Here is a 62,765-nt window from a genome sequence, read left to right as displayed (position 1 = left end):
TTTTTGTTTTTTGAGACAGGATCTCAGTCTGTTGCCCAGGCTAGAGTGCAGTTGTGTGATCAGGACTTACTGCAGCCTCAACCTCCAGGGCCCAAGCAGTCCTCCCACCTCAGCCTCCCAAGTGACTAGGATCATAGGCGTGTGTCACCACACTCAGATAATTTTTTTTTTTTTGGTAAAGACAGGGTCTCCCTATGTTGGCCAGGTTGGTCTCAAACTCCTGGACTCAAGGGATCCCCCTACCTCGGCCTCCCAAAGTGCTGGGATTACAGGCGTGAGCCACCACGTCCAGCCTGGCCAACATGGTGAAACCCTGTCGCTACTAAAAACACAAAAATTATCCAGGCATGGTGGTGCACACCTGTAATCCCAGCTACTCGGGAGGCTAAGGCAGGATAATCGCTTGAAACCAGGGGATGGAGGTTGCAATAAGCTGAGATCAGGCCATCGCACTCCAGCCTGGGCAGCAAGAGCAAAACTTTGTTTTAAAATTAAAATTAAAATTAAAAAATTAAAAATATAAAAATCCCATATGTGATTCTCTGATCTTTCTTTCCCAGATGTGGCACCTGTGTTCCAGACGGTGCAGCTAGAAGATGGTAGAGCCTCCATCAGCCTGGGTCCCTGAGTGACTATGTGGAGCAGAGCCTCCCCTACTAACCTGAGTGTGACATGTGTCATGGGCTGTCACCAGCTGGTAGCAACCTGGAAAGAAAGACAGCCACTATCTATCACTGAGACTTATTACGTTAAGCTACTGAGACTTAGGGGATGGTTACCACTATAGCACAGAAGAGCTTGACTTTTTTACTTTGTGTTAACTGAGTCAATTGTTACTTTGAAGAAGGGGAAGCATCATTGATTAGTTTTAATTTATTTGATAATTAGTGAAATGCAGCAGGTATTATTTTTCTTTTCTTCTTTTTTTTTATTTTATTGATTGATTGATTGAGGTGAAGTCTCACTCTGTCGCCCAGGCTGGAATGCAGTGGCACAATCTCAGCTTACTGCAACCTCTGCCTCCCGGGTTCAAGTGATTCTCCTGCCTCAGCCTCCCGAGCAGATGGGACTACAGCTGTGTGCCACCATGCCCGGCTACTTTTTGTATTTCTAGTAGAGCCAGGTGTCACCATGTTGGCCAGGCTGGTCTCGAACTCCTGACCACAAATGATCCATGATCCACCCACCTTGGCCTCCCAAAGTGCTGGGATTACAGGTGTAAACCACTGCTCCCAATCCAGCAGGTTTTATTTTCTAAGATGGCCATAAGAAAACCTCGGCTCCTTCATGCTCTTCTTATAGCGGTATTATCCCTCATCCCATTGAGAGGTGGCACCCATGGTCCCTCCCTTTGAATTTTGGAAGGCTTCTAACTACAGCGAAAGTGAGGTTATGTGACTTACAACTTCCACCTGGTCCTGGCCAGGCGCAGTGGCTCACGCCTGTAATCCCAGCACTTTGGGAGCCCAAGGAGGGTGGATTGCGAGGTCAAGAGGTCGAGACCATCCTGGCCAACATGGTGAAACCCCATCTCTAGTAAAAATACAAAAATTCAGGCCGGGCGCGGTGACTCAAGCCTGTAATCCCAGCACTTTGGGAGGCCGGGGCGGGTGGATCACGAGGTCAAGAGATTGAGACCATCCTGGTCAACACGGTGAAACCCCGTCTCTACTAAAAAAATACAAAAAATTAGCTGGGCATGGTGGTGCGTGCCTGTAATCCCAGCTACTCAGGAGGCTGAGGCAGGAGAATTGCTTGAACCCAGGAGGTGGAGGCTGCAGTGAGCCGAGATCGCGCCATTGCACTCCAGCCTGGGTAACAAGAGCGAAACTCCGTCCCCCAAAAAAAAAAAATACAAAAATTCACCAGGCGTTTGGCACGCGCCTGTGGTCCCAGCTACTTGGGAGGCTGAGGCGGAAGAATCGCTTGAACCCAGGAGGCGGAGGTTGCAGTGAGCCAAGACTGCACCACTGCACTCCAGCCTGGTGACAGAGCAAGACTCCGTCTCACAAAAAATTAAATAAAATAAATAAAAAATAAAACACAACTTCCACCTGGTCCTATGGGCCATTTGCTGTGGGAACCCTACCGCCATACTGTGAGAAAGTTGAGGCCACCTGGAGAAGTCAGCATCTATGTGATGTTCCTGTTGACCTTTCCAGCTAAGATCCTAGCAGACAATCAGACACGCCAGGAAGCCTTTGAGATGACTCCAGCTGCTGTCTGCAACCACAGGAGAGACCTGTCAAGTGACAACTGCCTAGTTTAGCTCAGTAGAGCCCAGGGCCATAATAATAATGAAAGAATGTTGTTTTAAGCTTCCAAGTTTTAAGGTGGTCTGTGACATAGCAATAGATAAAGGGAAGAGTTGGTCTGAACATTTCCCACTGTTTTAATCTCATATATTCAAGTCTTTTTGCACCAATGAGCCACCTTCTTGCCAAGTCTGCCTTTTCTCTTTCCACATCAAAGTGCTAAACAGCACAGGGCAATGGATGGAGCTACCAGCGATATCTCTCCAAGCTGACTCAGATTTATAAACAAGATTTTCTGGGCATAGCTGTTCCATTAACACACAGTAGGCATTCAATGACTATCAGTTAAGTGAATGCATAATGCTGGCCACATTCCTGCATCTTTTTAAAAAGATAATCAACCTAATGAAATGCTTTCATAAAATTCAGATGCATTATGCAACACTCCTCAGAAATACCAATCTATTAAACCCTTGTATTATAAAAAGCCTACAGCAAATTTTTTCTTTTCTGAGTTCCCTTTTCATTAAACAAATAAAATAATGTATATATCATCTCAATGTAAAAGGCCCAAGTTATACATACAAAAGTAAGGTAAAATATATCTGCATCTTCCCCAGAAACAAGCCTTGTTGATAATTTGGTATAGATCCCGGCAGGCCTTCTTCCTATACATTTGCCCTCGTATATATATATGCTCATATGTGGCAGAATGTATTTTCCAAATATGGTCACGACATTTCCCATTTCATGAGCTCTTCCAAAACCCTGAAGTTTGGAGCCTCCCCATGAGGTAGAAGGCTCTGTCCTCTACCCTGGAACATGGACAGGCCTCTGTGACTGCCTCCACTAATACATGACAGCGATGCTGGGTGACACCCAAGGCTAGGTCATAAAAAGCAATATTGATTCCCCTTGGCTCTCTACCTCAGGATAATGCCTTCAGAGCTCTAGTCCCCCCTGTAAGAAGGCTGGCTACCCTGAAGCCCTTGTGCTGGAGAGACCGCAAGGACCACAAGGAGAGACCAGAGAGAGAAAGAGACTGTAGCTGATCTGGATGCCACCTGCTTGAGTGTTCCCAGGCTCCATGGCAGACATGCAAAGAAGACTTTGAGAACCCTGATCCAAGCCCTGTCAGACTGTAACAGCATGAGACCCTAAGGGAAAATCACCTGGCGGAACCCAGTCAGTCCCCAAAACCAAAAGCAGTAATGGCTGTTTTAAGCCACTGAGTGTTGATAGTTGATGAGTACACACATACCTCTTCATGCTTATTGACATAAGTAGCCTATTCTATAGATTGCACTGAGAATTGCTTTTTGCTTTTTTCTTATTTATTTATTTATTTTTTTTTTTTTTTGAGACGGAGTTTCGCTCTTGTTACCCAGGCTGGAGTGCAATGGCACGATCTCGGCTCACTGCAACCTCTGCCTCCTGGGTTCAGGCAATTCTCCTGCCTCAGCCTCCTCAGTAGCTGGGATTACAGGCACGCACCACCATGCCCAGCTAATTTTTTGTATTTTTAGTAGAGACGGGATGTTGACCAGGATGGTCTTGATCTCTTGACCTCGTGATCCACCCGCCTCGGTCTCCCACAGTGCTGGGATTACAGGCTTGAGCCACCGCGCCCGGCCTATTTATTTATTTTTTGAGACACAGTCTCACTTTGTCACCCAGGCTGCAATGCAGTGATGTGACCTCGGCTCACTGCAACCTCTGCTACCCGGGTTCAAGCGATTCTCCTGCCTCAACCTCCTGAGTAGCCGGGATTACAGGCACCTGCCACCATGCCCAGCTGGTTTTTGCATTTTTAGTAGAGACAGGGTTTCACCATGGTCAGGTGGTTTTGAACTCCTGACCTGAGGCGATCCACCCGTCTTAACCTCCCAAATTGCTGGGATTACAGGCGTGAGCCACCATGCCCGGCCTGAGACTTGCTTTTTTTCACTAAACAATTTGTCTCTGGGACCATTCTGTCAGTGGGCCTAGATCCAGTTCATGCCTTGTAAGGCTGAGCAGCATTCCATAGCACAGATGTTCCATAACATAGTACAGATGATTTTCAAACATCTTTGGCTGTGGCCCCGCTCTTCAAAGGAAAGCTTAGTTGGAAGCCCACTGCATAAAACAAATGAACGAAGCCACGGGGCAAAGGAAGCAGCACGCACAGCGCCTCGCACCGCGCCTCTCCACTCCTCTCCTGGGGAAAGAGGTTCCTGAAGGAACTCTTAGTTTTCCATGGCACCTTTAACATGACTCACCTACTTATAGGGTTCAAGAACGGATTATGGGCTGGGCACAGTGGCTCACGCCTGTAATCCCAGCACTTTGGGAGGCCAAGGTGGGTGAATCACGAGGTCAGGAGTTTGAGACCAGCCTGGTCAACATGGTGAAACCCCACTTCTACTAAAAATACAAAAATTAGCCGGACATGGTGGTACATGCCTGTAATTCCAGCTACTCGGGAGGCTGACGCAGGAGAATTGCCTGAACCCAGAGGCGGAGGTTGCAGTGAGCCAAGATCGCGCCACTGCACTCCAGCCTGAGCGATAGACAGAAACTCTGTCTCCAAAAACAAAAGAAAAGAATAGGTTACGAAGTGCATCTCAGTCTTGAATGTACATTTGAATCACCTATGCCTCTTGTTAAAGTACAAACTGTGATTCGCAGGTCCGGAGTGGAGTGAGATCCTTTGCCATTCTGACAACCTCCCTGGTGACGACCATTCTCACTGGAGTAGTCAGGGGTTAATTAGCGAGCCCCAACTTGCTCCTGATGGCCCCTCTTTTTTTCTCTAACCTTCCGCAACAGTCATGGGGATGAAATCCCAGAGTTTTGAAAATATCTTTTCCCCTCTTAAAGATTAGAACCTCCTATTTCCGTCTATAGTCGTTTGACACCTCTTATCCAGAATTCCTCACACACCAGGGACAATGCCACCAAACCATCTGGGCAAGCTCCCTCGGTGAACTTCACAGGGTGGAGATAGGAAGTCACTGAACGAGTGCGGCTGTAGGTTTGATTCTCACATTTTCAGAACTCCAGTTGTCTTATTTCCACTTTAAACATCTGTCTTGGAGAGAAATGGGAAGGAAATAGGAGTGGGGAGTTCAATTCACTCTGTCACCTGTCACCATTACCTGCTCCAGCAGAGACCCCTTTTTTGGTTTTTCTTGATACTCTTGCTCCAAAAATGACTCCCCTCCCCCAGTGCCCTCCTCCCACCTCCCACCTTGACAGACACAGAGAGAGAAAGGGCCTTTTGCTATTCTTTGCCTATTCCGCAAGCCTCTGCTAGGCTTTGGGCTTCCTGATTCTATACCGACAGATTTGCACCCTCTTGAATTTGCTCTTGGTTACCTCTTCCTCTTTCTGTGGAGGATGAAAGGAGAGGCGCCATCATTGCTGCAAGGCAATGAAGTATATTGTACATAGTTTACATGATCTACGGTAATGTTGGCAGCACTTCACAAACATTGCTGTCATACCATCACTGAGAAAACTGAGAAAGGGTGAGTGACTCGCCCAAGATCACACAGCTGTAAATGACTGAGCCGGGACTGGATCTCAGGTCCGTTTGACCCAATCTTCTTTCCCAGCCTTCTCCAAATCTGAGCAATTGAGAGGTCCCTGGGTGACTGGATCTTTCCGTGCCCTCTTCTGTCTCAGTAGCACTTTCAACACTGAATTCGGGAGGGTATTATCCCAACTGTACTCTGTGGGTTGAAATCCCAGAGCCACTTTGTGCTGTATGAACATGAACATGCTCCTTAACCCCTCTGAGCGTCAGTTTCATCGTCTGTAAAATGAGGCTGATCATTCTTTGTCAGATGTCAGACAAAGAATTATGGGCTATTGTGTGATGATGAAAATAGTGCACATAATGCCTTCAGAGTGCCTGGCATACAGGAGGAATGAAAGCAAAACAAGCCTATAGCCTCTTGTCCCCAACTTGACATCTTTCTCGTGGCTTAGGAATAAGACGGCCTCACATTGCCCCATACTCGGCAAATGCAGCCTCTGGGGCGTGTGAGATGGAAGACTCAAAACTTCCTAGCCCGTAGTGAGAGAAGGAGGGGGCTGAAGCACACCCTGTTCCCTGCGGAATTTGGGGACCATGCCAGGATGGACAGCAAGAAGCTATTAACCAGTATGTGCAACATATGCGAGTGTAGCGTCTGATGGGAGAACGGGAGCCTGCCAAGATACCAGGGAGGAGACGGGCACCGTGGAGGAGGGGCTGGGTGTCGGCCACCATGGCACCCACCCCTCAGCACTTCCCCGCACCCTGGCTGGCGCGTCACAAGTGTTCAATCCTTGCTTCTTGAATGAAGGTGCACTCTTCCAGATAGGGGTTGAGGCAATGGAGGAAGTGACAGAAAAAGGGAGGCAATGGTCCTGTGTCACCCTTAGCTGCTCCTCACATTTACAGGCCCACGGGCCTGTTAGAGATGCAGTGAGGCGGGTGACAGGGTCAGTGGAGGGGTCTTTCCCTCTCGATCGTTACCTCACTCAAACTCCTGTCCACCGGGAAAAAAAATAATAAATGGGAAGAAACATAAGGACATACAGTGCAGCCCTTCAGCTTTGAGGACACTGAGACTTCCGGCAGATGGCTGATGGGTGCGGGGCCCCTGCTGTCCTGCCGCCTCCCTTCTGTGTAGGCTCCTTGGTAGCCTCTGCAACTGGGAGGCTGGCCCAGGTTCCGACGGGCTTCTCTTCCCATTCTGTCACCTCCCTAAGTTTCCGCTCTCAGGCCTTTGGATTTCTGCAGAAGTTCCTACCATTTAGCAGACAGTAAGTCCTCGACCTTCCTCCAAGACTGGTGTGAAAGATGCTCACCCTTGTCTTTCATGCCCTAGCCCCACCCCCTCCAAAACTCTCAGTCCACGGAGCATCACACGGGTTGCACGCACAATCGCAGCCTCCCCGGGGACTGAGAGCTAACTCAACAGGCTTCCTGAGCGACGGGTCCATCCCTCCTCTGCAACTGTCTTGGGGAGGATGGGAGAGGGAGCCTTGCGCTTGGTCCACCCTTTACTGCCTCCCTGCCTCCCCCATGCCTATGGTGCCAGGGTCCCCTCCTAGGCCCTCCAGGTGTACAGCCTCTTGTTGCTTAGCAACGGCGCACCTCTTCCCCATACCTCAGCAACCTCCCCCAGCAGCCAAGGAGCAGCTGTGAAAGGGAGAGCTGGGCTGGACCTCGCAGGAGCTGCCACTGCTGCTGACGGAGATGTGTGGGAACAAGCCCCAAAATAGGCCTGAGTGTGAAACCCAAGGCTCTTTTTAAACACTCGGGTCCCACACTGACTCTTGGAAAGCCCTGCCCGGCTCCCCTGTCCCGGGCTCTGCCAGGCTGCTGCTCCCCCTCCCACACTGGGCCTCTTACTCCACTTCCGTGCTGTCAGTTGTCAGCCCCTGTCTGCCCTGGGTCTTTGGGTCTGCTCCTGGGGTCTCTCCCTCCTTGGGGCTCAAGTGTCACTTTTGCTGCCCCTTGTCCTTCTGTGCATCCCATAACTCCTGCTCATGTGTGGGTCTCTGTGGCTGCCACAGCCTCCCTTGCCCTTCTTCCTGCTCAAGCTGTATAATTGCCAGTCTCTCTCTCACTAGCAAGAATCTTCTCATTCCCACCCCCAAAGACCAGTCACTGTGACAATCCCACATCGCCAGAGCCACCATGACTATAACCCTCCGTTACTACCTTTTTAGGAAAGGCCTGTGGTAGGAAGGGTCACAGAAGTGGCCCTCAGGGAGACGAGCCTTTCTCACTTAGCCTGCCCTATGTTTCCGTTTCAATGGAAACTGACATTGGACTTCAGCCTAGACCAATTAGAAGAGGAACAGGCCCATAAAAGAAAAGAAGGACTAGGTCCTTCCTGCTGCCTTACCTCCATCCCTTCGGCTACTGTGTCAGAGTTCCCAAGAGAAGCTCCTGAAGAGGCTCAGCACCAGTGACAGCTGAAAACTGCTCCACCCAGAACAGTGTTCTCCACCCCCCGCTGATGGTGATGCCACCCAAGGGCCTGCTGCCATCTCCCTGTCTCTGTGTCCACTGAACTAGTCCTCTGCCATCCCACCTCCCTCCACTGCTGATGCTTGAGTCTAACAATATTATGTGTCGGTTAAGAAGCCTGAACTAGGCCGGGCACAGTGGCTCACGCCTGTAATCCTAGCATTTTGGGAGATCGAGGTGGGTGGATCACTTGAGGTCAGGAGTTCAAGACCAGCCTGGCCATCATGGTGAAACCCCATCTTAAAAAAAAAAAAAGAAAAAGAAAAAAAGAAGCCTGAACTAGGGAGCAGGTCAGCAAAGGGACAGCTGAGAGTAAGTATGGCCAGAGTCAAGCGTGGGGAGGACAGGTCCCAGGCAGGATAGGAGCTGGAGGGATGCCGAAGTGAGTGCACGAGGGAGCTTTGGGAGAGAGGCCTGTGTTCTGCCTTCCAGCAGAGGAAGCAGCCACACAGCAGATGGAACTTTCAGGCAGGAGGCTGGACCAAGCGACCTCACCCAAATGCTGCGGTCTGCTGCCATTGCAACCTGGCGAGTCTCCCAGCTCTCCTGGGTCCCCAAGTAGGAGAGCTTTTTATAGTTCACTCCCTAACTTAGGTTTGAATAATTAAACAAGATGGACAGAAATAGCAGCCGGACAGTGAGGCAGGTTATTTTGGGGTTTTCTGGAACACAGTGCTCCTGGGTGTCACCCCACCGCTGCAGGGGGGCGGAGCTAGCATCAAGGCTGATGGGAGATTCCTGTGGGGGAAACCCACCCACATTCCCAAGGTTCCTTGGGTTGAGGAGGTTGCTCTCAGCCAGAGGAGGGTCTCACCACTTATTCCTCCTCCTCAAGGAAAGAGAGGGCTCTCACTACCTTCTGATCATAGCTATCCCCCTGGCAGGAAGTCCCTCCTGTTGTCTGTCAGGCTTTCTACTTCAGAGATGGTGACAGATATTGCAAATCAGATCAATAAGCAGCTGTAAGACAGGCTGAACAAGGACAAGGTGGCTACTGCTCCTCTGGCCAAGGAGCTGGAATCAGGTGACAGGAGGTCTCGTCCCCTCCACTATAACCACTGGGGAGCTGTGGAGGGAATGAAGGTTGGGGTGGAGAGTGAGAGCCAGAGCCAGGGACAGGAGAGGAATGGGCTGGGGGCCGGGGTAAGATGAGGCTCCAGAGAGAACAAGAGCTCGAAGGTGGGTTAGTGTCTGGATGAAAAGTTCCCTCTTCCAGCTGTCTTTTAGTGTCCTCTGTCTTTGGCAGAAGCCTAGCCTGGCTTTCTTGGGACAGGGTTTCAGTAGCTAAGCTGAAGATGAGGAGAGGTCAGGAACCCTCAACCCCTGCAGCGCTTGATCACAGACCAATTCTTTGTGGCTTGTTTGCATAATACAGTACTTTTGGTTCAAATGCAGAGATTAACCTCAACTCTATCGTGAGGTTCTACCACAGAGCCCTAAAACCTGGGACACAGAGGGGCACAGGAGGTGGTAAGGGGGTATTTGTAATGTTTTCTTCCTTTGGATAACAACTTTGGCGCTAAGTTTGGAGGTCAAATTTCAGGGAATACTGAAATTGTTCACATATTCTTTAATTTTTTAAATTTTTATTTAAGAGATGATGTCTCGCTATGTTACCCAGGCTGGTCTCAAACTCCTGGGCTCAAGAGATCCTCCTGCCTCAGCCCCTGAGAACCTGGGATGGCAAATGAAAGCCTCACCCTTTCATTTTCAGAACTTTCTTTTTTTTAATAGAGACCAAGTTTCACTATGTTGACCAAGCTGGTCTTGAACTCCTGGCCTCAAGTGATCCTCCCATCTTGGCTTCCCAAAGTGTTGGGATTACAAGTGTGAGCCACTGCGCCTTTTTTTTTTGCTCTGTCACTCAGGCTGGAGTGCAGTGGTGTGATCTCGGCTTACTGAAACCTCCACCTCCCAGGTTCAAGCAATTATCTACCTCAGTCTCCCAAGTAGCTGGAATTACAGGTGCCCGCCACCACACCTGGCTAATTTTTGTGTTTTTAGTAATGACAGGGTTTCACTATCTTGGCCAGGCTGGTCTTGAACTCCTGACCTTGTGATCTACCCACCTCAGCCTCCCAAAGTGCTGGGGTTACAGGTGTGAACCACCACACCCAGCCCCCAAAAACATTTTTTTTTTTTTTTTTTTGAGACGGAGTTTCACTCATGTTACCCAGGCTAGAGTGCAATGGCGCGATCTCGGCTCACCGCAACCTCCCCCTCCTGGGTTCAGGCAATTCTCCTGCCTCAGCCTCCTCAGTAGCTGGGATTACAGGCACGCACCACCATGCCCAGCTAATGTTTTTGTATTTTTAGTAGAGACGGGGTTTCACCATGTTGACCAGGATGGTCTCGATCTCTTGACCTCGTGATCCACCCGCCTCGGCCTCCCAAAGTGCTGGGATTACAGGCTTGAGCCACCGCGCCCGGCCAAAAACATTTTTAAAGCATCAATTATAAGCCTTTATCCCCCAGCTTGATGCTGGGGAATAAATCAAGATGGCAAGGTCCTTGTTCTCAAGAAGCTCACAATTTAGTGGGGGAGAGGGCCATGGTAAACCTACTCCCCACAATTACTGAACGCTTACTATGTAACAGGTGCCATACTAGAACTTCACAGAAATGGTTGCATTTAATTTAAACAGCAAGTCTAGATCTAAGTAGCATTGACCCCATAGGACAGTTATTACAACTAAGATGAAGAGACTTGTTTAAGGTTGCTCAACTAGTAAACAGTATTAATGGATTGGAACCCAAGTTGATATTATTCCTAGTTCTGTGCTCTTAACCACTCCTTTCATGGTCTCTAATGCATGGAAGGAAGCTACAGGTTTATTAATTGCTGTGAGTGTGCAAAAAGACAGTGCGATTGTCTTTAGCTGAGCTTGCTTGTGCTACCCATGCTGGATGCAGCAATCAAGGAAAATCTCCTAAAGGAGGTGGCTTTGCACTGGACTCAATGGATCAGTTCATTCATTCTACAAATACTGTGCATCCACGGATTCAACCAACCTTGGATGGTGAATATTCAGGAAAAAAATTGCATCTGTACTACTGAACATGAACAGACTTTTTTTCTTGTCATTATTCCTTAAACAATACAGTATTACAACTATTTTCGTGGCATTTACATTGTATTGATATTATAAGTTATCTAGAGATGATTTAAAGTGTATCAGAGGTGGTGCAGAGGTCACATGTAAATGTTACATTGTATCACAGATTCGGCAGATTTTGCTATGGGAGATGTCCTGGAACCAGTCCCCGCCAGGTACGGAGGGAGGACGGTACTTGAGTCCCTACTAGGCGCTGCATTCACAGCACGTGGTACAATGTGGTACTGCGTAGCGACACAGAAGTGAGCAAAGTCCTTGTGCTTATGGACATGCCGGGCAGGGATAAGGGAAAGGCTGAAATTATAACTGGGTGAGTCTTAAATGCCAAGCCTCCACCTTCATAGTGGTTCTGCTCCTCCTGCTCCTGGGTTTCTCGCCCATGAGCAAATACATCCACCCACTCTGGGAAGTCCTTCTTAAGGTCTGCTCTTCATTTCTTTCTTTTTTTTTTTTTTTTTTGAGACGGAGTCTTGCTTTGTCGCCCAGGCTGGAGTGCAGTGGCGCGATCCCCGCTCACTGCAACCTCCGCCTTTTGGCTTCAAGGGATTCTTCTGCTTCGGCCTCCCGAGTAGCTAGGACTACCGGCGCGCGCCACCACATCCAGCTAATTTTCGTATTTTTAGTAGAGATGGGTTTCACCATATTGGCCAGGCTGGTCTCGAACTCCTGACCTGGCGATCCTCCCACCTCGGCCTCCTAATGTGCTGGGATTACAGGCGTGAGTCACTGCGCCCGGCTCTATCCTGCATTTCTTTATGCTCTAAGACATTTCCCCACATCCCATTTCATTCCCCCCAGGCCAAGTCTCACAGCCAAAATCTGGCAGGCCGCGAGCGTCTGTCCCTTTAAGTCTACCTTCTTCCCCCCACGTGCCGTCTGGTTGGGCTGGCGACGCTGACGCACGCGTGACGTCAATGGCAGCTGGTGGAGTCTGGGCACGAGGAGCGAAGTTGGGCTGGGGGTGGGGGGGAGGCGAGAGAGAAGGCGGTTAATTTGCATTTAAAGGGGCCACTCCCTGGTTAGCAATCAGGGCCTTAAAGAAATGTGTATTCGACAAACTTTCTGTCCTGGGCTATGGGACAAGAAAAAGGCGTGGTACAGCTGAAGTCAGCGGCGACTGTAGTTTGCTATGACAATTATGTCCTTCCGCGGAAAGGGGGAAATAGTCCGTCGGTGCCCCGGCTGGGAGCACGTGACTGGGAGGGGGCGGATGTGGGGGGGGCAAGAGAGAAGAAGGGAGGAGCTGGGGAGACGACTGTCAGGCTGTGTTTCAGCTGCCCCCACCCCCACATCCTGCCCACCCTCCTGCAGCTGCCACCACATCCTGCCCAGCCGGGGGCAGGGAGCTTCTGTGGGGGTGATGCACTGACCGAGGACCCGGCTTTGGCACCCCCTCCCTGTCCCCTTCAGCTCCAAGGTGGACCGTCTGCCCTTTGCCCCGGGCCTGGCCCCAGGCACCCTAGCCCTGAGCTTGGGGCACAACCCTGCCTGTACAGCCTGACACCCTTCTGCCTGACTCTGCCTTTCCCGGCAACTCTGGCCTAACCTAAAGTGTGACTTGTGCAGGGTGGTGGTGCAGGCCAGGCCACAGCCCCATCCTCGGGCTCGCACAGTTATCAATGGACAAATGAGATGTTCAATAAAAATTTTTATAATCTGAACTCAGGAACACAGCTGCACACACACATGCACACACAAATACAGATGCACGTTAACACATTTGCTGAGCGCATGCTATGCCAGGTCCTGCAAGGCCTTCACCCAAAGTGGAGTTAGATTGCTGACCTCAAGAGGCCCAGGATCTGGTGAGGAGTGTGTACAGAGGAGGCAGATACACAGAGTAGAGTGCACTGTACAAGCAGGTGCAGGATAATACACTAGTCCACACAGAGCATGTATACACAGAACTGCTGTACACCTGCTGATGGCCTTTCCTCTCACAAGACACGGTGGCAGATGTGGGGAGAGACTGCTGGAATCACTTAAAAACTGGGGGGAAAATGATCAGCTCAATGGAAGGAATGAGGTGGATGGACTAGGGGGCTGGAGATTGTCCAGATGGCTGTGGGGAAGGTGAGAGGGGGCCAACCAAGCTGCCAGACAGATTAGAGGCTAGACCAGCAGTAATGGCTTCCCAGGGCTATGGGACAGGCAGGCAGAGAAATGGCCCTTGGGACATGAGGATGAGGAAGACTTACAAATTAAGTTGGATTAGGGGTGCTAGGGAAGGGGCCAACAAAAGGAGATGGCGATGCCCCTTTGCCATATAAACTTATGAAGATGATATGGTGGAGAGGAGTTTACACACAGTTTTAAAAGACTTCAATGAGCATATAAGTGTTTGATTCCTAGAGGATTTTATGGCAGCTTTGGGCTGTTAGGTAGCTTTTCTCTAGGAAAGATGGATGGGTAGCCAGAGTGGGAGGAGGAAAAATGAGATCTAGGCATCTGAGTTGGCTCAGGTATTTTCCACCCAGAAGATTCTGGAATAGGAAATCCAGGGGCCAGAAGAAAAAGATTTAATGAGTCACATTCAGGAAGTCCTTATTTTGATCTAACTTCCAGCGACTTTAAGCCCTAGACCCTTTCTTACCCCTCCATGGGAATTAAGGCCCCATGTTTGTTACTTTTGCTCTCTCATTTAGTTTTCTCTATATTATAAATTCTATCCCACTTGCAGTGTCTGCCTTTCCTACTCTGTTCTCTAGGGAATTATGTCAGCATCTTGGGGGGTCCAGCACATTGCATCTCACCCACTGAGCTCTTCCTTCCATTCCCTTTTCCCTCCTGCTCCTAGCCCTTTAAAACTCTCCCCAGGTGACTCACCTTCTTTCCTCATTCCTTTGTTAAGGACCCAACATTCCAAGACTGGAGGATCAATCAGCCAATCATAGCCCTGGCAAGACTGCCTCAGGCGTGACATTGGCTGCGGCTGTGGTTGGCGGGAGGCTCACCAGGCTGATATAAAGGATGTTGGGGAGGGGGTTTCTGGGAATCGGCCCTGGGTAAGAATTGTTCTGGGTTTGGTTAGTTTTTGGAGAGACTCCTTCAAGTAGAGATGGAGCCAGAGGGTTCTTCGGCTTGGAGAGCCTCGAAACTGGAGGTGGCCGAGAACCCAGCTCTCTCGGTCTCCTGGGGGCTTGGCTGACCCCTGCCCACTTTCTTTTTTGTTTGGTTTTTGTTTTTTTTCTATGATCTGGGACCCAGTGGGTCTGAAGGCTGAGTTCCCAGGCCTGATCCTAAGAAGCCTTCCAGCAGCCTTGGATCTCTTCAGTCTCAACATTCTGCTTTCCCGACGTCGGAAACAGCCGGAAAATAAACACCCTGATGACTAAACGGTTTCTCCAGCTAGAGCCTAGGGAAGCACTAAAAATAGAGGCCACAAGTGAGGGGAGGTTCCCCACTTGAGGGGGGTTGGCACTTTCCCATCCTGCTACTGCCACAGCCTCAAGCCTGGCACAAGGCTCTGTTCTTCTCCGTCCTTGGGGGAAGAGGCAGATGGGCTCCCCCTGCCTACCCTGAAGTCTTTGGGCAAGCTAGCCCTACCTGGCAGGGGTAATTCACATCTTCTGGTGTTGGGGGCCTAGCCTTCCAGATCCAATGAGGAACTGAGAAGCTATATTTGGGGACAAAGTGGGACACTGTTTCCTGAAAGCGGGGGTCAGGTAGAAGGGTTGGAAACTGAGGCCAAGGAAATAGGAGCCTGCTGGCTTCCTGTCTTAGGACACACAAGATAAGTCTCCAATCTATCTGCAGAACAATTCCACTGAACTCACCTCCTTTGAGGCTTGCATGGACTAATGGGGGCCTAGAGGGTTATTTACAGACCAGCCCTTGGCCCAACGGTCTGGTCTGAGTTTTTTATACAGCATGGGACACTGTACTCAGCAATCTTCTTAGAAGAACTAATTTAATCTTCACACTAAATTTCTGAGTTAGCTACTATTATCACTATCTCTAGTCTACCCATGAGGACCATGAGGTAGGGGAAAGTTAAATAATGTGCCTGTGTTCACAGTTAATGAATGGTGGAGTGAGGATCTGAACCACCAGAGCTCAACTGTAAAGTTGACATTTCTAATCACCACGACACGTTGCCTTTCTCTATATATTGGAGTCTCCAGCACTAACTCAGAATTGGGTCTTTCTTTGTCCGGTAAATCAGACCCAGCCAGACAGAAATCAGGGTGTGTCCGGGCGCGGTGGCTCACGCCTGTAATCCTAGCACTTTGGGAGGCTGAAGTGGGCAGATTGCCTGAGCTCAGGAGTTCGAGATCAGCCTGGGCACACAGTGAAAGCCCGTCTCTACTAAAATACAAAAAAAATTAGCCGGGCGTGGCGGCGTGCCCCTGTAGTCCCAGCTACTCCAGAGGCTGAGGCAGGAGAATCGCTTGAATCCGGGAGGCGGAAGTTGCAGTGAGCCGAGATCGCGCGACTGCACTCCAGCCTGGCGACAGTGAGCAGGGTGAGACTCCGTCTCCAAAAAAATAAAAAAGAAAAAAAGAAAAAAGAAATCAGGGTGTGTGAAGAACTGAGTGCCCTTCTGTTCTGCAAGGTTCTTTTGAGATCTAAGCCAGATGCTATTATTTCTTTACGCTCCTGAGAAAGCAGCAGGACTTGGAAGTGACATGGATGGTGGAGGGAAGCCTGACGGGTCTGTTGTCCAGTAGGCATGGCACCCACACTCCTGTTGTAGGGCACGTAAAGATTCACCACACCCTGGAGCAGCCAGGAATTTAAAAATAAAAAAAATTTAAAGAGCTACTACTGCTTCTTTAATAAGACATTTCTGGGTGTTTCCAGTGAGGTGGAAGGTGGGGGAGGAATTAGGGTCCCGCCCCTTTAAATTGCCCCCTCGGCAGTAAGTGCTGTGGGGCCCCGCAAGCACTGGAGATTAGGTCACCCAAGAACTATGAGCTGTCGCTTTAAATTGCTGGGCGTCTGCCGAGCCGGGCCCTGGCACGGGAGGGGGCCTGTCACAGGTAGAGGGAGCAACTGAGCTCCCTAGGTAACCCCCCAAGAACGTCGCCCTTAAGTGGGGCTTTGTCACACACCAAGTGGGGGAGATGGGAGCTTTTCACCACTTCCAGTCTCCCCCTAATTTATCTACTTAGACTCCCACCTCCCAACTCTCCTGGGGCGCGGGGCCGCGAGGAGGTGCCGAGGTGTCGCGTGTTGAGAGTGTGCGTGCACCTCGCACGGCCTCCCCGGAAAGGCTCTCCTGGAGCGCCTGGTGGCAGCAGCGCCAGGCGGGCGGGCGGGCGGGCGGCCGGCGTGCTCCGAGGGGCACCGTGGGAGCGGACAGATCCTTTTAAAGGCCTCTGGGTCTCGCCTCCCTACTTTGCCTCGCTCCGTCCTTTCCTCCCTCCTTCCCGGCAGGCGGAGGGATCCGCGGCTCCCGGCGCCTCAGCCTAGCTTGGGAGGGCGGCGGGGCGGGGGCCGACCCGACCCGGCCCGGCCAGCCCCGGAGAAGCGAGGGGCGGGGCCGCGTCCTCGGGACCGCCCCAGCCCCGGCTCCGCCCCGCCACCCCCACGGGTGCCTCCCATTGGCCCCCCCACCTGTCCGTCACCCCGTTTCCCCCACCCCTCAAGCTAGGCTGAGCTGTGCCTACGTCGGCCTCGACTCCCGGGGGCTGGAGGAGTTACCTTTGGAGCCCGAAAGGAGGAAGGAAGCAAAATATCAACAACAGCCGAGGCGGCTCGGGCGCTCGGCCCCGGTTCCCCGCTTGCCAGCCGCCCGCTGCTGGCCCCCGCGCCTACGACGGGGGCCCAGGCCCCCCGGCGCCGCCCAGGGCCCGCGCGGACGCCGGCCTCATTATCATTCCCCCCGCCCGGAGCTGCGGCTTCCCGGTGTTGAAGATCCCCGGACCAGGGGCGAGGGCTGCCTGCTCTTTGCCGTGACAACCCCTTTCCCCCAGCCGGGCTGGTGAGTAGAGAAAAATAACGCGCCTGCCACTTTAAGAGGCCCCCTCCCCCACCCGGTCCAGGGGTTGGGGTGGAGGGTGGTCTAGACCGTCCCCCTGAGGGGTGGGATGGGGCAGCCCCCCGGCCGGGAGGAACTCGCGGAGCGGGCCGTGTTTTCGTGTGGCGTTGGCGGGGATTACCTAGGGGATTGTTTGTGTCAGGGAGTCGGCCGTGGGGGACAAGTGGAGTGGGCTGCAATTCCCTTGGGTGTTGGGAGTACGGGGTGGGGACGGGCGGATTGGGGGCGCGCCCGCCTGTCCGTGTAGGGGGGTTACGACGGCCTCCGAGTGGTCTGGGACGGGGCGCCATCCTCAGAGGGGGTCTCCGGTGACAGCCGGGAGCGACTGACATTTTAACAGCCGGCCCTCCCTCCCTCTCCCTGCTCTCGCCGCCTGTTCCCTCCTCCTTGGCCCGAAATGGTGCAGAAGGGGGCCTGGGAGGGCGGCGGGAGGGTGGAGGCGGGGGGAGCCGCAGCTGTTTGGGAAGCGGGGGAGGGAGGGGGGATGTTGTTCAGATGACACCGGGGTGGTGGGTTGGGGTGTGTGAGTGTGTGTGTCTCCGGGGCCCGTGTTTGCCGGGTGCCTGTGGAGTTGGGACGTGGAGTCGCCACGAGGTGGGCACGCAGGACCCTTCTTTGGGACCTCCTAGCCCCGCTTCTGAGACCCCTGATGTGGTTTGTCAGCAACCCCAGCTGGAGAACTCCCTGGCCAGAAGTTTGCAGCTGTTCAACATCTGGGCAAGAGTTCTGTAGTCCCTCTCTCCACCTATGGCAGGCGGAGCTGGGCTCCGAGCGGTGGTCCAGGGAGTTTTGGGGGGCTTTTGGGAGGCTGGGCAAAGGAGACCAAGATTCATTTAGTCCTCCACTCCAATGCCAGCCTCTCTTCTACCAGGTTAGGGTCTTAGGGGGATGGGGGAAAGGGGCCCCCTCCCCCAAGTGAATCACGCTGTCCTCTCAGCAGTCTTCTGAGGGCTCCCCCTGAAAGGAAAGCACTCTAGGAGCCACCGACCGAGTTATTCCAGGTTTGCCCTTCTGAGTGGGAGCCTCCCCTGCCTCCCCTTACTTGGTGCATTGTTGATGGGTTGGGGGAGGGTATAGCAGGTGAGGGGGATACTGTGTCCCTCTTTGCTGTGCCAACCCCCATTTGAGTTTTCCTCAGAGGCCTGGTTTCTTTGCTTTAGGGTGGGGGTGGCCCTTATCCACTCTTCCTCCTATCCCTTGAGTGGGTCTCCGCAGCAATTCAGGGTCCAGCCTAGACTATGGGAAGTTTGCCGTCTGGGGCGGTGACCTTGGGCTGCTCTGGCCTGGAGATAGGAGGGGAGCGCAGGTCAGCCAGAGATTGGGTGTTTTGGCGTTCGGGAGCTGTCCACCTCCCACTCCTCTCCCAGCCCCAACAGGAAGGTCTCAGTAGCAGAGGAGAGCATTGAAAAGGCACATGTCAGTGTTCACAGATGTCCACCCGCTTGTGGCCGCAGGGTCACACCCGCCCCAGGACTTAGTCTGGCTGTCCCAGCTCCCACGGCCCTGCCTGGGAATGAATTTCCTTCCTGTGGTTTCCCAGTGTGTTGGGCAGGAGATGGGGGTGGGGTGGGACCATTGTGGGAGTGGCTGAGAACCTATTTATATGGGGTGATTGGGGGACACTGGAGCTTATAGGGAGCTCCTTCCCCACTTGCCCCAGCATAGGCATTTGGGCCCTTGGGTCTCAGTGATTATATTCTCTTTGTTGTAACTCCCCTGCCCCCACCAGCACAGCCTGTATGTTTGCATATGTGTGTATATGTATGCGTGTGCATGTACATTTGTAAAGGGAGGGGTCTCTGGTCTCTCTGGGTGGAAGGGAGGAGCTTTTACTCTTGTAGGGACCAAAGAGGTTGAGTTTTTTACCTGAGATCACACAGCAAATCTGTGTCAGAGCTTTCATGTTTCCATTCTTTCAGGCATAACTTCATAGCGGGGGGAGATTCTAGGAAGGGAGACATACAGTCCCTGTTCATGGAAGCCCCAGTCCAGGGGGAGAAGCAGGACCCAGAGAGCATCATGATCCTTGTGTTGGGGGATGGGCGTGGGGGATTGGCTAGAGCTTCTGTCTGCTGTACTCAGTGCCTGAAAGAGTGGTGGAGGATTTGGAAGGGTGTCCATGTCCACCCACTCTGTGCTTGGTGCCCCTGGGCTGGAGGGCCTGGGCATACTGGCGCTGCCCACTTGGCTCCTGGTTGTTCTCATAGGCTGGGAGATATGATAGTCTTTCTGGCTGGTGTTATATAATCTCTCTGTAGCAGGGTTTTTTTTTTTTTTTTTCTTTTTTTTAAAATCTTCCCTGGGTCTTTCCTGGGAGATGTGATGGGGAAGAGAAGGCAGAAGGAAACTCCTCAGGTTGAGGGGCCAAAGGATCAGTAGCAAGGAAGCTTGGGGTGGGGGGTGCCTTGGCCCCTGAGGCCTTGGGGATAGGCCCTCATTGATTATGGCCCAACCCTTCCTACCCTCCTCTTCTGACTGTGCCCTCAGAAGGTGCCTCTGCTGTGGGTGTCCCTGGCTTTTATGCCCCCAGAGAGGCCTGGACCTCTGCCCATTTTGTCAACCTTCTCTTCCTGGCCAGCTGGGCCCCCTGCCCTCCCTGGTTGGCACTGGATCCCGAGTCTCAGTGCTTACCCTGGCCTGGTGTGGGCCCTTGTTGGACATTTTGCCACTCACCTGAATACTTCTATGGGGACAAGGGAAGTCCAGGAGCAAATGGATGGGTCCAGCATTTCCCTAGTTGTATTTAAGCCAGGCCCCCTGCTTCTTTGCCCCTCTAGTCCAGAGGATGGTGGCCTTACTAGAAAAGAGGACTTGAGGGGGCATAGGTAATATAAGCCTTGACCTCTTGGACACAGGTCATTGTTGGTGTTCATCCAGGTTCTATAAGTGAGTATGAGGATCTGATATGAGCCTCGAATCCATCAAGGGTCAGGTTCTGAGTCCTATGGCACTGTGATGGTCGGATTCTCCCCATCTCGCGGAACCATGGCTGGGACTCATGAAGCTCTCTCAGGCCAGCTGGTTTGAGGCAACTATCTTTTTTTTATGGGGAAGGAGGAGATGGTGGCAGGCCGGCACAGCCTCAGCATCACTATAATCGCTGGTGGCTTTATGAGCCAGTCATGGGGCCAGAGTCCGGCCAACTGTCTGTCCTTCTGTCCCAGTTTGGTGACTTACTCATGGGAGGAGGGGCGGTTAGGTACTGGAAGCTGTGCTCTAGAAGCTGGATGTCTGACTGTATTATGGTTGATGTCGCTCTGTCTATCCATGATCACAGTGGGTAGGATGGCGCTTAGACTTCAGGAAGAACTTCCCAGTGGGGAAACTGTGGGGAAAGAGAAATGGCTCTAATTTGGCATAGGAAAGGAGGGGGACTCAAAGCACTTTCTTTTCCAGTGGCTCTCCCAAAAGGCCTTGACCTTTGGCCTAGTAGGGTCAGTGCTATTTGGATCCTGGAATATTTATTTTCTTTTTCCTCTCCCTGCCTGGGGCTGACAGTATTCTGAGGCATTTGCCCTGGAGCTGTGGGAGAGCTAGCCATTAGACTCCTTTCCCCAGTAGTGGGAGCTAGATGGGGTCCTGTGTAGACAGGCATGCCCAATGCACTTGGCAGGTCCACAGCATTTAGTGGTACACATGCAAGAAGGTGTGCAGCGCATACACACGGGTGTGTAGACACCCACAGAGCAGCTGCTGCTCTGTGGGGGGGTAGTGAATGGCAAAGATGATTAAAGGATTGGAGAGTTGGGATGGGGTTGAGGGGACCGGAGGCAAGAAGGCGAAGGGCATAGCAAGAACTTTGAAGAGAGGAGGGCTGACTAGAGCAGGAGGGATTAAGGTTAGACCACAGATGGGCAGGCAGAGCCCTGTCTGCAAAATAAAGAGCATGGCTTGTGAGTCAGGAGCCTTGGCTGACTTCCATCCCTGCCCCTTTCCCCTCCCACACGTGCCCCTCTCTGTGGTCCTGGCACAGCCTGCCTCTGCCCCTCACACTGTCCGTATGTCCCGGGGTAAGTCACTCCTCTCGGGCCCCAACTTTTCAATGTACAGAGTTTCGACTTTTGGTGATTAACACCTGGGTGTTTTGGTGGTTTGTCCCTGGTCTCTGTTGCCCTCCCCACTCACCCTGATGAGCAAGGCCACTCAGGCATCAAGGCTGCATCTAAGCCCTCAGGCATTCGGGGGTAGATCCTTGGCCTAGGTGATCCCCAGGGTCCTCTTCATCTGACATTTTCCTTTTTCTGAGGAAAATGAGGCTGAGACTACAAGCCTCTCTTTTCTGAGAGCCAAGTCGTGCTTCTGGTTAGTCCTGGCTAGCGTGGAGACAGGGGAATGCATTCATTGATTCTGCACAGGACCCTGATAGCCAAGGGGGTGGGAGGTGCTTGTGCCTGTCTGACTTCTCTTCTTTTTGCTGTAGGCTGGGAGGGGAGGGACATGTCCAAAGCTCTGGCCTGTGGCTGGCCACACCCAGGCGGGACCATATTTACTCATTTAAACTTGCCCTCCCAGGAGGCTCTGGGCTCTAGGCCTGGTCACTGACCTTGGCTTGGTGCCTCTGGCTGGGTGCTCTGGCCACTCTCCTAGGAGTTGGGCAGATCAGGAAACCATATAGAGGGAGCTCTTTTTTTGTTTGCCCCCTGATCAAGGGAGCTTTACCCTCAGCATTACCCGACTTGCCCAAGTTTCCAGTATACTTCGTAGGCCAAAAACCAAAGCTTTTTTATTTGTATTTTTTTTGAGGCAGGATCTTGCTCTATTGCCCAGGCTACAGTGCAGTGATGCCATTGTGGCTCACTGCAGCCTCCCATTCAAGTGATCCTCCTGCCGTAGCCTTCCAGGTAGCTGGGACTCCAGGTATGAGCTACCTTGCCCCACCCAGAAACCAAAACTTTTGAGATCCTGGTGGAGAGAGGTGACGGGTTCTCAAAGGGGAGGAAGGCAACTTCCATTTCTTACGTTCCTGTGTGCCAAACTTTGTGCTGAGCATGGGAACGTAAGAAGACTGTTTCTCTCTACAACTGTTTTTTAGAATTGGGAAACTGAGTCTCGGAGATTTAAGTGACTTATTTAAGCTTTCGTAGTTATGAGGTATAAAGGGCTTTTGTCTGAGGTTAAAGGAGAGATCCCGCCCTGCAGGATGAGGCAATGGAAAGGAGGTCCAAAGAGACCTGAGAGAAGGAGGAGAAACTGAAGGGAAGAGAAAACTAGGATTTCTCCGCTGAGGGCAGAGAATCAGAGTATGGTGGCAAGGTGAGGGGGTATTGCTTTGACTTGAGTGTCATGGAGAAGGCCCCTCAAAGCAAGGGTGTGAGGGCAGGAACAAATGACACTCAGAGACCCCTCCTCGTATCCCTGTGAGCTGCCACATGAGATGAATGAGGAGAGGTGGTACAGTGCGAGGACTTGGAGCACAAGAGGCTGGGGCTTGTCTCAAGGCAGACACAAGGCCAATGTTAGCCTCACAGGCCCAGGGCTGGGGAGTTGGCCCTGGAAGGAATGTGCTAGAATTCCCAGGTGGAGGGAGACCCCCTCCCACTCCCATCCAGGTCATGAGCTGAAGCCCTGTGCCTGACAGTCAGTCTTTCTCTGCCCCTTATTTCTGGTGACCTTGAGCAAGTCCCTGTCCATCTCTGTGAGTTTCCATATCTGTGAAAAGGAGGTGATACTACCTGCCTCACATGGGAAAGGAAGGAGATTCTGTCGGGAAAAGTGTGATGGTTGCATCTTTTTTCTCAGACCTTCAGCCCCAGCCTGGCTCAGGACTTGCCTGCTGAGGCAGCTACTCAGAAACTGGGGTGGGGGCAAGCAATGCCTTTGGTGTCCGGGGTAGGGATTGAGAGGCCTGGAGGGTTCCTCCTGGCCTAGGGCTCTCTTTGGCCCTGGGATGGGTTGGGAAGCTGGGCCCAGCCCTGCCCTCCGCGTGCAGCCATCTCCTTGTCTCAGAACCTGCCTCCTCCACACTTAGCCCCACGAGTGTTGCCAGATCCCTCTGGCTGCATGCTTGCTTACCCCTCGTGATTCTCTCATCCTCAACCCACCAGCAAATACCTAGGGTTGAGGGTTGAGAGAACAAAGAATACAAGAGAGCCCATCCCTGAGCTTCAAGTAGAAATGCGTGGCGGGAGGGTGGAGTGGGGAGAGCAGGGCTTGGTCTCTTCCTGGGGTCTTCCCACTCTAGTTCAAGTAACGTGGAGGCAAGGGAATGGAGCAAGGGGTTTGAGGGATGACCTCAAACCTTGAAATTTTCCCTTTAGAGCATGCATGTATTGTGTGTTTGGTGAGGGCTGATGGTTGGGGGTAGACCAGAAGGATGAGATGATCTGGAAGCGAGTCAGACCTTCCTGTCAACCTCTCTCCTTAAGCTCTAGGCCCCTTTCCTCCAGCTGCCACCACTGCCTCCTCCTATGCTGAGTCTCCTTATGTAGGCCTTTGGGGCCCATTATGGCTGGGTGGGGACAGGTGTCCGGGCCCAGCTGCTCCCTCTTGTCTCCCCCACCTGTCAGCCTGGGGGTGGGGAGCTAAGGGGGAGGGGAGATAAGGGAACCACTCAGCCCCTCACCTGTTCCGAGGGGTGGGTCCCTGGTTGTTAAGTATAGCAAGGGGGTCAAGAGTAGACAACAGGCAGGACTTCCGCACAGAATAGCTCCAGATCATAGTAATGACAGGGAAAACTTGGTAGGTGGAGGTCCTTGCTGGCAAAAATCTGAGGGGTCCCTGCACAGCATCCTCATGAAAGGGTAAAACGCCAGATATTCGTAAGGGGCATGGATTTGGGGACATGTATTTGCATAGCCTTGTGCAGGTACTGCTGTCCCCACCCCGTTCCCTCTGGGCAACCCCTCCATCTGGCTGGGCATCTTAGCCTCACCTGGCACCTTTCCTGAAAGCAACAAGCTAATCCTGTAAGAGCTGCCTGGCTGGCTGCCTCAGCAGGCCCACGCAGCCATGATGCCCGCCCTCCCTCTGCTGCCAGGGGCTTAGAGGACTGTCCTTTGAGTTAGAAGGAGACCCAGCCATTGCCCTGAGCGGCCCCTTTAAATCCTCGGTGGCTTCTCGAGGTCATGATGTCTCTAGGAGGATTTGCTTTCCCTGATTGGATTGGCCTCTTTCGGGTCCCCTGTCATCATCGTAGGTGAAGGCTTCATGTTCTCCACCTCCCCTTTCCTCATAATTGGTGCTGTCCAGGCTGAGGGCCCAGGCCTTGGGTTCTCTCCCCTTTCTTTGTTCTCATGTCCCAGCAGTCAGGGCTCAGACCCCCTTCAGAATCTGCTTCAGCCAGAGCAGCCCTGTCTTAGTTCTGTGGGTGAGAAGAAGGGATCTTGCTGCTTTACACAAGGAAATGAATGCTGCCCAGGAAGAAAATGCCCTTCTGAGACTGTCTGCTGCCTGCCTTTCCATTTTTTTTCTCTTCAGCCTCCTCTTCCTTTGGCCAGGGGCCCACACTCCTCATTACTCCATGCCCTTATTTCCATGGGAAGTCCCTCCCCTGATCTAACCATGAGCCTGCCCGCTGCAATGGCAGGCAGCCCAGACCCAGCACTGGCGGCATTGTGCTCATTCCAACGGCTCTCAAGCTTACCCGCCCCCAAGGCCCCAGCTGCCACTTTCACTTCTGTCTCCTGAGACCCCAGAGGGAAGTTGGGTTGGGGAGGTGGAAGGTGACACACTAACCGTCCCAACTGCCCCCACCTCTCCTCAGCCAGGGCTTCTGATGCCCAGGGGCCCCCATCCACTGCTCTCGTTTAGATGACCCAAATGGGTTAGGTAACAGTGGAAGGACTGGAGGCAGTGGGAGGGATGGCAGTTAGGTAGCAGGAAGGACTTCCCAGGACTGGAGACCACTGCTGGGCTTCATTGTTCCAGAGGCTGTGGGTGAGGTGTAGATACTTTGGACAAATGTAGGTCAGACTTAAAGGTAGGTGGGAAACTGGTTGTCCACAGCTCCCATTGGTTGAGGTACAATGCTGGGGCCTCCATGCCCTCCCACGTGTCACTAGCCTCGCATGCTTGGTTGGGGGGCTTCTGACAAAGCAAGCTTGAGCCCCAGAGATTACTTTGAGTCCAAGGACTCAGCCCTGAGGAGTTCTTTCTGTAGTATCTATCCTACCTGCTGTCCTGGGCCATCTCCTCCCATCCTGCACTGCGGATGGGTTTTGGAAATGGAGACAGAAATGGAAGTAAAGGACAGCTCACCTCCGTCCTTCTGCTGCTGCCCCGACCTTGGCACTAAAGAAGGGAATGGAATTCTTCTCCTGCGACACTCTAAGGCAGTGGCAGAGCCAAACTTCACCCTGTGAATCTTACCAAACTCCTCTAGCTGCCATGCTTGCTTATTCCTCGTGATTTCACACCCCTCCCCCGTCCCCGCCTAGACAAGAGTAGGGGACCCAGTTGGACTGAGAGTTCTAGACTGTATCACTGGGGGTATTTATAAATTCAGAAATGCTTTCTGGAGGGGAAAGATGGGAGCAAAGGCCTGAGGTGCCAAGAACGCCACTTGGTGTCCACAGGTGCCTAGGGATCCTGGGTAAGGGTGACCCAGGTCCTGGAATGAGAATTTGAGCCTGAAGGAATAAGATCAGAGACACTATGCAAATCTCATGCAAATGAGCGGTGGTGAGTCACTGCTGCTCGGCCTGCTGGGATGGAGTATGAAGCCAGCCTTAGGCTTGGGTTCTAGAACTGGTCCCACCAGTGACCGTAACAGTGACCTTGGGGTAGTCGCTGCTCAGTAACCACAAGCAGGAGGTGGGTCTGATGGGCATTCCTGTGTGAGGGGATTGGGATGGCTGAGCCTCTGCCACGAGGGCCTTGTGTGCCCCACTTGGGACTTGTTCTGGCTGACCACAGCCTTTGTCAGCCCTGGGCCATCTGTTTAGAAGTCACCCACCGCTTCACCAGCTCCATCCTGACTCTCTTCTAGCTCCCTCGTTGCCCAGCCAGGCCATCTCTTTAGTTCCTCTCCATGAGTTACACAATTCTGACCTCCCTTCCCTTTGGGCCTCCGCAGAGAGCTTAAGAGCTGTGTGTTTGGGCCAGAAGGGCATCTGGGTACTTAGTCCACCAGCTACTTATAATACTGGCCAGTGGGGTGAAGCCTGTAGAAGGCAGTGACTTACTCAGGATCACACCTTAGACCCAAGCAGGGACTAGAACCCAGGTATCTAGAATCCCAGCTCAGAGTCCCCATGTTTCCCTAAGCTATTCATTGCCCTACCTCACCCATTCCTTTTCTACTGGGACTCAATCTCACGTTGCCCCCGATACTTCCTGAGATCAGTCTGGGTAGCTCTAGGAACTTGTAGGGGGTGGTTACCTAGGAGCCAGCCCAGAGGCCATAAGGGGAAGGTCAGAGCTGGAGTGGTAAGTGCTGGACCCTGGGAGACAGGCTGCTGCCTTTTAGGGAGCCAAACGGCCTCACAGCTGCTACAGGAAGGATGACAGCTAGACTACAGGAAGGACAAGCTGGGGTGGGGAAGACATGAGGAGGCTCAGGAGACAGACCCTCACCGGCGAGGCATCTCCTGGGCAGAGAACAGGATGACCCCATCCCAGGAGACTTGCCAGGGAGAAGAGGGCGGGAAGCCTAGGGTGGGGCGCCGGAGAGTTGTCCAGCGGAAGCTGCGGAGAGGGCTCAGCCCTGCTCTCCATACCGGGTGCTCCCCCTGACAAGTCAGTTCCTGTCCCTGAAGCTGAGGCTGCAGGGCCTGCCCCCCACTTGAGTTTCCAGGGTGCCTGGGGCCTGAGACCACCCCCTGCCCCAGGCCCAGCTTTCCTGGACTGCCCGCCCCCACAGCCCGACAGCCCGCCCCTAGGTCCCCTGTCGGTGAGTTAAAATTAGCTCAGTGCCCAGGCTAAAAATAGCCCCTGCCCAGCCCTGAGGCTGCTGGACTGGGGGAGGGGAGTCCCTGGGGGAGGGAAAGACGGTGGGAACCAGGGATTTGGGTAGTGAGCCTGCCAGACAGAACTTTGAAGGGTTGGGGCTGGGGCCCTGCCTTTGAGATCAGACCCTAGAAGCACTCTGGGGTCAAGAAAAGAGGCTGCTGTGGGAGGAGGTGGGGACAGAGAGGGGACAGAGAAAGGAGCATGAGAGGGAAACCCAAGGGGGGCCCAGCAGCAGTCCCAGCAGGAGCGGGTGTGACAATTGGGCTGTGTGTGGGATCGGGGAGAGGGACAATGTGAGGCTCCCGCCTTGACTCAGGCTTCAGAGGAGTAATGCCCCCCACTTCCTTTGTGAAGGAAGAACTCACTATGGGAACCATAGCATGATCCTGGACCATCTTGCCAGGGTGTTTGGGGAGCATCACCAGGTTTACCTTGCCACTGCATCGCCCAGAGCTCCTTAGCCTGTGTCTCTGCACTAGGGAAGAGATCCCAGGGCTGAGAGTGGGAGAGGGAATGACTGAGAAGGTTGTGAGCCTGGGAGTAGACTGGGTATTAAGGCAGGACCTGGGAATCAAGCTGGGCGGCTGTGGTCTTTGGTCCTTACCTCTGCTGCCTCTCAGGGCCAGCCTGCCTGCTCTGGGATGCTCCTAGTAGGGCTGTGTCTGGGCCCAGTCCAGGCTCCCAAGGGCCCCCTTGCCTCTCCCTGCCCTTGCCTTGGGTGGGACCTGCCCCTCCCTTGTCTGTCTCTTGGCTGGACTGCAAGTTCTCAGAGGGCAGGGGTGGTGTCCTGTTGAGTTATTTCCCCAGCGCTGGGCCAGGAGTCAGTCCTAGAAGCAGTGTTGAACCTGCTTCTTGTTCTCTACCTGCCTCTCTCTGCTTTGTCTCTGTGGGTCTCCTGCCCCTCCCTCTCTCTTCTAGCCCTCTCCTTGTCTGTCTGTCTCTGCCCCATACTGCCTTCTAGCCTTGCTGCCTCTTTTTCTCTGCCATCTTTCCTGTGTCTGTGTGTCTGTCCCCCTCTGCCACCCTCTTCTGTGTCTGCCTTACCCACGCCTCCTCCCTCATTAGTGAGCAGGCTGCTTGAGGCCGCCTGACTGTGGGGGTGACAGGTGGATTGGATTGTCACCCCCTCCCCCAGCGCCTGCTGCTTATTTCATGCCCTGCAGCCCAGCCACAGGGAAGGGGCGGGAGGAGGGATGACAGCTGTCTCCAGCGCCTCCTGCCTTCCCCTCCAGTCCTCAACCTGCAGCCCGGAGCAGCCTGGGAGGGAGAGATGAAGGGCCTGCCTAATGAGTGCTCCCTTTCTCACCATGTGGAAGAGCAGGTTGAAGCCCACTGCTCTGTGATGTGAGGCAGCTCACCCAGCCTCTCTGGGCACTGCTCCCTTTTGACCTGTGCTGGTATGGGAGCTCTGGTAGCAGATGCCCTGTCGTTTCTTTGAACCTTGGGACCACTAGGATGGGAACAGATATGGGTGGAAGGGTATAGGGGAGAAGGAAAAGTAGGTGGTCCCCTGCCAAGAGCAAGAAAGAGAGGATGGAGGCTGGCCATCAGAAAGGAATTCTCCTGCAGCTTATGGGAAGGACAGCCCTGCTCAGCCCTGCTGCAGCTGCAGCTCCAGGAAGGCTGCCCTGACCTCTCCCCCTCACCACTCTCCCCACTGGCCCCAGGCCACCCTCACACAGGAACTGAGATAGCATCATTCTGAAACCCGAGAATGGTTTGAATATTGCTCAGGTACCAAGAGGTGTTGCACTGGGGGAGGCAGGGACCTGTTTATTCTCCCATGCCCCCTCCAAACCAGTCCTCCTTTAGGGTACATTTTGCACATCATTTGTACCTCATTTGCGAGTAAACACAACCCGTAGGTTCTAATTGGGTCTGTAGCTGAGCTTGGAAAAATGGCTATCAGTGGGGTCCTTCTGGATCCCCCTGGCCCCCTCAGCTCTCCTTCTTGTCAAGGGCATTGTCAGATGGGCCTCCTGCCCTGCATCCTCCGTGCTCTCCATTTGTGAAGACCTCTCCTCAGCCACCCTTCTCCACAGTTGGTGAGTCTGTGCCTGCTTCCCTGGGGCCAACCCAGATGTCCTCCTCCCCCTGTCTTTGCTTCTCCCATGTCCACCAGGAAGGCCCTGCCTTTGCCTGTCCCAGCACCCCACCATGAGGTTCACCCTGCCCATGGAGTCAGGTGAATCAGAGTCAAGCAGCCAGAGCCTTTAGAGCCTTTGAAGGGAACTTTTGGTGACATAGATATTGTCAGCCCGAGGAGTCATAGCTGTGGCCTGAGGTCAGGATTGGACAGGCCCTGGGGCCCTCAGAACAAGAAGGCTATCCTGACCAATCCCCTGTCTCTTTGGTAGCCCAAGCCCTTCCAACCCTGGGCTCCAGATACCAGGCAGGATGAAGGAGAGAGGGTTAGAAGAGAAGCAGCCAAAGGCCAGATCATCTGTGAGGGCTTCCTAGAGGAGGAGTAGATCAGACAGGAGAAGAATGGGGCCAGGCCAGGCTGGAGAGGAGAGACTCACATCTGGAGAACAGATGCCCAGGCCTCTGGCTCCTGCCAGTTGGTTAGGTAATTAGGCAGAGGGCTAATTAAGGAAGTCCAGGTGTTCATTAAAATCTCCCTAATTGGGTTGGAGGGAAGTTAGCCAGGATAGGCCACCACATCTTGGATAGGGTCAGGTTAGAGGGTACTTTGTGCCCACCTAGGCCCCGGCCACTCCTTCTTTCAAAGTCAGGGTTGAGTTCATGTTCTGGCCCCAGGGCTTTCAAAGACCCTGCAGCAATGTGGAATGGAGAGCAGAAGGAAAAAACGGTCAGTACAGACTGCGCCTGCTTTGTAGAAGGGTTTGTGGTTAGATAGAAGGAAGGACTGCCCAAGGCAGGGGCATCTCCTCCTCTGGCAGTGTTGGCACAGGGTTGGGAGCAGCAGTGGGGAAAGGGCCCTGGGAAGCATAGAAATATAAAAAGTGCTTTGGGCTACCTTGGTAGGGATTGAGTATAAATAGGGTCTGGTCTTTTTAACCCTGACTTCTCTCTGTCAGACGATGCTCAGTGAATCTCTGTGGCTTCCCTGCCTTCTCAGCCCTGATCCCTCTCTCATCCCAGCTCCCCCAGCATGAGGCGGGGGTGGGGGGGGCGGTGTAGGAGATCAGCCAGGGAGCTGGTTGCCAGGCGACAGTTGCCTAAGCAACCCCATCCTCTCCATCTCCATGTGCTCAGGGCTGCTCCTTAGAAGACTTTGGAGTCTCACCCTCTGCACCAGCCAACCTGAGGGTGGGGAAGGTTGAGGACTAGTATAGCAGGGGTGGTTGAAGGGTGGATGGTGTCCAAATCTTCAGGAGCAGTTAGGAGAAGAAGGGTTCTAACTCCGCAGAGGATAGAGTGAGAGGAACTGGTACTGCAGCAAGACTGATGGAGGTTAGACTGCAAGAAGGACTTCTCGCAGCATCACAACAACGAAGTCATATTTTCTTCTTTTCAACAGACATTTCCTGAGCTCCACCCTATAGGAGTTAGAGTAGTGAAAAAGACAGATGTGATTCCTGCCCTCATGAAACTTCTGTCTCATGGAGAAGCCAGAAGCACAGAACTGTAATTATTCACAGTTGTGATAAGTGCTAAAAAGATTACAGGAGTGACTTTTCTGAGGGTCATGAGAACAAAGAGAGACCTCTTCCAGTTTGGAGGAAGAGGCAATATTGGTCATAAGCTGACAGAGGTTACATCTCAGCAAGAATTTGTTTATGAACAAAAGGTGGTTTGAGGGAGATAGTAAAGGGGAGAGAGGGAAGGTGGATGCTGTAAGCTAGAGGAGCCCAGCAGTTCCTGCATTTACCAGTCTAGACTGGGTTTTCAAGGCCAGGCCAGAGAATCCTATTTAAAAAGCCAACTATTTGTAGCCCCCTCCTCTTACCCTCTGTGTCCCCTTCCTTACCTTCCCTGCCAAAGCCCCCACCACTGTAGCTCTAGAAAGCACGGTCTTTGGATTGCACTGAGAAGCAGGGGAGCTGAAATCCCTGGGCTGGAGCCTTTGCAATGGGAACTTGGCAGACATTGGGGTCACAGGTGAGGAATGGGGTCTCTGGAGCTGGTTTGGAGCTCAGGTGTCTGCTGGGCCACTCAGGATTGGCTAGGCTGGTGTTGCTCTTGTCCCAGCGTGTGCACGGGGTACCAGTAGGAGGGCCAGAGCCCATGGAGCACTTTGAGGACAAGGAGGAAGGGAGGAGTCCGGACAGGTGGCTCACACCCATAATCCCAGCACTTTGGGAGGCTGAGGCGGGAGGATTACTTGAGCCCAGGAGTTCAAGACCATCCTGGGCAACATAGGGAGACTCTGTCTCTACAAAAGTCAAAAAATTAGCTGGGCATGGCAGTTGGTCCCAGCTACTTGGGAGATGGAGGCAGAAGGATCACTTGAGCTCAGGAGTTCAAACCTAGCCTAAGCAACATAGCCTGTATCTACTAAAAAAAAATTATTAATACCCTGTATCTACTAAAAAAAATTAATAACTTATCTGGATGTGGTGGCACACACCTGTGTTCTCATCTACTTGGGAGGCTGAGGCCGGAAGGTTGAAGCTGCAGTGAGCTGTGATTGTGCACTCCAGCCTGGGCAACAGAGCAAGACCCTATCTTAAAACAAAACAAAACAACCAAAAAAAAAATCAAAAGGGTAAGGAGTCATTTGAAGAACAATGCATCTGATTGTTTTCTGTAGATATCCAGGCAAAGCAGAAACTCTCCAGCTAGGCTGGGGAGCAGTCTTGGTAATGGGGCCGGTATTCCCAGCTCCTCCCAAATTCATAGATTCCTTATCTTCCCTCTCCCGCTTCCCTCATGACCAAGAGACCAAGGCTGAACTGTAGCATCTACTGTGGTACCATAGGGGCCGTGTTGAGTGGGGCTGGAAAGACTCTAGGGAAACTCAGCAGCCATTGGCAGTGGGAGCTGGGGGGTAGAGGTAGGAGTTGTTCTCCGTCATCAAACACCTCTACCCAGGTAGTGGGCAGTGGGGTGCAGGGGATCAGAATAGTGGCTGGGGGTCTGCATCCCTAGACCCTGCAGTAGAGTCTCTGAGCATGGGGCTCTATGGAAGGGGAGCTCTGGAGTGGAGGGCTTGCCTTTTCTGGTCCAGGCTCCTCCCAGGACCCAAATAGAGTGATGTTAGAAAGCACGGGCCCCAGTTCACTGTCCTCTCCAGCATCTTACGGAAAGCTCCAGTTTTGGGCCGGGCGCAGTGGCTCACACCTGTAATCCTAGTACTTCGGGAGGCTGAGGTGGGTGGATCACCTGAAGTCAGGAGTTCAAGACCAGCCTGGCCATCATGGTGAAACCCCATCTTTTAAAAGAAAAAAAAATTTTTTTAGAAAAAAGAAAACTCGGGCTGGGCGCGGTGGCTCAAGCCTGTAATCCCAGCACTTTGGGAGGCCGAGGCGGGTGGATCACAAGGTCAAGAGATCGAGACCATCCTGGTCAACACGGTGAAACCCCGTCTCTACTAAAAATACAAAAAATTAGCTGGGCATGGTGGCGCGTGCCTGTAATCCCAGCTACTCAGGAGGCTGAGGCAGGAGAATTGCCTGAACCCAGGAGGCGGAGGTTGCGGTGAGCCGAGATCGCGCCATTGCACTCCAGCCTGGGTAACAAGAGTGAAACTGTCTCAAAAAAAAAAAAAAAAAAAAAAAAAAAAAAAAAAAAAAAAAGAAAAGAAAAGAAAAAAGAAAACTCCACTTTGGATGCAAGGAATCATAGCTGGAGGGGCCCTGAAGTCATTCTGTGCCTCCATCCCATCCTGGGCCCTTCTAGTCCTCGAGGACCCACCCAGCCTGTGTAGGCACTGCCCACACCGGAGAGCATGCACCTTTGCTGGCTCAGGCTGTGCTGCCATCCCTGAACCTCCTTTCATCCCGTGGTGCCTCCTGGAGTTGTGCAGTGCAGGGGCTGTTTCTCATCCTGGCTTTTTAGCATGGAGCTGTTCAACCAGTGGGCTGTGAGGGGGTTACAGGTGTACTGAGATAGCAAGTTCTCTGCCTGCTGCCTCCATCCGCCTGGCTGCCAGTAGCCTCCCCAGTGTATGTCATTTGGCCCTGTATTTTCTCTGTGCTTCAAGATGTACAAGATTGGGAAGCACTATTCTTAAACTGAGCTTGGGTTCTAGATGTGGCCCATACCTCTAGAGCAGGAATCAGCAAACTATGGCCCGTAAACCAAATCTGCCCCGTGCCCATTTTTGCAAATGTAGTTGTATTGGATCACAGCCATGCTCGTGCTCATTCGTTTATGCATTGCTGTCTGTTGCTTTCATGGTACAATGACAGAGTTGAGTAGTTACAACAGAGACTGTATGGTCTGCAAAGCCTGAAATATTTACTGTCTGGCCCCAAAATTTCCATCTCCTGGTCTAGAGGAATGATTTCATTGTTTTGAGTGCACAACTCTTTTCTCAAACAAAAATCTTAGGCTGGGTGTGTCCGAGGGTAGCAAGTTAGCTCAATTGATTACTCACAGTCAGTTACAGATCGAACTCCTTGTTGGACTCTTTCCTCTTTTCTCACTACTACACTTGACTAGGCTTATAAAAATAAAAATAGGGGCGCACGCAGGTCCCTCCACGGCCCCGTGCGCCCCGCGAAGAAAATATATTTTAAAAAATAAATAAAAATAAAAATAACCCTTAGGCTTCAGTTCGCTGAGTAGGACAGATTGGTGTGGAGGAACTCTAGTTGAAGGGAGATGTGGGTGCCATGACCCCAAGCCGCACCGCAGGACTCCAGGCCCCAGAGTTCCATGAGCCGGTATGAGGCTCACTGCTCTAGACCTGCTCCAACATGTTCTTGAGCCAGGGGCACCAGAGACACCCATAGTGGCACCAGGTACACTGCTTGTTGTTCACTCACTGGGCAGATGTTCTCTCAGCATCGTCTTCACTCCAAGCTCCAGAATGGGAACCATCATTCCAGGCCAGAGGAGCAGCTGGAGCACCCCAGTGTCTGTACTACAGACAGGTTCTAGAGAGAAGAATGGGCCATGGGATATTCCCTAAGCTCCAGACCCTTGGAAGCCAGGAGGTCACTTACGCTGACCTAGAGCCTGAGGACAGCAGTGACCAAGGGGAAAGAGCCTGGGCCTTGGTGTGAGCTCCAGCTTGTGCCTGGCTGTGGCATACCACTGCCTCAGGCAGACAGCATTGCCTCATTTTGAGGGTGGAGCTCAGATGCTGCTAGCCTCTCACAGGGGTGCTGTGTGAGCCTGGCCTGTGTACCCAAGGAGCAGGTCTGGAGGTTGTGGGGGCTCAGCGTCCTCTCATGACCCTCCCCTTCCAGGAGGCTGTGCAGAAGGTATCCTGCAGACCATGAACTGAGCACTGTTCCCAGACCGTTCATGAGCACAGTGTAAGGTGTGCCGAGACCCACCACCCAGCAAGCCCCTCCCCTCCGTAGCACTGAGGACCCCCGGAGAAGATGGGGAGGAAAAAGATTCAGATCCAGCGAATCACCGATGAGCGGAACCGACAGGTAGGGAAGTCCTAGAGCCACATGAAGCAGGTGAGGGCAGGGCTCAGGCCTCGCCTCGGCTCCTTCCAGGCATTCCAAGAGGGCTTGTGGAAGAGGGGGAAACTCCATAAGCTATTACGGAAGGGGAAGGGAGATGGGGAGAAGAGGAACCCCAACCTCTTTGCAGCTCTTGAAACTCTGTGTCCCGGGACTCCAAGGCTCATCTGCTGCTGCAGCCAGATGAGCCTGTGTTCTCGTCCTGGAGCCGTATGCAAGCCTTAGGTCACACTAAGGCACTCCCCCTTTCCCAAGAGGAAATCTTTCCCTCTTCTTCTCCACTGACCTCTTCATAGCCTCCAGCACAGAGGCGTGGAGTTTGTCCACCTGAATCCTGCCCCTTCAGTGAGTGGGCTCTGGGCTGTATCTCCACTGTTTGTTGGCCTACAAGCACTAGCCTGGTCCTTCCCCAAACCAGAGACTCCTGAGACTAGGGGCTGTGTCACCCTGAGAATGGGGACTCCTGAGGGCAGGGGCTATGTCCAGCCATCTGTAGGCTGGGACTCCCAATCAGGGACTCCCAATCAGGCCTTGACTGAGCCAGACCTGGCTGCCCACTCGTCCTTCTCTGCAGGTGACTTTCACCAAGCGGAAGTTCGGCCTGATGAAGAAGGCGTATGAGCTGAGCGTGTTGTGTGACTGCGAGATCGCACTCATCATCTTCAACCACTCCAACAAGCTGTTCCAGTACGCCAGCACCGACATGGACAAGGTGCTGCTCAAGTACACGGAGTACAATGAGCCGCATGAGAGCCGCACCAACGCAGACATCATCGAGGTGGGCCACACACACAGGCACCGGGACACCCCTGCCTGCATCCACATGGACATGCTGTGTGTACACACAGACCTGCCTGTGCACACACACCAGTATATGTGCCCCTGTAGCCCCTCACCTGTGTGCACACACATGCAAACCCTCCTCCTGTCACACAAACCCAGGGCCTGAGGAGGAAGGAAGGGCAGTTCAGGTGAACAGGCCAGTGCCAGGCTGCCAGCCCACACCCATTCTGCCCTCTCCGAGAGTCTGTTTTCTGTCGTCCGGCGTGATGTGACATCTCTGCCCTGCCTTCTTGCAACCTGGCTTTCTCTTTCTCTTTTCCCCCTTCTCCATCTTTTGGTGTGCTCCTGCACCTGCCTCTTCCTTTTTTAAATCTCCCTCTTTGTTTCCATCTCTCCTGCTGTCTCTGTCTGTTTGTGGGCCTGGCAGTTCTATTTTCTGTTTCAAAGAGAGCCAACATTGTGAACTGTTGAAGGACATAGGCCTTGGAATTCAGCTCTGACCTTTACTGGCCACATGGCCTTGGGCAGGTGCTTAGGCCTTCCCGAACCTTGGTGCCCACCTCCACAAAACGGGGCCAAGGCTGGCCTTGAAGGGTGCTGTGTGAATTGAATGTCGCTGCTTCTCACACTGAGGTGTGTGCCCCTTGGGGGTACACAACTTGTGCTGATGAAGAGGGTGCCCGGGAAGCCACAGCCCTACTCAGATTTGTAGGAAAGTCCCTTATTTTTATGTTAGAGAAGACAGATTTACTATAGACTAGAAGGTAAAATTTGCATTCATTTTAAAGACAAAGCGAGTATCTGTAGAGATATTTCGAGCATGAAGAGGGCAGCTTTGGGGTGTACTGCAGACCCCCCAGCTGTGCCTCCACCAGAGTATGGGGTGGTCCGTGTTCACCCCCTTTTCCTTTTCCACATCCCATTCCACGCGCTGTCTCCATCTCTGTTTGTCTCTCCCTCCTCTTCTAAGCAGAGCCCCCTACCTTCCTCCCCCTGGAGAACTCAGTGCCTTCTGGCCAGGGTTCACCGCAGGGCAGTCAGGCAGGGACTGGCCCAGGGCACCAGCCCCTTAGCCCATCCCCTGGAAACCCCCTCCCTGCCTGTCCCTTTGAAAGTACATGTCTCCCTGCCAAGTGCACCCCCAGGTTAGGCCCACCTTCCAGCCTTGTTCTCCATGTTCTGATGGCTCCCACCAAGCCCATCTTCCCACAGTGCCCCAGGAGGCACTGTCAGTGAGGAGGGGCAGGTGACATTGAGGGAGGGGCCAGGGAGATGCTGGGAACCCTGAGGAAGGAGGGCGGGGAAGAGTAGGGGGCCCTTAGGGAGGGGCCAGGAGGACTCTCACCCAGCTGATGGCAGTGGTGCGGTTACAGACCCTGAGGAAGAAGGGCTTCAACGGCTGCGACAGCCCAGAGCCCGACGGGGAGGACTCGCTGGAACAGAGCCCCCTGCTGGAGGACAAGTACCGGCGCGCCAGCGAGGAGCTGGACGGGCTCTTCCGGCGCTATGGGGTGAGCCCCACTCACTCTGTCTCTGTCGGCCCCCCCTTCCGGCCCCTTCCCCCCAGGCGCTGCACAAGAAGCACAGGGAATGTGAGAGCCCTGAGGTGGACGAGGTGTTTGCCCTGACCCCCCAGACGGAAGAGAAATATAAAAAGATAGACGAGGAGTTTGATAAAATGATGCAGAGTTATAGACTGGCCGTGAGTAGTCGCATGGAGCAGAGCCTCCCTGTGGTGCATGGTGTGGCTTTGCGCCCTGGCTCTCAGCTGCCCCCATGGGTGCTCCGCTCTGAGCCATGCTCGGGTTCCCAGTGACCACTAAGGAACCTCTCACCTTGGTCATGATAAACCTGCATCCCTTGCTGAGACTCGACTGGAATGGAGCATAAGTTGGAAAGGCCTGGAGTGTCCCCTCTGCAGCAAGAAGTGTGTAGATGACGAGATCCTTAGAGGACAGGAAAGTGGAGTGTGCTCTTTGTCCAAATGCTTTTTGGGGGAGAGGCCTGCCTGGGCCTCCTCTGATAGCCCAAGCAGAGACACTCAGCCTTGTGTAGGGAAAGCAGAACTGCTGGAGGGGAAGGCAGTGAGGTGGGGGTGAGCTCTCTCTGCAGCTGGCCGGATGGGTGAGAGACTGCAAGTGAAGTGATGTCCCGACCCATGGCGCAAGCCTTTAACAGCTGTGTGTGTGTGAATTTGGGTCTGTTCTCAGGACTTCTAACCTGCTCCCCGTGTGTCCTGCCTGGCTGAGGACTAACCCACCTCCACTAGGGGGTGTCCCTGGTCCTGTCTGCAGTGAGCAGAGCCCTGTTCTCATTCTCTGGGCCAGAAAAGGACCCACAGCTTTCCCTCAAAGTTATTCCTTGGTGGGAGTGGTGGGCAGGACTCTACAAGGGCACAGGGCAGGGAGCTTGAGCTGCTGGCCCCAGGATGTGTAGCCCAGAAATGAGAAGAACCCTGCCTGCCCTCCCAGGAAAAGTGGGCTCCATGGAAGGGGTCGACCTGGCCTGATCCTGTCCCTCCATCTTTCTGTCTAGTCAGCTGTCCCGGCCCCCAACTTTGCCATGCCTGTCACAGTGCCCGTGTCCAATCAGAGCTCACTGCAGTTCAGCAATCCCAGCGGCTCCCTGGTCACCCCTTCCCTGGTGACGTCATCCCTCACAGACCCGCGGCTCCTGTCACCCCAGCAGCCAGCACTACAGAGGAACAGTGTGTCTCCTGGCTTGCCCCAGCGGCCAGCTAGTGCAGGTGAGTTGGCTGGCAGGTGGGCAGGTGAGGTGGAAATGAGATGTGATGAGGTCTTTGGGGTTCCATTTTCAGTGGCGAGTATCTCTCTTCACCTACCACAGCATCCCCCCATTTGTGTGGCTCCTGAGGGAAGGGAATATGACTCTTCCTCCTCCTGGGGACCCCTCTTCATGTTCAGTCCCCAAGACTCACTCTCAAAAGGGGAGTGCTGTCAGCTCATCCTGGTTCTGTTTTTCCTCCAGGGGCCATGCTGGGGGGTGACCTGAACAGTGCTAATGGAGCCTGCCCCAGCCCTGTTGGTGAGTGCAGCCATCCTTCTACCTGGAGGTGGGGAAGGGTACCTGCTCAGTGGCCACAGGGGGTCCAAGGACCAGGAAGGAACCTAGATGAGAGGAAGATCCCAGGGCCAGAACTGGAGGAAGAGTCAGAAATTTTTAAGCCCCTGGATTTTGTTTTCTGTAGCAATGATTGGTGTGGATGATCGGCAGAGACGGAGGCTCAGAGAATTCTGAGTAAACCGTGAGAAAACGGGCCAGCATTTCTAGTTGGAGGGGAAGACCCAAGTTTTTTACAGTTGAGTTCAAGTATCTGGTTGGGATCTGAAGGATGAGAATGCCAGGCATTGCCTAGACAAACGATAGGGACAGACTCACATAGACACTCACACACACACGTGCATTCTCCCTCTTACAGAAGTATCCAGATGTTAGATGTGTGCATGTGAGCATGCATACATAAGCCACAGAAGCAGCTGGGCATGGTGGCTCATGCCTGTAATCCCAGCACTTTGGGAGGCTGAGGCAGGTGGATCACCTGAGACCGGGAGCTTGAGACTAGCCTGACCAACATGGAGAAACCCTGTCTCTTCTAAAAATACAAAATTAGCAAGGCATGGTGCGCATCCTAGCTACTTGGGAGGCCAAGGCAGGAGAATCGCTTGTATCCAGGAGGTGGAGGTTACAGTGAGCTGAGATCACAGCGTTACACTCCAGCCTGGGCAACAAGAGTGAAACTCCATCTCAAAAAAAAAGCCATAGAAGAAAGGCTGCCCCCCTCAGCCCTGGCAGCAACAGCCCCTCTTGCCCTGTACTGTTGTCCGGCTGGGTGACTGTGACTTCGAATGTCACGATTGACGTCACCCTGACATTCCTGCCATTCCCAGAGTGATCCGGGAATTGGGATGGAGGCTGGCACACACTTCCAGGGCAACAGCGTGCTCTTAGGGGACAGAGCAAGGAGGCATTTCTGACTGCAGTCCCCCTCACATCCTTGGACCTCAGCATCCCCCAGCCCCATTTGGGGGTGCTATATAATCCCTCCCTGGTCATAATTGGGTCATAAAGTCAGGAAATTAAAGGAGCGGTGAATATGTCTCCTTCTTCAAGGAGAGGGCCAGAGAAATGCTTGTAGACCTTAAGGGAGCAGTGATACAAAAAGTCCAGCATGTGGAAAGTGGCCGAGAGCCCTTGCTTAGCCTCCAGCCAGCTGTGTAGCCCTGGGCAAGTCATTACACTTCTCCAAAGAAGGCTCTAGTTTCCTCTTCTGTGAACAGGGCTAATGTCCTGTCTGTCTTGCAGAGTTAAAGTGTGGATTAAATAAGATAATACATGTGTGAAAGGCCTGTGTGAATTGTAGAGTATGGAGCAGATATAAAAGATAGTTATTACATTTGTTATTACCAGGCTCATTATGGTGGTGGCCCTGTTACCTGTCTCCCAGTGCCAATAATGCCATCACCAACAGTGAATGGCGTGTTTCCTCCAAGCTGTGGGCAGCTTGTCACATGTTGATCCAAATCACATCAACCACTGCTCACAGCACGTGGAGCAGTCCAAGCGGTTGTTGATTTGTCATGGTGACCAGGCTTCTCACTGAGGCCCAGAATCCAGGCTGCCACCCCTTCCACACCCGGGTCATGGTGGGTCCTGTCTGGGGCAGACTGTGGGATCTGAAAATGCTAGACTTCCTGCCTGTGGAGACCAAAGAACAGAGAGGACAGGGAGAGGCTTTGTCATCGCAGAGCCTAGAGGCAATGGTTGCTTTTCAGTTCTTCCCACTGACCTCAGAGTCCCATCACCAAGCCCCATTACATGTAGCTTGGAGTTAGGGGAACGAACCTAAAGATTCAGGAGTAAGGGGTACTCACCTCCCATTACTCCAAAGACATGAAGTATTTGGGGAACATCTGATAGCTCAGCCCCCACTCAAAGCCTTAAGCATGGCTTTGAGAGGTTCCAGGTGACAGGAGCATTGGTGTGGGGAAGTTAACAGGGCTGAAGGGTAGGCCCATGTTTTTCCTTTTACCCTTATGTTGTCACTTCTCCAGGGAATGGCTACGTCAGTGCCCGGGCTTCCCCTGGCCTCCTCCCTGTGGCCAATGGCAACAGCCTAAACAAGGTCATCCCTGCCAAGTCTCCACCCCCGCCCACCCACAGCACCCAGCTTGGAGCCCCCAGCCGCAAGCCCGACCTGCGAGTTATCACTTCCCAGGCAGGAAAGGGGTTAATGCATCACTTGGTAAGTGGGTGTCTGGGCCAAGGGCGGGGGCTGGGGAATGGAAGAGTAGGGACAGGGGAAAGAGCAGACCTCTAGCAGGAGAGATGAAGGCTAGCCAGCAGTTAGGACTTCCCAAGAGGGATCATGGAAGCATGGCTTTTTATGAGCTCGTTCTTCCCGGAGGGCCTTTTAAGAGGTTGCAACACAAGAAGTACCAGCCTAAGGCAGTAAAAAGGGACAGGAGGTAAGAAGGAAGGTTCTGTGATGGGGAGGATGATAGAAAGGATTTGTCACTTCAGCAGGAGGGATGGAGATTAGATGGTGAGCATTTCCCAACTGGTGGAGATTGGGATGGAGCAGCTCTGGAAATCAGTCAGGACAGTGAAGAGCTCTGCCTTTGTAGGCTGGGTGGAGCCATCCCACTCTTATGAAGAGAGGTGGATGGAACGGCTGTGGGGACAGAGGTGTGGGGTGGGGCAGAGGCCAGAGACTGAACATCCCCTTGGTTTTATTTCTGCTCTCAGACTGAGGACCATTTAGATCTGGTAAGTGAGGCTATGAGCTGTTTTGCTGTGGCTTTGAATTCTGGGTATTGCTCTGTAGTCCCCGAGCATGAAGTACATGTGCGTCCTTGGCCTCTCGCCTGTCCGTGGACTGTTGCTGTTTCTTTGCTTAGTTGCCAGGAGCTGTGCTTAGTGCCAAGTGGGATTCAGAGGTGTAGGGGGCGGGGGTGAGAGGTCAGACATGCGTGTGTGTGCCTGTGTGTACATGAATGTCTGCATGTGGTATTACGTTCATTCAGACACACCTCCTTCTGTGTGTATGTATGTGTGCGAGGGGGAGTGGGCCAGCCCCAGGGCTCAGAGGTCCCACCCAGATACCTAGACTAGGCCCTGGACAGGGGGACTGGATCCCATAGTCCTCTGACTCCACTCAGGCTCACATTGCATTCTTGGGATCCAGGACAGGATCCGCCTTAGGAGGGAGGCCAGCTGGATGGTGAAGTCGGTGTTTCAGGGGAAGCCAAAGCCCAGGCCCAGGCTGGACTTGTCCTTCTTGGTGGGGCTTCCCACCTCCCTCGTGTCCCCGTGCTCCCTCCTGCACTTAGCCCATGGCATGGGCACTCAGAGGCAGTCACAGCTGCTCATTTTCCTCCTCGCTCTCACACACTTACATACTCACCCCCAGCCAGGAGTGGGGCGGGGGCTCCTCCCTCCCCAACTCCCTGACGGGAGGCCAGAGAGGCTGGAAAAGGCAGGCAGGCTTTGGCGGCCAACACGGCGGCAGTTTCGGCCCCAGCGTGGAGTTGGAATAAACAAGTGACTCAGCGGCAGATGGAGCTGACAGCCCCACACACGTGTGTGCATACGCGCAGGCACACGCCACGCCAGGCCCCACATTCCCCTTGCAGATGCCAGCACGCCTCTGCCGGGGCGTGTGCAGCAGTGTGAAGGATGGAGAGTGGGCTCCTGAGGGACGGATGGACGATGTCTCCCTTCCCTCACTCTGCACTGGGAGGCTGGGCGAATGTTGGGGCTGAGGCCACAGGGCCGGCACACGTGCTTTCATCTTTGCACGTGTGTTGGTGTCAGTGAATCTGTGTGTGCATGTTTCTCTCCATGGATCTGAGTGTCTCTGTGAATGCACCAACGTGTGTTTGTGTGTCTGGGGGGGGCCTCCGTGCTAAGGCACCCCACCTTGGCTTTTGGATTCAGGGACCTCACCTTGGGCTTGGGATGGAGGGCCAGCATAAGACTGCCCACCCATCAGCCACCTCCTGACAGACAGTTTTCTCCTGCAGAACAATGCCCAGCGCCTTGGGGTCTCCCAGTCTACCCATTCGCTCACCACCCCAGTGGTTTCTGTGGCAACGCCGAGTTTACTCAGCCAGGGCCTCCCCTTCTCTTCCATGCCCACTGCCTACAACACAGGTGAGTGTTCATGTGACATGTGCATGTGTGCACTTGGGCTTGGGGCTGGCAAGTGACCAGACAGAAATGCTCTATATCCCCTGGACAGGCCCCATCTGAGGAGGGCCATTGATTTGGGGGAGCCCTCACCTGATTATGGTAAACAGATTTAGCAAATAAAAGCACAGAATGCCTTTAAATTTAAGTTTCAGATAAAACAAGTAGTTTTTTAGTACAAATATGTCCCAAAGGCATTCTTCTGCTAATGTATGTCCCAATGACATATTTAATTTGGAGGGGTTTGTTTTTTTGTTTTGAGACAGGGTTTCACACTGTCACTCAGACTGGAGTGCAGTGGTGCCATCATAGCTCACTACAGCCTTGAACTCCTGGACTTAAGTGATCCTCCTGCCTCAGCCTCCTGAGTAGTTGGGAGTACAGGCACATGCCCCCATACCTGGCTTTATTTTAAATTTTTTTGTACAGACAGGGTGTCTCTGTGTTGTCTAGGCTAATCTCAAATTCCCGGTTTGAAGCAGTCCTCCTGCCTCACTCTCCCAAAGTGCTGTGTTACCAACTGCCCAGAACCAAAGATATACTTGTGCTAACAAATTATGTTTTGTTTCATCTGAAATTCAAATTTAACTAGGCATTGTGGGGGTTCTTTGTTTTTGTTTTTTTTTTAGCGTCTCGCCCTGTCACCCAGGCTGGATTGCAGTGCTGAGACCTTGGCTCACTGGGTTCAAGTGATTCTCCTGCCTCAGCCTCCTGAATAGCTGGGATTATAGGCACATGCCACCATGCCCAGCTAATTTTTGTATTTTTAGTAGAGACAGGGTTTCGCCATGTGGTCTGGGCTGGTCTCAAACTCCTGAGCTCAGGTGATCCACCAGAGTGCTGGGATTACAGGCATAAGCCACCATGCCTGGCCAGCATTATTTATTTTTAAAATAGTACCTAATGGAGAAGGGACCCCCTGTCTTCAGGGAGCCTCCAGCCTGAGGAGAAGACAAGACAGGGGCAGGTGAGCAGGTGCTTCGGCCTGACCAGTCTCTAGGCTCCAGGTCTGGGGAGTGGTGAGGGGAACGTGGTCAGTTCAGAAAGGCTCCCTGGAAGAGAATGAAGGAATGAGGGAGAGAAAACAGGGAGGCTGAGGAGGCCAGAGAGAAAGCACAGTCAGGGTCAGTTTGCCAGCTTCCTGGGAAAGCCAAATGGGGGTTCCAGGGCAAGGCAGAGGGGGAGGAAGACGGTCTCTCCTCTAATTTTGGCATGGTGGTAGAATGATGAGGGAGCGAGGAAGGAGGAAGACGGGGGAAGGTTGGAGAGTGGGATCTGAAGGTAAAGAGTCACTTGAGGACATGAGAAAGGCGTCTGGACACAAGAATTCAGATAGGACACCCAGTGCCTGGGCTGTCCTGAGTCCCCAGGACCATCCTGGCCTGTGTCATGTACTCACACCTGCCCAGAAACAGTCTGTGACACTAGCCATCCTTGCCTGTACTCTAAGCCACCGTGTTAGGAAGGAGTTGCCAAGGAGGAAACACCTTGTCCCCTTGTTCCAGAGCATTCATGTGGCTGGAGAGCCTGGGCCGTTTCCAGATAGAGACCTCTGCCTTCCCCAGGCTCTCTCACATGTGAATGGTTTTGTCCGGCCAATTCCTATGAATAGTTTAGTCTGGACCAAAAGACCCATAAACCTCTCCCCCCTTCCCCAAGCCTCCTAGAGTTGAACCATGCTAGGTACCAGACACCAGTGCAAATACCCACCAAATCCCACCTCCTCCCCGTGTGTAAAAATCCAGAACCCAGCCCTCTGCATAGCAAAGCCCCTCATGGCTGGTAAGACAGCTGGAAGGACTGCCTTTTGTTGAGGAACCAGACTCCGGCTTATGTGTCTGTGTGTAGTTACCACCCAGGTGTCTGTGCATCCCTTCTCCCTTGCATGTGCACCCATGTGTGTGCCCAGCCCCAGGCTACTATGTCCTGGCAGCTTCAGAGACGGCTGCTTCAGAAGACACACCCTGTGGGCTCGTCTCCCCATCTGTAAGAGGAGTGGGTAGACAGGAGGACTTTGAGGCTTTTCCAGCCCTGCCACTGGGGCTCTGGGGTCCAACCAGAAAAACCAGCCCTGAGGGTGGGGTGGCCTGGACAGGGACAGTTGGTGGAGAGCAGCTCAGACCACTTTTAGACCACTTTTCTGGAGCTGTTTATTATGGGGTGGGGGTTTCTGTTTTTCTGCTGTCTTCTTGGGCCCACAGTCTTTGTGAAGCAGGAGAAAAGTTAGCTGGTGTCAGCCAACCTGGGACAGGCACTCAGGAAGGTTAGACTTAAAGATTCTCATCTGTCACTTTGGCATGAATGCAGTTTCCACCCCTAGGCCGCCCTTGGAGTCCTGCTGGGAAGTGTCTGAGGCTTCTTATAAACTTTCAGAGAGCAAAGGCTCCCTCTCCTTTTGCTGCGGGAGCAGCTAAGCAGATCTCAGTTTAAACACCAGGTGTTTTCAGGTGATCCTAGGTGTATAAACAAAACCCCAGTGAACACATTGCTGTTTAGTTGTTCACTGTTTACAGTCCTTGGCTGCAGTTCAAGTTCCGGCTGGAGGTAATCGGACTATGGTAATGCCTCGTGTAAGGGCCTGGCCTCTTGTTGACACCGGCTGCATAGGTCTGGCTCTGGTGGCTCTGGGAGCAGACCAGGAGGCTGCCAGGTGGCCTGGGGGCCATGTTCCTCCTGGTCCTGGGAGCCAAGCCTCCCAGTAGATAGGGCTGGAATCTGGTGGGACAGTGCAGGGCTGGGCGTCAGTCTCCACCACTCACTCACTGAGGGACTTTAGGCAAGGCACTGCACTGCTCTGGGCCTGGCTTCCCAGTCTGTAAAACAAGTGTTAGAAATAGTTGACTCTCTTACTGGATGGCAAGTCTTGAGTGTAAAAAAAAAGAGACAGAAAAAAAAAAAGTTGACTGTAGGGCTCGTTTCTGCCCTTGCTTGCTTTTTAAATATAAGCATTTCAAAAGTCCTGGCCCACGTGAGGATACTAGAACCAAGCACAGACTCCTCTAAAGTGTGATTTAAAGGGAATGGAGTCCTGGGGTCCTGTCTTAGCTCTGCCAGTGGCTTTCTCCGCTCTCCGTGACCTGGAGCCGGTTCCTCAAACCTGAGGCTGCCATTGCCTCATTTGTAAAGTAGTAATAGATAAATTTTTGGATTATTTTTCTGTGAACCAGACACTGTTCTACATGCTTTCTGTGTATGAACTTGCTGAGTCCTCACAACAGCTGTTTTGTAGGTAGGATTATTACCTCCAGTTTATAGGCAAAGTCAGTAACTTGCCCAAGGTCACACAGCCTAAGTGGAGGTAGCCCGGAAGTTTGACCTCATCGCTCGCACCTTTAACCTTATTGCTGTATTGCAGAGAGAATGCCATCTTCCCTGAATAAAAACAGTACCAGAGCAAATGACTCCCTGAGTAATAGCATAGTGGTGGGGTGTTGGGATGGCTGAAGGATGCATTCCCATCACAGCACTCCCACTACCACAGTGCAGCCTCAGGGAGAACATTTTCTTTCTTTCTTTCTTTCTTTCTTTCTTTCTTTCTTTCTTTCTTTCTTTCTTTCTTTCTTTCTTTCTTTTAAGCAGAGTCTCACTCTGTTGCCCAGGCTGGAGTACAGTGATGCGATCTCTGCTCACTGCAGCCTCCACCTCCCAGGTTCAAGTGATTCTCCTGCTTCAGCCTCCCAAGTAGCTGGGATTACAGGTGCGTGCCACCACACCTAGCTAATTTTTTGTATTTTTAATAGAGACAGGGTTTCACCATATTGGCCAAGCTGGTCTTGAATTAGGGAGAACATTTTCTAAACCATCCCAAATAGGATACAGCATGAAACATAACAGTGCTGTGTAAATCGTGAAACATTCCATGATCCTATTTACTCTGTGACAGTGCAAACGTCAGTTTGTTCTTTCAGGTAGACATTGTATGAATTAATGAGTGCCCCCTCATTGGGAGACCTGCTAGAACCTTGGCCAGCTGTGCTCCCAGCTGTATGTGCCCTTGCAGCCCCTCTACCCCATGTGCATGAGGCCTCAGGGGCTAACTTGTGTTCCTCTGTGGTTTTTTTTTTTTTCATCGCTGTTGCCCAGGCTGGAGTGCAGTGGTACGATCTTGGCTCACTGCAACCTCAAGCAGTTCTCCTGCCTCAGCCTCCTGAGTAGCTGGGACTACAGGCGCATGCCACCATGCCCGGCTAATTTTTTTTGTATTTTTAGTAGAGATGGGGTTTCACCACGTTGGCCAGGCTGGTCTCGAACTCCTGACCTCGTGATTTGCCCACCTCAGCCTCCCAAAGTGCTGGATTACAGGCGTGAGCCACTGCACCCAGCCTGTGTTCTCTGTGTTTATGTGTGTGGGCACAGCAGCTCAAACCCTGCTGCTATAAATTTTAGGTACTGACAGTCAAGGAGGCTTGGGGGCTGTGCCATAGGTGGAATGGTAGTTGCAGTGATTTGCCTCTGAAGCCCTATCCGCCAGGCTTTTACCAGGGCTCCCCACTACCTTAGAAAGGCAATTGGAAGGCAGAGGGTGGTGGCTCACACCTGTAATCCCAGCACTTTGGGAGGCCAAGGTGGGTAGATCACCTGAGGTTGGGAGTTTGAGACCAGCTGACCAACATGGAAAAACCCTGTCTCTACTAAAAAAATAAAATTTAGTCAGGCATGGTGGTGCATGCCTGTAATCCTAGCTACTCGGGAGGCAGAGACATGAGAATTGCTTGAACCTGGGAGGCAGAGGTTGTAGTGAGTCAAGATCATGCCACTGCACTCCAGCCTGGGCAACAGAGTGAGAATCATTCTCAAAAAACAAAACAAAAACCACGTCTTTTCATCCTGTTAAAAAAAACAGCACAAGCCGGGCGCAGTGGCTCACGCCTGTAATCCCAGCACTTTGGGAGGCCGAGGCGGGTGGATCACGAAGGTCAAGAGATCGAGACCATCCTGGTCAACATGGTGAAACCCTGTCTCTACTAAAAATACAAAACATTAGCTGGGCATGGTGGCGCGTGCCTGTAATCCCAGCTACTCAGGAGGCTGAGGCAGGAGAATTGCCTGAACCCAGGAGGCGGAGGTTGTGGTGAGCCGAGGTCGCACCATTGCACTCCAGCCTGGGTAACAAGAGCGAAACTCCGTCTCAAAAAAAAAAAAAAAACAGCACCTCATGGTTATTATGACTTAGGTTTCTTCAACTCTGAGTACCATCGTCACTGAATTTTTATGGTCTTCTTGAATTCTTTACATCTGTCATTACATACTCCCTGTCCCCTCATCCCCACAGTCCTCCTGGAGGCAGCTCCCTCACAGGAGCCTGTGTGCTCTCCCCAACTCCAGGTTCATCCTCACTTTTCCTCCATGCAGATTACCAGTTGACCAGTGCAGAGCTCTCCTCCTTACCAGCCTTCAGTTCGCCTGGGGGGCTGTCGCTAGGCAATGTCACCGCCTGGCAGCAGCCACAACAGCCCCAGCAGCCGCAGCAGCCACAGCCTCCACAGCAGCAGCCACCGCAGCCACAGCAGCCACAGCCACAGCAGCCTCAGCAGCCGCAGCAGCCACCTCAGCCACAGTCCCACCTGGTCCCTGTATCTCTCAGCAACCTCATGTGAGTCCTGGGGAGACTCCATGTGAATGTGTGGGAAGGGAGAATTGAGGAGCGGAAAGAGGAGGGGCCTCTGGGGAGCTGGGTTCCCTGCAGGGTTCTAGCGGACATCCTGTGAGGATGTGCACCGCACAGTCTGTTAGGCAATAGTGACAGCGCTGGGGTCTCTTGGACATGCCAAGGAGGCTCACCCTGAGCCCCTTCCATGAGCTAGCCCCAGGGTAGAGGGTGGGAGGTGGGGGGGGGGCCTGGGTTGCAGAAGATGACACAGGATGGAAAGAGAACTAATATTTCTTATTTCCCTTCTCTTCCCTTCATTCAACCCTCTTCTGATCTCTCTCCATCCAATTGCCTCTCCCCCACACCCCATCCCCCATATTCCTATCCTCTGTTCTCTCTCACTTTCTGTCTGGTGTCCTTCTGTCGCTCGTTCTGTCACTCACTCCGTCTGTTTCTATCCCTTGTACCCCATTTCCACTGCTTGCCTCCAGCCCGGGCAGCCCCCTGCCCCACGTGGGTGCTGCTCTCACAGTCACCACCCACCCCCACATCAGCATCAAGTCAGAACCGGTGTCCCCAAGCCGTGAGCGCAGCCCTGCGCCTCCCCCTCCAGCTGTGTTCCCAGCTGCCCGCCCTGAGCCTGGCGATGGTCTCAGCAGCCCAGCCGGGGGATCCTATGAGACGGGGGACCGGGATGACGGACGGGGGGACTTCGGGCCCACACTGGGCCTGCTGCGCCCAGCCGCAGAGCCTGAGGCTGAGGGCTCAGCTGTGAAGAGGATGCGGCTCGATACCTGGGTACTGTAGCATCACCTCTCCTGTCTGCCAGTGTCTGCTACACCCAGGGACTGCCCCGCGTGCCCCCAACCTGTTTTGTTTCCCACCCAAGAGGCCTTGTGGCCGGCTAGCCCTTCGCCAGTCCTTCTAGGGCAGCACCAACACCCCTTCACCCCTGCCAAAGGCCCGTCTTCTCCCTCCCTCCAGCATCAGTCCTGCTCGATGACTTCCCCTCCCCCACAGCTGGCCCTGCCACTAGAATCCCGGCCCTATGGGGAAAGGGGAGTGGGGGGTGCACACCCGTAGCCTGGGCCACTCCCTCACACCCCCTTCTCCATCTCCTCTCTTCACAGACATTAAAGTGACGGTTCCCACTCCCCTCCTCTCAGCCTCCCTGATGAAGAGTTGACAATCTCACCGCCCGCCCTTCCCTGCCCCGGGCTCCTCCCGCTCGACCCCCACCTCCTTTCTTGTGCTCCATGTCCTGTTGACGGTTACATTTGTGTATAATTATTATTATTATATTATTATTATTATATTTTTTTTAATTTGGATTCTCGCTTTGGAGAGGGGGATGCTCTCATCCCCTCTTTCTGTCCCCCCCACCATTTTCACTGGCTGGGGGGCTCTGTTTTTCGCGGGAAGGGGGGACACTTTGCACGTTGTACACATATGCTGCAGGAAGGGGGTGCGGGGCCCGATAGGCCTTGGGGAAAGGACAGGTGCCGAGCCCTGCATGTGGAGCCCTCCCACCCCATCCCCCAGATAGAGGGAAATAACCAAAAAACTACCAAACAACAAAAGAAACCCACACTATAGACTGAAACCCCAAAGTGGGCTTGACGGGTGGGTTTGTGTCTCAAGGGGAAAGTGAGGCAGAGGTTCTGAAAAGGGTCTCTGTTTCTGGGTTCATGTGGCCATAGGCACATGGAGCAGAATACTGAAGCCTGGCCCCCAAATGCCCTGCACACACGTGCCACACCTGTGCTGATTCTTGTGTGTGCTGCACCCCCAAGGTGTGTGGGTGCTGGCTGAGCTTTGGGCTGGGAAGGCAGCCTGGGGAATCTGAGGCTGGGGATGGGTTTGAGGTGAGGGCCTCTCTGGAAGCACATTTGGAGAGAAAGACAGAGCCATGAGGAGAGGGCTGTGGAGGGCAGAAGGGCTAGGCAGGGGGCAAATCGGGCCCCTCCCTTCCCCAGCTTTTCTCTAAGATATACAGTGCAATAGCTCCCCGCCCCTCGGTTGATGCCAGCCTTGTAAAGCTGGCCACAATGTGCAGGGAGAACCGGGAGAGGGTCTTCAGTGAGGTGGCTCGGGGCGAGAGTCGGCCTGGACCTCCCTGGGGTGATCCAGGCCAGAGCTCTTTCATCGGGGCAGGTGTGGTGAGGGGATGTCCTTGGCCTTGCACGCACACTACCTGGGGGAGTGGACACTGCGATGGTCTGTGGGGTGGGAGGTCTGTAGAGGGCCCACCTCCCTCATTCCGCCTCACCCCCTCTCCCTGGCTTCTCCTGTTAGCTCCTTCTGCTCCTGACCCCACCTCCTTGCTCTTGGTGCCCCCATTGTCTCTCGCTACCTCCTTGTCCCACCACCTCTAGGCCGCATCCCACCTTCCCTCTTGGCTACTGTAATTGTAAATAGCGACCTTTGGAAAATGTTAGCGGTGTAACAGTCCAGGAAACTGTTTTTTGTTGTTGTTGTTGTATTGATATGAAATGAGATTCTATTTTTGTCAAAGTATATTGTAATAATAATGACTCAAACGGCCCGTACTGTACAGACGAGATTCTTCTGCTGTTGTTCTTGCTCCCCTCCCCTCCTCTGAGTCCGCCCCTCTCTGCTGCCTCCTCAGCGGGGCAGTGGGCAAGGGGCCCAGGGGGCAGCCGAAGCACGGAGTCCTGAGACCTCAGGCAGGATCGTTGATTAAACCGGAGGGGGCAGGCCCCCAGCCTGCTCTCTAGGACCACCCCCCGCCCTAAGGGGCCTGGCCTGGGGTGACGTGGGCAGACAGACTGCACCACTCCTTCACACAAGCCCAGCTCCTCTGCCCAAGGGGTGCGGTGCTCCCTTGGGGTTTCCTTCCAGTTGGAGAGTAGAGTTAGACAAGGCCCAGTTTTGTTAGCCGACCATCTTTGCCCACCTCTATGACCCAGCCTCTTGCAGTATTTCCATACTTGATGCAGGGAAGGAACCAGAGCAGAGGGGCCTGTGAGCACACATGTACCTGTGCTCATGAGGGCATCTGGTATTTATGTGTCTGAGTGTAGCTTTGTATTTATGTGTGTGTGCGTGCGTGTGTCTGGTTGCATGGGTGTACCTTTGTATTTATGTATGTGTCTGGTTGCACGGGCGTGCCTCTGTGTGTCTCTGAGCCTGGCTGGGCGTGTGTGCGAGACTATGTGACTGGAGCTCTTGGGGTATCTCTGCGTCCGTGTGTGGCTGGTGTGTGTTTACAAAGGGACGGTTGGCTGTTCCAGCTCCACACCCCTGGCTTCAGCTCTCTGACCCCCACTCCCGTCTTCCCTGGTCCTTTCCTCGCGCTCACCCTCAGCTCTGACGCATTGAACTGCAGTTGGGGGAATTGGCAGTTGGCCCTCTGTGCTTCTCCCTGCAGCCCTACCTCTGCCAGGGCCTCTCCCTCCAGGGACTTCTGCTTCCACCCACAGTTGTCCACTTAGTCGCCCACACGTGACACACAGTTCCTGGAGTACCCTCTTCCCCTAACCCCAGACCTGCTCTCAGAGTGAAACTCAAGTCCCTTTTCCTCCCTCAGCTGAGCAGTGATCCGTTCTTACTCACTCTTAACCCCAACCCGCTGACAGGGTGGGGACAGCACATCCAGCCTTCCCACCTCTCCTGCTGGCTTCTAGAGGGAGTTTCAAGAACTGGCAAACCTTGATCCAGGCCTTGACAGAAGCCAGGGTGTAATCTTGTTCATTCATGCATCCCCAGAGCCTCGCCCAGTGCCTGGCACATAGTAGGCGCTCAATAAATGCTGAATGGGTGAATGGTTGAATGATAGGTGCTCAGTAAATGAATGACTGGCCTTCCCTTCTCAGGCTGTTCCCACCATTAGTCTGCCCACCTTTCTAGGCTGGGCTTGGCCACCATTAAACACAGGGCCCCTGCAGTTCACGGTGCAATATTCACCAGTTTTGCCCTCTGCCTCATAAAGGCAAACCTGGCTTTTGATTACCATGTGTGGATGTTTCTGTGTCCTTTCTTCTCTGTCCCTGGGGACGGGGTGGTCTGTGAATATGTGACATTTCTGCAGTTCAGTATCCGAAGGTTTCTTTAGGGGTAGGGGCTCCTGGGCGGCCAGATGACTGGGTCCCTGGGAAGCCAGACCTCAGATGGGGACTTAATGTCTTCTTCCTCTCAAGCCAAATTCGCCTCCACCCACTCACTCCCTTTGAAAAACTGGGCATTTGCCAAAGTAACCACTGGAGTCATCTAATGGCCCTCCCCTCCCCAGGTTTCCCACAGCTTTCAGGGACAGTGGGCAAGAGGACCCCCCCCCACCACCACCACCACCTCAATGGAACACACCATCCTACCCCTCAACAGCACACTCAGTGCAGCGAGACTGACCCCTGACCCCTGACCCCTTCCCAGCCCTCCCCATCTTGGACAGGAAGGAAGTAATGCACCTTCTCTTGCTGATTATTTATTTGTTTGGAGAGACAGAAATGTAAAAGTGTATCTAGAAATATCTATATCTATATATTTTTAACTGACTCTTTGGAATCCCTTGGGGTGGGGTGAGGGGTAAGTTTAGGCTTTCTTGGGAGGGGAAAGACAGGGAGCCTGGGAACTCCGTGTTCTCCCCTCTGCTGCCTCTCCCCACCCCTTAAAGCGGTTGGTAGAAGGAATGGCATTTGTATGGGGGGAGGGAGGCTGCAATGGAGAATCTGGATTCTCTCCTCTTCCCCATTCAAGTCCCAGAGGGAGGGAGGGGGTGAGAAAGAGGAAGGGAGGGGCAGGACGGGCCATGGAGGTGCCCCACCCCCACACCTGACAATCACCCACACTCCTGGGGCTCTTCCTGGGTCCTGGGGCAGGGCGAGTCCAAGTGTGAGGCTGTTGATTTGTTTTCAATATTTCTTTTCGTGCTGTATGGTGATGCTTTCTTAGTATTCTACACAATAAGAAAAGACAAAGTCCTCGAGATTCTTATGAGTTTTGTTTGAAAACTCTTTCACTATATTTGTTGTAAAGAGGTTTACTATTAAAAGAAAAAGAATACACGTTTCTGATACTTCGGCGTGGGTTTTGGTTTCTTTGGTGCGGCTAGGACGGGAAGGAAGGACTGGTGTGGCCCCGTCAGGGTGAGAGGCAGCACTTCACCTCAGCAGGGAAGAATCGGGGGTGGCCTGCAGGGCAGGGCACTTCCACATGTCTCAGGTGGGGTTTTCAGGTGAGAATTTCTTCTAAGTGTTCTGTCAGAAGGAGGCAGCCCCAGCCCCGCACTACGGAGGGGTTGCCCAGCTAGAAGCCTCAGGAGGGATTCTGGGACACAGAACCAGAACCACCACCCAAGGTTGGGTTGGAAACAGAATGGTGTTGGGTGTGGGACTGTGGCACTGTGAGGACCTTTGCGGAAAGCCTTCCTCTGCAGAGACTTGCCTGGGCACCGTGTTATGCACAGGTGGATTCCACCCTCATGGTCCTCACAGTATGGTTCCCTACAGCAGGGGACGCCACTCTTGCCCTTTCAAAGTGCTTTAACAGTGCCAAGGAGCCTCTCTCTCCCCTCCTCACACACCCCAAAGGACCACGTGACCCCACCATGCCCTCCAGCCAGGGTGGGCTGCCCTTAAACTTGCCTCCTTGACTGGGCACGGTGGCTCATACCTGTAATCCCAGCATTTGCAGATCACCTGAGATCAGGAGTTCGAGATCAGCTTAGCCAACATGGTGAAACCTGTCTCTACTAAAAATACACAAATTAGCTGGGCATGGTGATGGGCACCTGTAATCCCAGCTACTTGGGAGGCTAGGGCAGGAGAATCACTTGAACCCAGGAGGCAGAAGTTGCAGTGAGCTGAGATCTCGCCATTGCACTCCAGTCTGTGCAACAGAGCGAGACTAGACTCCGTCTCGAAAAGAAATAAAAAACCTGCCCTCATACTCAGCACAGTAGTGCCCTGGGGCAGATGCAGCGGCTGTGGAGGAAAGCAGATCCGGCTTGGCTCCCTTTGAAGAGGGTGTGGCTGCTCTTCTCTACCTAGCCCAGGTGCTGCAGAGGCGAATGTGGAGTTCGAGGGGCCATATACAAATGGCAGAGACAGGCCTACAAATGCCTAAAACCTGGGAGGCATGGGTAAGGCTGTGGGTGCTGCACATGTAGCCTGTTATGGGAGCACATAGGAGTAAGGCTTCATCCCTTGCGTTTCTGCAAAATGCAGATGACCATCTGTACTGGTCCTGCTTCCTTCATAAGGTCATTGCAGTCTCTGCCCCTCACTTCTCCTTCAATAGGGGCAGAGAGGAACGATGAGCTGAGCAGGAGGGGCTTAAGAGGATACCACCCTCCAGATAAGGCTCCTTGTTGGTTGCCTGTTCTCCTGTAGCAGCTTCCAAGATGACCTCCAATTATCCCTGCCTGGTATTCATGCCCTTGTGTGGTCCCCTTCCCCAGTGAATCATGGTTGGTATGTATGTGCAATTAAAAAAGACAGAGTGGCTGGGTGCAGTGGCTCATGCCTATAATCCCACCACTTTGGGAGGCCAAGGAAGGTGGATCACCTGAAGTCAGGAGTTTGAGACTAGCCTGGCCAACATAGTGAAATCCCATCTCTACTAAAGATTAAAAAATTAGCCAGGCGTGGGACACATGCCTGTATTCCCAACTACTCATAAGGCTAAGGCAGGAAAATCGCTTGAACCTGGGAGGTGGAGGTTGTGCAGTGAGCTGAGATCACACCACTGCACTCCAGCCTAGGTGACAGAGTGAGACTGTCTCAAAAAAAATAAGAGAGAGTGATGGCATGTGACTTCCAAGGATAAGTCATGGCTTCTACTCTCTCCCCTCTTCCCCTCTCTATTTGCCAGATGCCATTCTGTGGGACACTTAAGTAGCCCTATGGAAAGGCCCACATGGCAAAGAAGCGAAGCCTTTTGCCAATCACCATCTGAGTGAGGTCACCCTCTCCTCCATCATAGTTCCCCAAATTCTGCAGACGTTGCTACAGGTGAGAGCCCACTGGTAGTGTTGACTCTAGCTCACCCCCAGCCATGAAGAGAGGACCTTTCTCTATGGTGACCAGAACAGCCCTGATTCTAACACCCAAATCCCGAGCAAAACCACTCTCTTCTGCACATCTGCTGTCGGTTCCTCAAGACTGGCCTGTGCCTCCTTCCTTGTAGGCATTAGTATTTCCCACAAATACTTCCTGTTCTCTTCCCTTCCTGGACACACAAAAGGCTATGCATCCCAGTCCCTGTATAGTCAAGTGGGGTCACTGGACTAGTCATTATAAGTCAGCAGCCTATAATGGGAAGTAATGTGTGTCCCTTCTGAAATGCAGCCAGTGCCTGATTCTCCAAACATTCTTTCCCTGTTGTGGGAATTGCAGAAGCACATGTTGAGGAGGAGTGCTAGCAGATCAAAGCAGCCCGGATTGGTAAGCTGCCCTAAGGTTTTATCCAGCACCAGAGTGGACTCTGTGTGAATAGACAATAACTGTTATTTTGTTAAACTACAGCGATTTTGAGCACTGTGTTTGCAGTATAACCTATCCTGACTGATACAGGATTCCTCTCACACTTGGACAACCTTGAAGCCTTATCTACTGTAAACTCCTTATTGGTGTGGTACAAGGATCTCTGAACTTGCCATAGTCCAGAAGTAACTGGTTCAACTTCTCGTTCTGCCACTTACCAGCTGTGTGGTTTGGGTAGTCACATTCTCCTTAAGCTTGTTTCTGTAAAACAGAGCTAATAGCTGCCTGTTTTCTCTTATCCCCCACCTTCCCCTTCTCCAACGCATCCTCCCCATCTCTGGCCCAGCTCTGATCATCTAACACCTCATGGTTCTCCACTACCCACCATCTAAAGTGCTAACTCCTTGGCCTGTGTCCCAAGGCCTTCAAAGAGCCAGCACAACCTTTTTTCCAAGCTTAGTCCATATGGCTCCCTGTGCATCCCGTGGAGTCTAGGCAGACCAGACAGCCCCATCCATTCCCAGACAGATCCTCTGTGGTATGGCTCGTGCCATAATCTGTCTGAAATGCAACAAACATTTATCAAGCACCTATACTGTGAAACCTTGTTAGGCACTGGGGACATACGAATGAGATAGCTCCTACCTCCAGGCAACACAGTCTGATGGCGACAAGAGACTGAACCAACAGTCTACGCTTGAATCTGTGTTTAATGTCACGTAGAAAGAATGTAAGTGGGGTTCTGGGATCAGAGACGTGGCATACCCAAATGCAAACTAATGGAAATGAGAGGAGGCTCCTTGGAGGAAGAGCTTAAGCTGGATTTTGAAGACATATAGGAGTCGCCTGGGCAAATGAGGGTAAGGAAGATATTCTTTATAACAGGAATAGCACATAAGGTATCGAGAGACTAGGGTGGCTGCAGGAAATCAAATACTGTGGTGCAGGTCAAAGGAACAGCACACAGAACCAAAGAGGTAGGCAGGGGACCCCAATAGGAAAGGCCTTGATTGCCAAGACTTCGATTTTATTCTGCAGAAGATATTTGGTCATCAAAACATTTTAAATAGAGGAAGGACTTGGCCACATTTGCATTTCAGAAAGCTCCTGCCAGTAAAAGTTCCCCTCTGACAGTACACTGAAAATCAGTTGGAAAGGAATGCTGCATTGGAGGCAAGTGGCCTGTCAGGAACCTCTACAAGTAGAAATAGAGCCTACACCCAAGGAAGGCATAGACAGAAGGATGGAGAAGAAATGAGTTTCGTAGATACTGAAGAGAATACTTACTGCTACTAGTCGAAGACATGAAAATAGATACTTGATCTGGGTGAGAAGAGGTCTAGCAAAAAACTGCTCTACATGCCTATTTATCTGCAACCCTTCCTATCTTTTACTCCTACAATTTTCCCATCCTTAAATTTTTCCTGATTTCTCTCCCTCCCCTGGTCCTGCCCAGCTGGCTGTGGTAGCCTCCAATGAAGTGTCTTAGGAATCTGCCCCTTCTTTATAGCACCTACCCAATTTTACCTGGAAATTTAGGTACCACTTTCTGTTTTCTCTTTACAACCAGACTGAAGCTCCCAATGGCTCACACCTGTAATCCGAGCACTTTGGGAGGCTGAGGCAGGTGGATCACCTGAGATCAGGAGTTCAAGACCAGCCTGGCCAACATAGTGAAACCCTACTCAAGAGGCTAAGGCAGGAGAATTGCTTGAATCCAGGAGGCGGAGGTTGTAGTAAGCCAAGATTGCACCACTGCACTCTACCCTGGGTGGCAGAGCAAGGCTCTGCCTCTCGAAAAAAAAAAAAAAAAATAGAAAAAATGCACTGTTCTGCCCATGTTTGTGTCTGGCTCCATGCCTGGCACACAGTATGTATTCAGTGGGGCTAAAATGAGATAATGCATGTCAAAGTGCACTCAGTAAACTGTGGAGTGCTACAAACCCTATAGATTTTTAAAAATAATACTCAAGAGCTCCTTACTGTTTCCTCCACTCGCATGGCATCAAAAAGAAATAAAAAGTGTAAAAAATATTTAATAAGTAAATAATAAGAGCATGTAACTTTTTGCAGCTTCTCCATTTCAGCTGCAAATCAGCTTCTGAAGCAGCACAGATCCTTAGGGTCCCAGTTGCCTGGGCTCAGATATCGGTTCACAGAAGAATTAGCACCCACTGGCCTCCTGCACCCAAAGAGGCAGCTCTTGGTAGGCGGGAAGCAAAGGGTGGTATTCGTTTCAGCCAAGAAGGCCAGACCAGTTCTCTGTAGCTCATGTTCTTCTGACTCACACCCCTCAGTCCCATGGGCTGAGTAACTTTTCCAGCCTTGTGATTGTGGAAACTTGTTTCAGAACAGCGGATGTGGAAGGGACACTGGGCGAACCCACCCCAGGTTTCAGAATGGCTCGCGTGTTACTGGAGCCAATACAGCCCGCTCGTATCTGTTTGCAGTCTTAAATCACTGTGTCACTGCCTGAAGTCCATTCCCCTACCCTATTTCACAGTTGGTAAAGCAGAGGCCCAAAAGGAAGAGGAGGCGCTAGGAAGCAGCCTCCACACTTCTCCCTGCTAGGTCTAGTTCAGATCAGCCTCAGGGCTCAGGATTTAGTGCTTCCAGTCGGACGGATTTACGTTTGACCCTTCCTCCCCTCCTTCCCCCCCCTACCCGCCCCGCGCCACCTTTGCTTTGTACTTGCTGCCAAGTGTTTACAGTTTCTAGGGCCTAGCTCCGGCAGTTTGTCTGGTCTCATAAACTGCGGTCCCCGCCTTCGCAGGGGAGAGTCACTCCTATTTACTGCGCATCAGCCGCCACGTGCCCCATAAAAGCTGGTGACAACGCCGCCGGCCGGAGCGGGGAGGGAAGGAACCCCGCCTACGGGAGTCACGAGCCCACCAAGCCCCGCCCTCACGTGACCTGCGGGGCCCGTCCTTGCCAGTCTCACTACTTTCGGCGGAGACCGAAGGCTGGCGCCGGCCGTGTCGCCCAATCCCTGCCCTGCCAGCTAGAGACAGGCGGGGACAAGGGAGCGGTTCCGGGTTCAGAAAGAAAATCTCCATCTAAGGCAAAGCGGTAAAAAGGAGGTCGAGGGAAGGCAATAAAGTCACTTGTTTAATCTCCTCAATGCTGTAAACTCCCAGAAGGCAGAGATCACCATATTCCTAAGTGTATGGCACACAGGAGGCACTCAATAAATGGCTGATTGGCAACTGGACCTCGGACCCTGCTCGAATGCAGCGCCAGTCCTGCCGCCCTGCGAGCAGCCCCCTCACCCCTCTCCCTGGCGCCCTTCCAGCTGTGACACGGCAAATGAGGCAATGGTTCCGCCAACCAACACTTCCAAGCCTGCGACCTGCGGCACGTACAGGATCCTCAGTCGGCTTGTCTACACTGCAGTGGGCGCGGACAAAGACCCCAATCCACTCTCCGCGCCCCTGCCGATGGGCGGGAAGCGGAGCCTCAGCCTCACCCCACTGGTTCTTCTAGTGACAGACGGAATTATCAGCCAACCGCAGCCTAGGCAGGACGCATGCGTACCCATAAGATGTGCCCCTACATGGGGAAAACAGCCGAGAGTCAATTTTGGCTGGGTTTCGCCAGGTCTTCCCGGAGAGGGTGCGCATGCGTAAATCTAACGCCTCCTCTAAATCGAACGCGCTGCTCAGTTCGAGGGAAGACAGCGCCCTCTGTCCCCCTGGCTGTTTTCCGGAACTCCTAACCTCAGTCAACACTGCCTTGCGACTTGGCGCTACCTTGGAGATCCAGCAGAAAGGAGGCATCTTGGCTCCTGCCTCAGGGGTGATGCGACGGTCCCCAAACACAGCGAAGTCTTTGGCCTGGGTCTTTGCGCAGAAGCCCTAGGAGCGGGAGATCAACGATGCCGCAAACATTGATTTGAAGAAGATGCTTCGCAGTTTACGAAGTGCGTTATAGTCATTGTCTCAGAGGTTCCTCACAAAAAACCCTCCAGATAGCAGATAGGTTGTCAAGTAAAGAAGCTGACACTTGGCCGGGCGCGGTGGCTCACGCCTATAATCCCAGCACTTTGGGAGGCCGAGGCGGGTGGATCACGAGGTCAAGAGATCGAGACGGTCCTGGTCAACATGGTGAAACCCCGTCTCTAACCAAAAATACAAAAATTAGCTGGGCATGGTGGTGCATGCCTGTAGTCCCAGCTTCTCGGGAGGCTGAGGCAGGAGAATAGCTTGAACCCAGGAGGCGGAGGTTGCGGTTAGCCGAGATCGCGCCATTGCACTCCAGCCTGGGTAACAAGAGCGAAACTCCATCTCAAAAAAAAAAAAAAAAAAAGAAGCTGACACTCAAGAAGGTGAAGGGGACAAGTCCGAGGACACTGCCTGTCAAGGCGAAATGGCCTGGAACCCAGGCGACCCAACTGCACATTCTGTGCTCTTTGTTTCTATTTTATTTATTTATTTGAGACAGGGTCTTGCTCTGTCGCCCAGGCTGGAGGGCAGTGGCGCGATCTCGTGGCACAGTGGCGCAGTGGCTCACTACAACCTCCATATCCCAAGTTCAACCGATTCTTCTGCCTCAGCCTCCCGAGAAGCTGGGATTACAGGCACATACCGCCACACTCGGCTAATTTTTTGTATTTTTAGTGGAGACGGGGATTTCACCATGTTGGCCAGGCTGGTCTTGAACTCCTGACCTCAGGTGATCCACCCACCTCAGCCTCCCAAAGTGCTGGGGTTACAGCGTGAGCCAACGTGCCTGGCCCCATTCAGTGCTCTTTTGCCATGATAAGCAACTTCCTTGCTCACCAAGGAGCTTGTGTTTATTGATGTAATGGCACATAAGCTCAAGGAAAAGACAGTTTCAGTCTTTTTTTTTTAATCGACAATGAGTGCTAGAGGCGTTCCGAAATGGGAAAGATCACTTTGTGCTCCTGTGATCTGAGAAGACTGCACGAAGAAGATGAGACTTGGAATATGAGTACAAAGTACGTAGTTGGAGTGGATCAATCTTAAGAACAGGCCAGGCAAGGTAATCCCAGCACTGTAACCCCACGCCTGTAAGCCCAACACGTGAGGCCAGGGCAGGAAGATCACCTGAGCCCAGGAGTTCCAAAACAAGCAAAATTAAGCAATATAGTGTTTACATATATATGATAAAACTTTGGGAAAAGCGGCCGAGCACAGTGGCTCATGCCAGTAATCCCAGCACTTTGGGAGAACGAGGCAGGCAGATCACCTGAGGTTGGGGGTTCAAGACCAGCCTGGCCAACATGGAGAAACCCCATCTCTACTAAAAATACAAAATTAGCCGGGCGTGGTGGCGCATGCCTGTAATACCAGGCACTCAGGAGGCTGAAGCAGGAGAATCGCTTGAACCTGGGAGGCAGAGGTTGCAGTGAGCCAAGATTGCCATTGCATTCCAGCCTGGGCAAGAAGAGTGAAACTTCATCTCAAAAAAAACCCTTTGGAAAAGCAAGGAATGATAAGCACAAAATGTATTAATTGTTACCATAGAGAGATTGGGGATGGGAAGAGAAAAGACACACAGGTGGGTGCCATTGGTAATGGTCCAGTTTGGGGGCTAAATGATAGATTTATGGGTATGCATCTATGTATATAACACATATATAAACTATAATTATTCTTTCTATGTATAAAATGTAATATAAAAGATGATAATGGAATCATAGCCCCCCAAACCAGTACATTACATAGTTGAAGAGAGGGAAGGCCGGCCCTGCGTGGTGGCTCACGCCTGTAATCCCAGCACTTTGGAAGGCTGAGGCAGGCGGATCGCTTGAGTCGGGGAGTTTGAGACCAGCCTGGGCAACATGATAAAACCCTGTCTCTACTAAAGGTACAAAAATAAGCTGGGCGTGGTGGCATGCACCTGTAGTCCCAGCTACCTGGGAGGCTGAGGTGGGAGGATTGCTAGAGCCCAGGAGGTCTATGCTACCGTGAGCCAAGATCACACCACTGCACTCCAGCCTGGGTGGCAGAGTGAGATCCTGTCTTTAATCAAAAAGAGAAAGAGAGAGAGAGAGGGAAAGCCTTATGTGTATTGCACTTGGTTAAAGAGCATTTCTTTGGTTTTTTTGTTTTGTTTTTTGAGATGGAGTCTCACTCTGTTGCCCAGGCTAGAGTGCAATGGCATGATCTCGGCTCACTGCAACCTCCACCTCCCAGGTTCAAGCGATTCTCCTACCTCAACCTCCCAAATAGCTGGGATTACAGGCGCTGCCAACATGCCCAATTAATTTTTGTATTTTTAGTAGAGGCAGGGGTTTCACCATCTTGGTCAGGCTGGTCTCGAACTCCTGACCTCATGATCCAGCCACCTTGGCCTCCCAAAGTGCTGGGATTACAGGTGTGAGCCACTGCTCCCAGCCAGTTAAAGAGCATTTCTACACACTTTATACCAGGTAATTCACAAGAAGTCTTCAACGATCTCCATGTTAGAGATGAAACAACTCAACTAAAAGTCACTTAAAGCCGATGGGGACCCTGTGCAGCTATATATCCAGTGTCCCAAGCACTGTATCTAGCACATTAGTAAGCATGTTTTGTAGGTGAATGACAGAAGTTTCTAATTATCTTGGTGTCTGCTAGTGAAATGAGCTGGCTCTGAAGGTAGAGTCCCCTGCACTGCTGCTAGCTGACCATTATCAGGATCAGAAGTAATATAGAAGCAATTCTCTCTTCAGCAGAAGTTTGGATATAGATAACTTCTAAGGTTCTTTTCAACTATAAGGCTCTATGGGTCTTTCAGAGGCTGAAGGCAAAACCACATTAAGTTAATAAGTCTGGGACCGGGCGCGGTGGCTCACGCCTGTAATCCCACCACTTTGGGAAGCCAAGGTGGGTGGATCACGAGGTCAAGAGATCAAGACCATCCTGGTCAACATGGTGAAACCCCGTCTCTACTAAAAATACAAAAAATTAGCTGGGCATGGTGGCGTGTGCC

The 62,765-nt window shown here is 52.7% G+C and overlaps 1 protein-coding gene and 1 long non-coding RNA gene across 8 annotated transcripts; one reads left to right on the top strand and one right to left on the bottom strand.

Moving 5' to 3' along the window:
• The first annotated feature begins 16,959 nt into the window (after positions 1-16,959).
• On the top strand, positions 16,960-53,422 carry MEF2D (myocyte enhancer factor 2D). 6 transcript variants are annotated; one of them, XM_017510015.2, is made up of 12 exons: positions 16,961-17,310; positions 34,578-34,769; positions 35,380-35,583; positions 37,156-37,290; positions 38,124-38,334; positions 38,577-38,633; positions 40,661-40,851; positions 41,355-41,375; positions 42,632-42,761; positions 48,150-48,390; positions 48,879-49,185; positions 49,518-53,422. In XM_017510015.2, the coding sequence occupies exons 2-12, from the start codon at positions 34,716-34,718 to the stop codon at positions 49,527-49,529; spliced, it is 1,563 nt and encodes a 520-aa protein (XP_017365504.1). In that variant the 5' UTR covers positions 16,961-17,310; positions 34,578-34,715; the 3' UTR covers positions 49,530-53,422. The 6 variants fall into 6 exon arrangements, with proteins under 6 accessions (XP_017365506.1, XP_017365504.1, XP_017365503.1 ...); XM_017510014.2 differs by lacking the exon at positions 37,156-37,290 and adding an exon at positions 36,962-37,099 and having other exon boundaries at positions 16,963-17,310; XM_037731899.1 differs by lacking the exons at positions 16,961-17,310; positions 37,156-37,290 and adding exons at positions 17,940-17,961; positions 36,962-37,099.
• LOC108290240 lies at positions 53,391-59,439 on the bottom strand. Of its 2 annotated transcripts, none has more exons than XR_005197098.1 (2): positions 58,005-59,439; positions 53,391-53,673 (listed from the first exon to the last, which is right to left on the bottom strand). It is a non-coding gene; the product is annotated as an uncharacterized LOC108290240 (long non-coding RNA). The 2 variants fall into 2 exon arrangements; XR_005197097.1 differs by having other exon boundaries at positions 59,364-59,436.
• Positions 59,440-62,765: the final 3,326 nt, after the last annotated feature.

The sequence above is a fragment of the Cebus imitator genome, unplaced genomic scaffold (assembly GCF_001604975.1).
Source record: "Cebus imitator isolate Cc_AM_T3 unplaced genomic scaffold, Cebus_imitator-1.0 Scaffold427, whole genome shotgun sequence".
In the NCBI taxonomy this organism is placed as follows: Eukaryota; Metazoa; Chordata; class Mammalia; order Primates; family Cebidae; genus Cebus; species Cebus imitator.
This window is presented reverse-complemented; position numbering and strand designations above follow the sequence as displayed.

What these genes read in the sequence shown, in the direction of transcription:
- MEF2D (XM_017510014.2), top strand. Translation starts at nt 34,716, where the DNA reads ATGGGGAGGAAAAAGATTCAGATCCAGCGAATCACCGATGAGCGGAAC. An exon ending in CCAACGCAGACATCATCGAG is followed by an intron (nt 35,584 to 36,961) that starts GTGGGCCACACA and finishes GTGCGGTTACAG; the next exon opens with ACCCTGAGGAAGAAGGGCTT. An exon ending in GTATCTCTCAGCAACCTCAT is followed by an intron (nt 48,391 to 48,878) that starts GTGAGTCCTGGG and finishes GCTTGCCTCCAG; the next exon opens with CCCGGGCAGCCCCCTGCCCC.